Here is a 72,089-nt window from a genome sequence, read left to right on the forward strand (position 1 = left end):
TTAGTGGCGGGGCGAAAGGTCTCCTCTTCTTCCTGGAAACTCGTTCCCTCTCATTTCTTGATGCCATGTTGAATCCGAAAAATAATAAAAAGATACAGCACAAGGCCAACTCAATAGGTTCTCAAATCAAAGTGCAAACCTTAAATACGATTGAAAGGGTAGAAAGTTTCTGTACTTGAAGCAAGAGATTGATTTCAACTAGTCAGATGTATTCATCGATGTGCCATCACTCCAGCGGGGCTCCTGTGAGCCTCTCATTGGATCGCATTAGTTGAAAACAGGGCTATATTCCACAATAGGAATCAGGAGATTATTATTAACTGACTCGGTTAGAAAACCTCTAGACTCAAACTTAAAAAAGCACTGGGAAAGCCATCAGGTCTGGAGATGGCCACCTTTTGTTTTTTTGAATGTTTTTTGCAAAACATTACTGTTTGGGAAGCTGCCAGACCATCATCAATGTAAAATAAATCATTGATTGAGATCAAAAATGTTTTTTGGTTTAAAAAAGCAGACATTAGTATAGTAATCGTTGGCACGGAAGGGAACTATTTTATGTGTAAATGAACTCCTTGGGAAAGGGAAGTATGCTGTAACTCTTAGTGAAGTCAGTCAATGGCTGAAGCTGGCTGACATACTGCCCCTTGACAAATGTGAATTACACAACCACTGACTAATGGATGAAGTCTGACAAAAACCTCTATAAGTAATTATGTTTATACATACTTTTAGTAAAAACAAAAGGTCTGGCAAATACAAACCTGAAAAAGCCAATCTTTCTGATGTTGGCTGCTAATCTTTTGTATTTAAGAAGACATGAAGGAAAAGGCAGGAAAGAAAGAAAGAAGGCACATAAGAAAAAAAGACAGCAAGACAGAAAAGAGTAAAGAAAAAAGTTGGGAAAGAAAGAAAAGAGGAAAAACTAAACAAAGATAGCAGGACAGAATGAAAGAAGCCAAGGCAGAAGGCATGAAAGAATGGATGCAGGGTAGAAAAATGAAGAAAAAAAACGATAAAGAAAAAAAAGAAAAAAGAAAGAAAGGCAAAAGAAAGAGAGAAAAATAAAGAAAAAAGAAAAGAGAGTAGGCAAGAAAGAATGATAGAAAGAAAGAAAGAAAGAAAGAAAGAAAGAAAGAAAGAAAGGAGAAAAGAAAGGAAGAAAAAAAGAAAGAATGCAAGAAAGAAGCCAGGACATAAAAGAGAAAGAACTAAAGCTAGAGAAAGAAAGTTAAAAGGCAAGAAAGACAACAAGAAAGAAGTCAATACAGAGTGAAAGGCAGAAGACAAGAAAGAATGAAGCAAGAAAGAATGCAATATAAAGATAAAGAATGCAGGAAAGAAGACAAGAAGTAAGATAAAAAGAATGTAGGAAGAGAAAAGGTAAGAAAGAAAGATAAGGAAAGAAAGGAAGACGAAAGAAAAGGAAAAAGAAAGAAAGAAAGAAAAAAGAAAGAAAGAAAGAACGAAGGAAGAAAGTAAGACTAAAGGCAAGAGAGAAAGCAAGAAAGAAGGAAAGAAACAAAGAAAGAAAGAAAGAAAGAAAGAGAGAAAGAAAAGAAGAAGAAAGGAGAAAGAAATTAGGAAAAGAAAGAAGAAAATATGAAAGTTAGAAGGAATAAAAGAAGGAAAAAGGATAGAAAGAAAGGAAGAATGAAAGAAAGAAACAAAGATAGAAAAAGAAAGAAAGAATGTAAGGAAGCATAGCTTAATATAAGCAGTTTTAAATGGACACAATATGTTATGCTGTGAAATAGCAGTAGTTAGGCAATTAAATGGCACTCCACAAGCAATTTACAACACCATTGTCAGGGGACAGGAACTGATAATGTTGGAAAGTGCCTTAGTCACATCAAAAGCTACATGTGACCACATCAGGCTCTAAAAATAAAGGCAACACTTAAGTAATTATAAAGTAAAAAACAAAAACACTGTTCCTGAGGGGAACTACCTTGTGTGCGGATATGCCCATTGTGAAAGAACAAAATGCAGTCACTCAAAGTGAAGCTAACCAGTGGTTTAAGTAGACTGACCCACTGTCCCATGCTGTATGCTGTAGTCGGCGGAAGCAAAATGTGAATGACAACAACTCACCAATGGATGAAGAGAGTTTGCTCAAAGGCCTTTTACGTAAATATAATAGATGTATAATTTTAGTAAAATCAAAATGTCTTGCTTTTGTGGCAGTGACCGCAGCGATAGGAGGGGAGAACATGGCGGCTGCCTACAGAGCAGCGCGCTAAAGTACCTACCGGCTCGTAGGCGTCGGAACGCTGGACGGCGTCTCCGGCGTTTTCGTGGTGGCGATTCAGCTCCCGTGAATGGGAGCACCTCAGTGGCTCAGCGGGAACTTCGGTGGGGGTCCCGGTGCCTCCCCTGGGCTGTGTTGGCTCAGGGCAAGGCTTGAGCTTGGACGCTGTAGACGTTTGGCAGCCCGACTTCCCTTCCGGGTTGAGGCTGGCAGAGTCAGCACTGAAGCTGACAGGCTGCCATCTGAAGGCAGAGAAGCTCCAAGCTTGAAACCGGTGGGAAGGCGGTGTAGCAGCAGTACCATTATTCATTTTTTCCCTGGTAAAGCAGCACTCCATGACAAGGTTGGAGGCGGTGGAGTGAGGAGTGTGAGGAGAGCCAGCCGAGCATGGTGTATCGTAAGTTGGACTCTATGAGGGGCCATACCTCTCTTGATAGGCAAAGTTTGCCAAGGGTTAAATCTGATATTGGGGAAGGAAGTGGAAATGGTGGTTTAAAGCCCCCCAAAAATATAAAAATTAGGAAGAAAAACGCAAGCTCCAAATTGACTCCATCAGTGAAAACATTTCTTAAAGTTAAGTCCCCAGATAAATTGGTGATTATGGAAGACGGGATGAACGGTAGTGTTCCAAAGGTATTGGCAATGGAGGCTGAGGGGGAAGATGGTTGTCAAGGTGGGAGACACTCTCATGATATGCGACAACAATCCTCGATGGCGCCCCAAGGGACTCTGGTTGGTCAGGAGAAGGTTGGAGAAGCTATGATTAGTGAAGAGACAGTCCCTCAATCTGAATTTCCGTTGGTTGCGATGCCACTGGGTAGCGGGGCTCCTGTTCCCCTCCCTCCGACCTCCACTTTGGGCTCCGTAGTATTTGGTAGTAGCCCAGGCTCCCCTATTGAGGCAGCACTCTCAACCTTATCAAAGGATATTAAAAATGGTTTTGCTATCTCTGAAAATAATCAAGGGGAAATAAGGGAGGCCTGCGGAGCTCTGGAAAAAATTTGGTCTTTTGGTATTAAGAACACAAGCACTGGAGGAGGCGGTGGAAGAAATGAAAGTGGAAATCAGGGACCACATAAGAGAAATCGATATGTTAAAGGGAAATGAGCAGTCCTTACAGAGCAAGATGGAACAGTTGGAAAACAATTCTAGGAGAAACAATTTGAGAGTGCTGAATGTTCCGGAGGGTGTGGAAGGGGAAAACCTAAAAAAAATTCTGAGTTCTCTTCTTAAAAGTTCGCTTATATTGGAAGAGTCTCCGGAGGATATAGCAAGGGATGTCCAGCGGATTCATAGGGACCCTTTTAAGAAGAGGCCAGATAGTCTCAAACCTCGGAAGATTTTGATAAACTTTCAAACTTATTCTTTGAAAGAGAAAATCCTGTCCTTGGCACTTAGACAGAAAACTTTAAAGGGGGATCACTTTACGTTTGAGGTCAGGTCTGATTTGTCTAGTGCGATTATAAATAGGCAGTGGGAGCTGGGGAGGCGGATGGAAGATTTTAGGAAACAAGGCGCCTTGGTTCAGATGAAGTTCCCGGCAACCCTCAAGATTATGTATAATAACAAAATGTATAATGTAAGAGAGATGAAAGCAGCGGATGAGCTGCTGGAGACTATTAAAGATGGAGGTATTAAGAAATCATTTGTGCCCGCCGAGGGATGGCCCATTGGTGCTTCAAAATTGGGTAAGAGACCTGACAAAGGGAGGGTTCTCCTGGGGGGGGCAAAAGGGTGCACGAGGGGGGTGAGGGGAGCACAGGTTGGGGAGCAGATAGGGAAAATATTGGCAAAAAAAAGTCCTGTACACCTCAGCTCATTAGACAGCTCGTAAGGGATGTATAAGAAAGGGGCAGCCCAAGGTGTTACTTGTAATCAGGGAAAACTTCAAATACTGTCCTGGAATGTGAATGGTTTGAGGGTGAGAGGCAGGAGAGATAGGATTCTACAGTCTCTGAGGGACTCTTCTGCTCAGGTTTTGATATTCCAAGAAACGCACCTACCAGGGGATGAATGCAAAGCCTTGTTTAGAAATCAGAAGTCGGTCCGCTCCTGCGTATGTACTGAACAGGGCTTTCATACTAGGGGGGTGGCAATATTGTTTAAGCATCAGTGGGATCCAGTAATATTAAAGGTCAGTGTAGACACTACAGGTAGATGGATAATAATTAAAGTTAAGCTACTTGGTAGACCTATCACTCTGGTAGGATTCTATGGTCCCAATAGTGACGATACAGAGCCTTTTAAGAAGCTGTTTTGTTCTTTGTTGGACTTTTCTGATGCAGTGTTAATGGCAGGAGATTTTAACATAATACTGGACAATAAGCTGGATAAATCAACTAAAAGCAGATCAATAGTCAATTCAAGCTCTCAGCAGTTTTTGAAAAGGATGATGAAGGAAAGGGCATTGGAGGACTGGTGGAGGGATATAGCAGGACCTCAGCAGGTTTTTTCATATAATAACAAGAAGTATAGCCACTCTTCGCGGATTGATTACTTCTTGGTAGATCAGCTATGGCGTAGTGCGATAGTTGATATAGTGTATCTTCCCCCTTATTTGTCTGATCACGGAGCGGTTGTATTAAAAATGAATTTATTAAAAGAGAGGGAGGTGAGTCGGTGGATGTTGGACCGCACCTTATTGTTAGATGAAGAAGTCGGAACCAGGTTGCGTGTAGAAACGGAGGAGTTTTTTAAAGAGAACTTGGGTTCAGCCCCATTTCATGTGGTTTGGGATGCCTATAAGGCTGTGATATGAGGGATTCTTATGAGCACTGCCAACTATAAGAATAAGCTGTATAGGGAAGAATTAGAGCACTTGGAAAGAGAAATGAGGAATTGCAGAGAGCAGTTATTGAAGAGTACAGATGAAGGAGAGAAGCGTGTATGGCAGCAGAGATTGGATGCTTTGAAACAGAAAGTTGAAGCTCTTTTGCAATCAAGGGTAATAAAGCGATGGGAGGCATGCAAGTTGGCGCATTTTGAATATGGGGAAAACCCAGGGAAACTATTGGCATGGAAAGCAAAAAGGGATCAAGTAAGGAATTCTATTAAGGAAATTGAGGTAGAGCAAGGACATAGGACCAGAGAGAGTGGGGAAATAAACAGGGCCTTTATACATTTTTTTTCCCAACTTTATACGGAAGGGATTAAGGTTACGGAATGGCTGTTCAAACTTGGTTGGGGGAAGATACTCTCCCCTCTCTATCCTCGGAGCAGCAGCATTGGTTAAATAGGCCTCTCACATCAGGCGAAATCATTGCTGCTTTGAGGGGAAGCAAGGGAGTTAGGGCTCCAGGCCCTGATGGTCTCCCGGGTGAATTGTATAAGGTTCTGGAGCAGGTATTAATGCCTTTCCTGTTAAAATTGTTCTCTAAGGTTTTTACAGACGACTCCCCCATTCCGGCGTCTTGGAATGAGGCAGTCATTTCGCTGATTTTGAAACCAGGTAAAAACCCGGCTAGGTGTGAGTCATATAGACCCATTTATATGCTGAACTCGGATTCCAAGTTGTTTGCAAAGGTTCTATCGGATACAGTAAATCTGGTGGCAAAGGATTTGATTAATACAGATCAGAAGAGGTTTGTTACGGGCAGGTATTTACATGAGTTGACGCATACTCTAATTGGAGCAATAGATCTGGCAACTGCTTATAGGATTCCCTTGGGGGTTATAGCTTTGGACTCTACAAAAGCTTTTGATAGGGTCAATTGGGGTTACTTAGCTCAGATTTTGAGTAATTATAATTTGGGGAATAACTTTGTAGAGCTATAAAATGGATTTATTATAACCCCTCTGCTAGAATTCTAATCAATGGGAAACTAACAAACTCTTTTAGGATATCGAGGGGAGCTAGGCAGGGTTGTCCGCTGTCTCCACTTTTGTTTGATCTGTATATCAAACCTTTTGCCAGGAGAATAAGACAGCTTCCTGAAAGAGCTCCTTTTAAATGGGAGCAGTGGGAGAGGAAAGTTGCACTTTATGCAGATGATTTAATAGTATTCACCGTTGACTTATCGACCGCACTCCCAGCCCTACGAAGGCAAGCTGATGATTTTGGTTCTGTCTCTGGCTATCAGGTTAATTCAGAAAAGTCTGAAATTATGGTATGGAACTAGGAAGGAGATTTCTGGCAAGGGAAGGTTGAAATGCATTATTTAGGGTAATTAATTACACAAGACATTGAGAAGCTGGTGGTGAAAAATCAAGAAGCACTGTTAGCAGAGTGTACAGATTTAATGAAGGGCTGGGCTTACCTTCCGTTGACAGTATTGGGAAGGGTAAACCTGGTTAAAATGTTTTTTCTTCCAAAAATCAATTTAATCCAGAATGCTATTCCACTACAAATGAATGTTAGACATCTTAACAAACTTCAACCGGCTATCACTTCTTTTATCTGGGCATGTAAGGGTACCAGGATTGCGTGGAAAAAGCTGCAGAGGAGGAGAGAGAAGGGAGGCTTATCACTGCCGGACCTACAGTTGTACGCTTGAGCCTTTCTGCTGAGGAACTCGAGGTTGTTATTTACCTCCCTGGATGATACAGCTATAGGTGCAATGTTAAAAACAATGACACGTACTATTGAGGGGGCGGCAAATCAGTTTCTTTTTAAGTTTGGTGATCCAAAATTATTTAAAAAAATGAGAATAAAGATGCTGAGGGAGGCAGCAATGTGTTGGCATCAGGTGAAATCCATCATAAGATCGACTATTACAATCAGCGAGCTCCTATTTGGGATTCTCCGGGCACTCCAGAATGCATGAAAGATGCCTTGGCCAAACCAATAAGAGAAGTGGGCTGGAATACTGGGGTGATCTTATACAGGATGCGGCGCTACTCTCCTGGGAAGAACTGAGAGATATGACAGGAGGCACTTTGTCCAGGTTTAAATATTTCCAACTGGCAGCCTGGGTACAGTCTACTCGACGAAACCGGTTGGGGGAAAATCCCCTATCAGAAGACCTCTTTAATTCTGAAGTGGAGTGATTTTAAGTTGCTGGAGCAGTTGTGACAAGGCACTATGATGAAAGAAATAGCGCAGTCGGGGTGGCAAGAATCCATGAGAATGTGTTTTGTGGTAGTTAAGGCTGCCCCGCTGAGGAAAAACCACCTGTATGTGATACATAGAGCTTATATCACCCCAGCAAAACTTACGAAAATAAAGAAAGGGGAAGTGGTGAAGTGCTTTAAATGTGGACCTTCAAACGCCGCAGACGTTCATATGTTTATGGAGTGCCCAGGAGTCGTCTCTTTTTGGTTGGAGGTGGTGGGAACGTTATCACAGATTATATGAAGGGAATTGACTGTAAATCTCCCTTTTATTATTTTCGGCAAACCCGACGATTAGGTAGGGTGGTCGAGAAATAGTAGGAACTTGTTATTTTTTGCTATTTTATTAGCCAGAAGGGCGATATGTTTGAAGTGGGTGATGGTAGCCTCCCACTGCATAGGAGCTGGTTGGACATGTTCGTGAATACAGCTAAATTAGATTTAAGGTGGGCAGCACTGAACAGAGGAGTTAAAAAAGGAAACTATGGGCTCCGCTCCTGAAATGGGCCCCTTCCTAGGGGCATATTGTCCGATGATTTAAAACACCCCCCTCTTACATCTGTGCCAGCCACTGGGGGTGACCCCAGGTAGGCTGAGCAGGTGACACAGTTGGGCGGTATGTCCACTTTTGTTTCGGATACAAGTAAGAACCTGGTGGAAATAAGGTGTGACTTACCGGTGAGGTGTATGAGGACAAAACAAAAAACAAAATCAAAAAGTCTTGGCTAATGCCAGACCTAATAAACAGTACTGTTTTGCAGTTAATACAGCAGTTTAAAAATGTTGACATTCTCACAGGACTCTCACGGGAGCCAGACCAGGAAGTAAATTCCTCTTGGAGTTCCCGCTAGGGCCTCCCAATGGATGAGAGACTCTAGTGAAAGTCCTGCAGAAGCATGGAAAGCTAAAAAATATATACTTGCCAGCACACAATGTTGACATTAAAACGTACTCCAGAACAATGACTACAAAATCTAACAGGCAATTAAAATTATAGAAAACAATCATAATTAATATTTTCGCTATGGTAAAAAACATAGACGTTCACTAAAAGCAAAGTTTCAAATAAGGTTACAGTTAGGTATAGAAAATAGAGTATACGTTACATTTAGAAAAACATTAAGATTCACTGAAAAAACACAAAGGATAAAGTGCAGTTATAGCTTGGAATTCAATAAAAGAGTATAACTTATGTTAAAAAAATCAGAAATTCACTGGAAAAACCCAAAGGTTAAAGGAACTTTATAGTTAAGTGATAACATCAGTCTTAACGTGACATTTTAAACTAAAAAAGAAACTGAAATTAATCCGTTATAGTTCAGCCAGCTAACTATAACTTGTGCTCCCGCCATGCATTGTTTATGACATCACATATTACATCACTCATGATGTTCAGTGACATAATTGATGACATCATCAAAACTAATGACCTTCAATTTCTTTATACACCTCTACAGTGTTTCAGAGATGTAAGTATTAAATATTGTAGAGACATGCAAAGCAAAAATTACATGAACATATGTAAATATATAAAATAGTTATAGTGTAGCCAACTCCATCAAGACACCCAAGCTCCCCTACATGAGCAAACCTCTACTACATACAGCCTTCACCATGTACTCAACTATTCATGGACAGACCACTCCATCCAGATACTCAAGGCTCCTTAGACAGCAGAGCCCCTGATACAGACAACTTTAGTCTTGTACATAATTGTTCATAGAAATACCACTTCCTCGAACACCCAAGCCTTCTTAGGCTCATCCTTCTCTCTGTACACAACTGTTCACTGATAGTCCACACTTTTCAGACACTTTAGCCCGCTTATGTGGTTAAGCCTCTACTATAACACTACCATTGTATGCAATTGTTCATGAACAGCCTGCTCCCTCCCAAATTCCAAGCACAATTGCGTGAACAAGCCCCTACTACTCACAACCTTCACACTGTAAACAATTATTCATACAGAGCTCACTCCATCTAGACACTCCAAGCCCTTTAGGAGGCCAAACTCTTACTATGTGCATTCTTACCCTTGTACACAATTGTTCATGGAGTGTCCCCCACCTCACAATAACCAAGCCCCCTTAAGTGGTCAACAACTAGTAGGTACAGCCTTTGCTCTGTACACAGTTTTTCAAGGAGAGCCCATTCCTTCCTCCTTCCAGACACTGAAGCTGCATGAGCTCCTACTCATAGAGCCTGATTTAGAGTTTGGTGGAGGGTGTTACTTAGCTCCCTAACATGATGGAGATCCCTTCCACCGTGTTACAATCTCATTATAGCCTATGGAGATTGTAATACAGCAGACGGGATATCCGCCACATTTGTGATGGAGTAATCTGTCATCAAACTCTAAATCAGGCCCATAGTCTTTGCCCTGTAGACAACTTTATATTTTTTCGATAAACAATTTTGATAGATTTTATTACACAGAGTGGTATAACTGAACAGTGACACACAAATTAATACATAGAGTCATACGTAAATATAGGCGGCAATGATCCGGATTGACAGTCCTCGTGCAACACCAAAGCAGCAAACTGAACACAGTCCCAATTCTTAGGTTAGATTACAATAGTTAAGCAAAAAAGCCCAGCTACTTCCCCCAAACCCAATCATGTTATGGGGACATTCCCTGGCCTCATAAACCACATGCTCTTGCTGTGCACACCAATCTACTCCTCGCCTCCATTGCGACACCACAGGAGGAGTGGGGGACATCTATCATGCAGCAATGTTACGCTTGGCCACTAGAATGGCTGTACCTAGGAAGGTCCTCTCAGCCCTCGTGCCCCCAGACCTTTCAAACACTCCAAGCAGTATCAGTAGAAGAGAAAGAGGTATCTTGCACCCACGGATGTCCGATAGTTCTTGTGCCACCTTGGTCCAGTAAGCCACCATTGTAGGTCAAGACCAAACTTGGGCTCGCATTGGGGGCAGGAAGGGTCAGGGAGGACACCCACTTGGTGTAGTAGAGCCGAGGAGAGATAGGCAGAGTGAAGATTGGATGTCTGTATCATTCGCAATCGTAATGAGACGGCAAGTTCTCTCAGGGCATCAAAGCATCTCTCCAGTCTTCATGTTCAATGGGGCCCAGCCATCCCTCCCATCGATCCCAAAGGTGTTGCAGCGTTAATGGTGAGTTAATTATCAGGGTGCGATAAATATGAGAGATCCCTCCATGGCCTAAGTTACCCATGAGCAGCTTCGGTTCCAGAGAACTAAAATCCGGTAGTGCTTTGGTAATTGTGACATGAGCTTGTAGTGCATGTCTGAGTTGGAGGTACTTATAGAATTGAGTGGTTGCCAATGTATATGTTTCCTGAAGGTCTGAAAAAGATCAGATATGTGTCCCGGCCCAAATGTCACCCGATGAGATCCCAGGTCCTAAAGCCCTGCAACTTCACAACCTCCCCCAACCACCCACCATGCCAGAGGGGAGTTTGTTGTATGAGTTTGGCATCCCATGAATGACAAGCAGGTGAGAGGCCAGGTAACAGAGATTGAGATTGGTCACTCCCAGGCCAATGTCATAGGAGCCCCTCTGGCAGTACACAAGGGCCATCCGGGGTCGAGACCCATGCCATAAAAAAGTGGTTGTCGCCTGGTCAATGACATGAAACCACCTCCTATGTAGATGTAGCAGTAGATTTTGGACAAATTATTATTAAGAGTACATTACTATCAGACTTTCAACCCCGGTTACATGGTCAAGCCATACGTGTACAGCCTTTAGCCTAACACTTCACAGACAGCCCACACTTCCAGACGTGCAAGCCACATTGAGAGGCCAAGCATGTTGAAAGTGCTTACACCTATCACCAGTGCAAAAGAGACTGTAGATGTAGATTACTAAATACCTTTCATTGTGACGAGCATATAGTAAACTATCACGCACATTGGATGAGGTAATTAGTGGAGTCATCCATGATGTAATTCTCTCATTAGAAAAGCTAAACATTTTCTCCCCAAAATTTGGTGTGAGACATGCCCCACTCCCACAGTATGTAGACAATAGGGCACTGTTGTAGCTTGCTGCATTAGGACTTCAAAGGGCCTTAAACTGCTTCTAGACATATAACGAAGACAATGAATTAAAATTAAATTTGGCGAACACGAAGATAATGACATTTGGGAGTACCAAATTTAAAAACGTATGGCGGATGGGAAATCAAAAGATATCGACCACAGATTCATATCTATATATGGGAGAATGACAAGATAGCAAACTAGCTTTTAAAAAGTAACTTAAAGCAATACACACCTGTGCCTGCTATCTACAAAATCAATTATGGAAACTTCATAGAAGAATAAACAGCCCCAGAGATACCAGCGTATGAGATGTATTTAGACCCTCATGAAACTAGCAGCCGGGAGCGAGAGAGGAGGTGGATGGAGAATTGGATTGGGGAGACCCTTGAAAAAAACGGACTGGGCATTAGTATCTTCTGTACATTCCACCAAGAAAGATGTGAAAAATATCCAAAATATGGATAATTATGGATACACAGCACCCACTTGAAGAGTATGTTGCTCAATTGTTCATGGTTTTTCATAAATTTCAAAAAGTCAATAAAGATATAGATATTTTTTTAAAATATTGTCTGATATTTAGGAATGCACCTGTTGGGTTGTTAAAAAATATGATCTGGAAAGAATATAAAAAACATGCTAAAGTGCACAACTATAATGATATTCCCAACCTTGACAGAATTCTAAGAGAGCTCCAGCTAAAGGAGATGGAACAACAAAATTGAATTCAGTCTTTTTAAATTAAAATCAAAATTGGCAGCAAGGACAAATTAATTTAAGAAAAATATTGAAGCTTTTGGAAAACTGTCTACAGCGCAGCTCCTAGTCTTATCATTCCATTCGCCTTCTCAAGCTTATCTTTCTATTGTTGGATCATTTTTCCTTACCACCACATACTGGGGCACACCAATACCCTGTAGAACGTATATCTTGTTACCTTCTTGCATTTTCTTCTTTATACGTCTCTCATCTCCAGTAATTTACTCTTGAATTATATCATTGTTATATTGTGCTGATATTCCATTCATGCGTGGTGATAATCTGTTTCAATACATTACATCATTATTTTATTTGCGCCTATATATCTATTAAAAAAAATCTTGTCTCTAGCTAACCAACTATAAAGTGTTTCTATCAATGTATAGTTTAGCAAAAAATGTGCCTTTTTTGGTATTGTATCTTTTGCTCACTACCCCTTTGAAAACCTTAATATTTAAGGAATTTGGAAAAAATCACTCCCAATGTAAATGCTGTAAAGACTGTGGATACAGCAAAGAATCACTGGCACATGTTATTTGTATCTGTCTACAACTGTTCATTTTACGTAGGAAGTTTTTACACCCATGTTTTAACTGGTTAGGTGTAAGGTCGATTAAGGAAGCCTTTTTATATAAATTGGGTTGTTGGATGACTGGGTTAGGAGCCTTGGTCAAGCAGCGATCACAATCCTAGTCAGGGTAAAGTATAGTCAAATGGTAAATTAATCCTTTCTCACTCTCTGGTAGCTCGGCACAAGCAGTCAGGATTAACTTAGAGGCATTGTGTTAGGTATTTGTACAACACTTCAAACAGTAAAACAGTGAAAACACCACACAAAATGAAGCTACATCAGGTTAGAAACATAGATAAAGATTTATTAAATAAAACAAGATCAAAACAGTGAAAAACGTTTCAAGTTAAATTAGAGCCAAGAAGCAGAAAGTGCTATTGCGGATATCTGATCAAGCTGGACCGGGGACAAAGTCAGAAGTTCAGGGTGACCACAATGAAGCATAGGTCAGCTACTGGGACCCAGTTAGACCCGCTGAACCAAGGTATCTTAAATCCTAGATTTCGAAGCATTGCATGGCTCCTCCTCATAGATGCATCGTGCAGCCGAGGCAATGCATCAGTTCTGAGATGTGGGGATGCTGCAGTGCGAGGTCCTGTTGCTTCAACCTCGAGGATCCTGTTGATGGGGCTTGGGATGCAAAGGCTGGTGTCGAGGGTGTGTTGCGCAGTTGAGGCAATGCGTTGGTTCCAATGAGCAGTGAAGCTGCAATTCATAATTTCAGCATCATCGTCAACGCTGCCATTGACGGGAGATGGGAGGAGCTTGTGATGGGAAAAGCATTGCGCAGCAGCATTTCTAAAGGTGATGCGTCAAACCCAAGATGCAGGATGTGGAGATGCATCAGGTCCAATCCATGCAGCAGTGGTGATGCTTCTGTTCTGTTCAGTAATGCGCTGATCTATAGAGGAGATGCGTTGGTTCTGCTTGTGGATTCGCTGCTCAGCAGAGGCGATGCGTCGGTTCCCCTGGTAAGCACCTTAGGCCCATTTCCAAGAGTTCAGGACTGGGGTGGCACCACTAAGTAACGTAGACTCACAGATGGCAGAGTCCAGGTGCAGAAACAGGGTGGTTAGGAGTCTTTTATGTCCCAAGACAACTAGCCCTCGGAGTCACTTTGAGTTCAAGTGATGCAGGCCCAGTCCTTCTCACCAAGGCAGACAGCAGAAGGATGTAGGGCAACACTGCAAGGTAGGCATACATCAAGCAGCATTCCAACAGAGTGGAAGTCATTCTTCCTGGCAGAGTATTCACAGGTCCAGAAGTGTACTGAAGTGGTGGTGTCTGAGTTGCCCTTGAAGTGAGGGAGACTTCAAAGACAGGTCTTTGAAGTGCACAGAGGCCCTACCCTGGCTCTAGTCTCAATACAGGGTACAGTGGGGTATGCAGCCCTGTCTGTGGAGACAGGACCAAGCTGTAAGTGAGACGAGGTCCAGCTCCTCCCTTCCATCCTGCAGGACGGCCCATCAAGTCAAACCTAGGCTCCGATTGTGTGTGGCTATCTATGGGGAATCCACAAAACCCAGCTGTCACCTACCCCAGACATGTGATCAGAGACAGGCAGCTGCACCAAATGGCTAACGTAAGAAAATGCCAACTTTCTAAAAGTAGCATTTTCTGAATTGCAAGTTAAAATTGCAATTCACTATAAAGTAGGATTTTAAACTATCCTTCCAGAGACACCAAACTTGAAAAAAGTATCTCTTCCCATTTGGAAATTATGCTTATAAATTGTAATAAGGCAATTCCAAAGTTATCCTATGGGAGAGATAGGCCTCGCAGTAGTGAAAAACAAAGTTTTTCAATACCAGGATATGTACAACTTAGAAGTATATGTCCTGATTTTTTTATTGCACCCTGCTCTCTGGGTTGTCTAGAGCCTACCCTAGGGTGACGTATGTATTAAAAAGGAAGGGTTGGGCCTGCAAAACGGTTATTTTGCCAGGTTGAAATGGCAGTTCAAAACTCTACATACAGGCGTGGCAATGGCAGGCCTGACCCATGGTAAGAGCGGTATTTAAGTAGGGGGCACAAGCAGTGCTGCAGGCTCACTAGTAGCATGTAATTTAAAGGCCCTGGGGAAATATTGTGCAGTTTACTAGGGACTTAAAAGCAAATTAAATATGCCAGTTGGGGATAAGACAATACTACCATGTTTAGAGGAGAGAGCATAAGCACTTTAGCACTATTTAGCAGAGGTAAAGTGCACAGAGTCCTAAAACAAGCAAAACGAGGTCAGAAAAGTGGAGGAGGCAGGGAAAATGTTGGGGGAAGACCACCCTAAACCTGTCAGGTCAAAAGCCCTTACAGTGTGTATGTAGGGTTCTGATCTTCAGATAATCGGTTGTTTATTAAAAAACCTAGAACTAGAGAATGTGGAAAAAGCCTTCCGCATCTTTTCTTGCTCACAGTATCACAGTAGCCCACACTTTAGCCGAGGACCATAGAATTTAATTTGCACATAGTGTAATGTTTACAAGTCCCTAGCGCTACCTTGCCCTGCCATAGCGTCACTTTTTAATGCTTAGGCGGCTCTAAGGTGGCTTTTCTTCCACGCCGCATACAACATTTCACTGCGCTATTTTTTCTGTCATTTTTAACACCGGGTCAGAGCAGGTGTTAAAATGACACACCCATTTTAATCAATTGTCCTCCCCGTACTTTGCCGCACTAGCCTCAACATTTTTTATGCTAGTGCAGCAAAGCGTCACAACAGCGTCAAAAAGTTTGATGCTATTTTCCTAATGACCAACATGGTACACCGTATTGTAAATATGGTGCAACCATGGTGTTGTTAGGTGGGGCAGGGACGACGCAAGTAAATATGCCCCAAAGTTTGCTATTTGCACGAAGTAGAACTAGGCAAACTACAGGAATACGTTTAACTGCTCTTGAAGGGAGTAGCAGTTTGACCAAAGATTGTCGCTGACAGTCTGAACGGTTTAAATAGGCACATGGCACTTAAAAAGTAAATATCTCTGTCTTTTTTTATTCTCATTGATTCTGAAAGAATCCCAGAATCAGAATGCTATCTGCAGAATAGAGAATTAGGAAAATTAAACTGGTAAGCTAAGGGAGCCGTAGTATAACTAATGAGATAGGTAAGAGTTAAACAATGTTTACATTAACATTGTGGATGGTAGAATCAAATATGTCAACATTTCGATTTATATAATTTACAATGAATTAGTATATCAACCAATGGAAAAAAATAAGTTTATTGCGTTTTAACTTGCACAGTTATTTTTAGATTTTAACATTTTATAACTGAGTTTGCATGAAAGTACAACCAACAGGGGAAAGTGCCTTGGTTCAACTGGATAAGAATCTCAATACAATCATATGCACTCACAGATGTAAGGTGAAAAATAAAACTAGGATTTAGAAGAAGAGTAAGCCTGTTTGGCACATCAAGTTAATTATGAGGTTAAAATAAGAGAGTTGTTACAATCTGATTTGATGATGTTTAACATTTTATGGAATGCAACTGTGTTTTATTATTAAAATGGTTCTAATTAACTGAACAATAAATGTCTTTCTTTCTCTCTTTCTTTCATCATTTCCCATTTTCACATTGGTGAAATATGTGTATATCCAGCTCCCGGGGGCAGGGAGTGGATGCTACACACTGGAATGGATTGGAAACTTTAGAAACACCCACAGAACCCCAGAGTTTGTGGAGATTCACAAACTTGTTTCGGACACATTGCAACCGCAGTTCAGGATTTGCTGCATTAAAAGACCAGGGTAAATCCTTTTCCAGGATGAGAAAACACCTGGAAGAGCACCAGATTAGTGAGATTTAGGGTCAAGGGTATCTTCGTCTGCAAACATATTTTCCCACAGCGAAAAAAAGATAAATGTTATCTAGTGCAGTTGCAATAATGTTAAACAATGTCACATGCACAGTTATAAACTATGTTATGAAACATGATATCAAGTGGACCTTAAAAGAGAAAGGCAATAATTAAGTGCTGGGATAGAAAACTCCTCTGTATGGTAAGAGACATGTATCCCTGCCCTGAGTGCCCATCTGTACCTTTGTCTGGATCCATAATGCTGATTGTTTTGTCACAGACAAACAATGATCATGCGTGTGTGCCATGACAAAGCCTATATCATGGGTTGCTGTCTTGTTGGACTGGGAGGGGCACCCAAAGTACTACCCTCATAGTGGTGGAAGGCTACTGCCTTCACCAGGAGTTAAGAAGCACGAGCGTAGTGAAGGCAGCATACCATTTAGTGATCAGTAGTAGTGAACAGGACCATGTTGCACTGGAGTGAGGCCTCCAGACTTACTCACCTTGAAAGTTCTGCTGCTGAGTGCTTAACTCACCCTTGGCCTGCATCTGGTAGATGTGGAGTGCTGCATAGTGCAGTAGTATTAACTATGCATTGGTTGTATCTGTGCCTGGGAAGGCTACACTACAAGTCTGAAGAAGAGCAGTACATGTGTGGTTAGTACATGTACTGGGTGTATGTATAGCTGAGAGGAATGCATTACATGAGAGATGTAGTGCTGTGCAGTGCGTGCATGGGGACACTATGTGCTGGATATATGCGTGCTTGCATGAAGTACAATACATGATGAGTGAAGATTTGTGCAGCACGCACATAGTGTGCATGTGCTGGCAGTGCATGTGTTTTGAAATAACAAACCGGGGTTAAAGCTAGAAAAGCGTCAGTGCTGAACAGTGTACATAAACTAAGGCCCTCAGATACACCCATTCACTCACATGCACACACTCAGACATACACATTCACTCGCATGCAAGCACTCAGACATACACATACACTCGCATGCACGCACTGAGTTATACACTCGCATGCAAACACTCAAACAGACCCCCATTCCCCTTCCGCATTCACACAAACATATACACACTCAAACACCCTCCCCCTCAGCATACATACACTCACACACAGACAAACAGACACTCCCTCCCCCCCCGCATTCATACACACACGCAGACACCACTCACATTCACACAACACCCTCCACACTCCCAACCCCCCCTTTCGGACATTCACCTTACCTGCTTTGGCGAGGTGGTCATCTGGGAGGGGATGGGTCCCAGCGCTTTCCACCGCCGGCACAGCACTACCATGCAGGAAACTGCCGCGTCGTATTACGGATCGTAATACGGTGGGCAGAGTCCTATTGCAATGGCGGTGCCGGTGTTGGAAACCACCTCTATTACGACGTCGGCCAAGCCGACCGTGTCAGATTTCTACCCGAATTCAGGTGGAAATCGGCACAATGTCGTAATGTGGCGGTCTTCAGACCGCCAGCACTGGCGATCTTTTGGTACTGGAGGCTTCGGCGGTCATTCGAAAAGACCACCAAAGTCGTAATGACCACCTAAGTGTGTGTGTTGAATGCATGTGTAAATGTCAGGGCACAATGCATAGAGATATTAGTGCTGAACAGAAAGTGTGCTATGAGTGTGCTTGGAATGGTACATTGTATGGAGGACCCTGAGCTCCATTTTGGGGACACCAGGACTGCCTGGTAAAAGTATAAGGAGGATAGGAATCCCCCTGGACATATTTGTAGATTGCTGCATTCCTGTGAGTTGGTTGGGGACACTCTTGAGGGAAAAGGAAGAGACTCCCTTTACATTTCAGAAGACTGTTCTTTGATTCATTGATAGATCACCAGGAAGGGACCTGAACACATCTCATGAAGGGAGATGGGGCTGATAAGAGAATCATAAAGAGTAGGGCTGGGATCTTGGATTAACTTTTTGATGCACATGTCACTGTGGCTGATATCCAGGTGTGGACTCTGGGAACTCCCATGAATTGTGTTGTGGACAATCAGCTTCAGAGTTGTGCCTGCAGTGGCAGACCTCTTTTATGAAGAAAAATTAAAAGGAGATGTGACCTCTTCAAAAGAAGTAGAACTCCAACATAAAACTTCAAACATGAAGATCCTAAATTACATTTGGTGTTCGGAAAAGAACTAAAGAATGGGAGGCTGAGTCCCTAAAAATTTGTCATCTGCCAAGCAGCCAGGCAGGCTTTGTGAGAAGGGTAAGCTCTGCAAGACTTCATACTGTGACCATGAGCAGGGGCCAAGGCATGCTAGTCTCCCTGCTGGATGAGGGGACATCACCAAGGGGAACCAAGATGACCTGCCCTGGAGCCTGGAGCACCAGTGACTGCCTGCTTGCCAAGTCCAGTGTGTCCTGTAAGGAAGAGGGGAGCATTGGAGGGAGCAAGGTCCAATGGGGAGCCTAACCATGAGGAATTCCTGTGCGAGGTGTGAGGATTCAGCAGTGCACCGATGAGGCGGTCGCCTTTGTCTAGACTGTTTTGGGTGACCCCCATATGCCAAGAGAGGGCAGCTGTAGCCTGTGCCAAGTATCCGATACTGTGTGCAGGGCGCCAAGCCCACACAGCCTTGTTGTGGTGACCCCATATGCCAGAGACGTGCCAGTGGTGAAGATGTTGTGTAACCAAGTAATCAGTGCACCAAGACTCATGAACGCCTGAACGGTGACCCCGTTTCCAGGAGGGGCCACTGTGGTGTTGGGGATTGCACCTGAAGAGTCTATGTTGTATTCAGAAGGTATTGCAGCAACCCCATGTGCTGAGGGGGGTGGGGCTGCAGGTTCCAAATCATTGAAGACTTCAGACTGTTGTCTGGTACTGGAGTGAGGCTTTGATTGGCCGGTCTAGCCACACCAAAGGATCTGCCCCGACACCTGTGGACCAAGAATACGCTGAGGAGGAGACATATCTTTGTAGGAGTCCAGTTGGGAGCCAAAGAACTGAATTCCCCCTGGTAGGGAGAACTTGACTTACTGCATCACTGTGAGTTGGAAGCTGCTCTGCATTGCTGTGACCTGGAAGCTGCTCAGATTGCTGGGGAAAGCAACTGCACTATTCCAAACAGTGAACCTGCATGTGCCGATGCTCCCATGTGTACCAGGATCAGCCCAATCTGTCTGATATCATGAGTGCCCATGCCGAGGGCACCCACTGTAACGCTACAAGCTTGTGTGCTGCAGGAGGGGTTAAGACTTGAACTAGGGCCTTTGGGGCCCCCTGGATCCAATGTTGAAGGTTCTGTGGCACCATAGACACTTTTGACTGAAATCCTGAAGAGTCAAAATCAGACTCTTGAGTACGGCTTAATAGTTTGCATTCCTTGATGTTGTCACCAGTAAATGAGGAATAACCATGAACATGTTACACAAAGGAGAGTGGCATAGGATTCGCCTGCCAACTATTAGAGCCCTGACCTCAAAAGGGATTGTATTATTGCATTTGAATGTCACATCTCTTTTGATGTGTAGAGTTGGAATTAAAATACTACTTTTGTGTATACAAACAAGATGATTTTGGATGGACCCTGATTTATTGTTCGTACTTATTTTCCTATGAGTTTTGAGCCGTGTTTACTGACCTGTATCTACATCATTGACCTCCTAGGGGGAGCCTTGACTGCTCAACCACAGGTACCACTGAGAGTCTGGTGTAGAAGTGGTACATGGCCCATTTGAGCGAGATCCATAGTAGCAGGCCTTGGGACACCAGGAGTAGAATGCCTCAACCACCACGCTTGGACCCAGTAGCCCCTGCGTGCACCATGGCTCTCTGAAATGGGTTATTGCAATGATACAGTCTCTGAAAATTGCATAAAAGGAATGTAAAAGGACTGCAAAAAGAAACTGGAGTCATTAGTAAGGGATAGGGCAATGTGGATCGAAATTGGCCTGTTTGTCCCCTTTGCCAAATCGCCCAGGTGGTGCAGTTAACAACTTCTTCCAAAGATCATAGTGAATGAAATGAATTGTAATCTGCATTCATATGAAACTGATAGTGAAAAGCAAATGGAATATAATACCTGCAAAAAACAGCAAAGTAATCCAGCATACCCATCCATATGCATCCATCCATTTGCATAACACACTACAGATGTTTAGCCGCATCCAACTCTTCTAGTTCACCTTAGCCAACATGAACCATTTCCATACTAAATATTTAACTCAGTGGTTCCCAACCTTTTGACTTCTGTGGACCGCCACTTTCTCATTACTGGAACTTGGGGACCCCCACTGAATAATTATTAGAATCAGGGGGGCCCCCATTGAGTTATTACTGAAAGCTGGGGACACAGGGGGTCATTACGACCCTGGCGGTCGGTGGTAAAGCAGCGGTAAGACCGCAAACAGGCCGGCGAAAATAAAAATAGAACGCCGCGGTCATCCGCCACTTCACCATTCCGACCGCCATGGCGGTGAAGACCGCTGGGTTGGAGATTGCGGTCTCCAGCCCGGCGGTCGTCACTAGACCGCCGACTGTATCAGGACCCTGCATAACGCCATGGATCTCGGGTGGTTGGGAACTGCCATGAGATCCATGGCGGTAGGCACTATCAGTGCCAGGGAATTCCTTCCCTGGCACTGATAGGGGTCTCCCCCACCCCACTACCCCCCAAGAACCCTCCCCCCACACGCCCCATCCACTTGCCACCCCCCAAAGGTGGCACAACCCCCCTCCCCACCCCGACCCCGAACATGCACATATACACACCCCTACACGCACACACCCCCAACATGCACATATACACACCCCTACACGCACACATACACCCCGACAACACATACCCGCACACATACAAACAGACATGCACACCGTCCGACCCGCACACATTTCCCATACACACAACACCCCCCGCACACATACACTCACTCACTCACCCCCTCTACACTCTCACACGCACACCCCCATGCACGCACACAACACCCCCACCCCCACCCCCTTCCCTGATGGACCATCAACTTACCTTGTCCGTTGATCCTCCGGGAGGGGACGGGATCCATGGGGGCAGCTCCGCCACCAGCACACCGTCACCAGAACACCGCCACACCGAATCATGGGACGTGATTCAGTGGGCGGTGTTCTGTTGACGTGGCAGTGGAGGTTGAGCAACCTCCACTATCCCGCCGTCCGCCAGTATGGCTGCTGGCGGCTTTCCGTACGAAAAAGGACGGCAGACTGCCAGCGGTCATAATACGCGGCGCGGAAGACCGCCACCACTGGCGGTCTTCAGCACAGCGGTACCTCGGCAGTCTTGCGAAAAGAAGGCCGAGGTCGTAATGACCCCATAATCTGTTAATATTATTTAATTTTCTAAGCAGCCACGAACCCCCTAAGAAAGCTACACGGACTCCCAGAGGTCCCGGGACCACAGGTTGGGAACCACTGATTTAACACATCTCTGGTACCAACACACAACCAAACAGCCATACATAACGGGTCAATCCAAATCCCAGAACCACACTGAGATTAAGAAAGCGAAGCAGTGCCTACTAATGGCGGAAGATGCTATACAAATGCAGATAACATAACAAACAAAAACATGTCAAACATAACATCATGAAAACCTCGCCATGTATTAAGTGGAAAATAGTAGTTGCGTTTTGAAGTACACTGCCAGTAAATTAAACAGAAAAATTGAAAGAAATTGTTAACCAAATTTGTATTCAGTGCAAATGAGTGAATTCCATATAAGCATCGATGCCACCTTCGTGTCACAAATCATTGCCAACTAAAAATATAATTACATGAGGCTCTGGCTGTCCAATTTTAGAAGCCATTGTTCGAGTTTGCCAAGCGCCTGTCATTTCTACATCAGAATCATAAGGTAATATTGTGGTTTTCCCAATCCAAGAGATGAGGTTGACACTCTTTAAACTTTTCAGAACTGTTTTTTTTCTGCTGGGCAGAGTTAATATAATTGGCAGCAAGGTGGACGAAAACAAAGAAGCTGGATTTTCTTACCAAATTAGCACTTACCGAGAGGAATATATGAGCAGGGAAGACTACATGATTGTTTTGTCTCTTCACCATTAAGAATGATTATAAAAACCCGCAATAGGAAGATACACTCTACTGTACCATCTTTCACACACATATCATGTTTATTTCATCAGTTTCTTTGTTTTGTACAATAAGACAGTTTTGTCAAACGTATGACAAGGTGGGCTGGATCCATGCCATATTTTCAGAATAACTTCAGCCTACGTAAATTAGCTTGATTCCCATTAATTTTATGTACTGTAGGTCAAGGTCAGGCAAGGGCATGTGGTAAATTTAGCTGTAATTGTTCAGCTCTTCTACAGCGCTTATATCTAGATAGCTTCTCTAACTGGAGTATACCCATTTAATAGGAAGTAACTGCCCTCTTTGTTTGGTTAGGTAATGGTGGAGGCGTTCGGCCCATGGTCATAAAGCAAGATCTGTATGGGCAATACATTTCTGGTTTTCACTAATGATCATACTTTTAACTAAATCATTAATCAAAGCACACATTAAAGACCTATACTTTTTACAGCAATCCTTTTCACTGGACAATGATCTTTATTGAATATTATAGCTTTATGTTACACTGTGTATCCTGTACCAGCTGCCACACTTCCTCCCATGTGTTATGCCTTGACTGTTCACCAAGCTACCACTGGAGAGTCTATTTATTTATTTCTTAGCAGTCTTATGCACCAGAAACGAGACATAGGCCCTCATTACGAACACGGTGGTCGCAACCGCTGTGTTCATGCTGGCATTCAAAACACTGCCCGCCAGCGTCCCCGGATCCCCACCGGCCTTATTAGGAACATTCCTGTGGGACGGCGGATGGAAACAACGGGAATGCCTGGCCGCCGCCGCCAATGCCTCTGTACGGCGGGTGCAGCTGCACCCGTCGCACAGATCACTGGCAAATCGCCCAGGTGGTGCAGTTAACAACTTCTTCCAAAGATCATAGTGAATGAAATGAATTGTAATCTGCATTCCTATGAAACTGATAGTGAAAAGCAAATGGAATATAATACCTGCAAAAAACAGCAAAGTAATCCAGCATACCCATCCATATGCATCCATCCATTTGCATAACACACTACAGATGTTTAGCCGCATCCAACTCTTCTAGTTCACCTTAGCCAACATGAACCATTTCCATACTAGATATTTAACTCAGTGGTTCCCAACCTTTTGACTTCTGTGGACCCCCACTTTCTCATTACTGGAACTTGGGGACCCCCACTGAATAATTATTAGAATCAGGGGGGCCCCCATTGAGTTATTACTGAAAGCTGGGGACATAGGGGGTCATTACGACCCTGGCGGTCGGTGGTAAAGCGGCGGTAAGACCGCAAACAGGCCGGCAGGAAAAAAAATGGAACGCCGCGATCATCCGCCACTTCACCATTCCGACCGCCATGGCGGTGAAGACCGCTGGGTTGGAGATTGCGGTCTCCAGCCCGGCGGTCGTCACTAGACCGCCGACTGTATCAGGACCCTGCATACCGCCATGGATCTCGGGTGGTTGGGAACCGCCATGAGATCCATGGCGGTAGGCACTATCAGTGCCAGGGAATTCCTTCCCTGGCACTGATAGGGGTCTCCCCCACCCCGCTACCCCCCACGAACCCTCCCCCCACACCCCACATCCACCTGCCACCCCCCAAAGGTGGCACAACCCCCCTCCCCACCCCGACCCCGAACATGCACATATACACACCCCTACACGCACACACCGTCAACATGCACATATACACACCCCTACACGCACACATACACCCCGACAACACATACCCGCACACATACAAACAGACATGCACACCGTCCGACCCGCACACATTTCCCATACACACAACACCCCCTCGCACACATACACTCACTCACTCACCCCCTCTACACTCTCACACGCACACCCCCATGCACGCACACAACACCCCCACCCCCTTCCCTGATGGACGATCAACTTACCTTGTCCGTTGATCCTCCGGGAGGAGACGGGATCCATGGGGGCAGCTCCGCCACCAGCACACCGTCACCAGAACACCGCCACACCGAATCATGGGACGTGATTCAGTGGGCGGTGTTCTATTGACGTGGCGGTGGAGGTTGAGCAACCTTCACTATCCCGCCGTCCGCCAGTATGGCTGCTGGCGGCCTTCCGTACGAAAAAGGACGACGGACTGCCAGCGGTCATAATACGCGGCGCGGAAGACCGCCACCACTGGCGGTCTTCAGCACGGCAGTACCTCGGCAGTCTTGCGAAAAGACGGCCGAGGTCGTAATGACCCCCATAATCTGTTAATATTATTAAATTTTCTAAGCAGCCACGAACCCCCTAAGAAAGCTAAACGGACTCCCAGAGGTCCCGGGACCACAGGTTGGGAACCACTGATTTAACACATCTCTGGTACCAACACACAACCAAACAGCCATACATAACGGGTCAATCCAAATCCCAGAATCACACTGAGATTAAGAAAGCGAAGCAGTGCCTACTAATGGCGGAAGATGCTATACAAATGCAGATAACATAACAAACAAAAACATGTCAAACATAACATCATGAAAACCTTGCCATGTATTAAGTGGAAAATAGTAGTTGCGTTTTGAAGTACACTGCCAGTAAATGAAACAGAAAAATTTAAAGAAATTGTTAACCAAATTTGTATTCAGTGCAAAGGAGTGAATTCCATATAAGCATCGATGCCACCTTCGTGTCACAAATCATTGCCAACTAAAAATATAATTACATGAGCCTCTGGCTGTCCAATTTTAGAAGCCATTGTTCGAGTTTGCCAAGCGCCTGTCATTTCTACATCAGAATCATAAGGTAATATCGTGGTTTTCCCAATCCAAGAGATGAGGTTGACACTCTTTAAACTTTTCAGAACTGTTTTTTTTCTGCTAGGCAGAGTTAATATAATTGGCAGCAAGGTGGACGAAAACAAAGAAGCTGGATTTTCTTACCAAATTAGCACTTACCGAGAGGAATATATGAGCAAGGAAGACTACATGATTGTTTTGTCTCTTCACCATCAAGAATGATTATAAAAACCCGCAATAGGAAGATACACTCTACTGTACCATCTTTCACACACATATCATGTTTATTTCATCAGTTTCTTTGTTTTGTACAATAAGACAGTGTTGTCAAACGTATGACAAGGTGGGCTGGATCCATGCCATATTTTCAGAATAACTTCAGCCTACGTAAATTAGCTTGATTCCCATTAATTTTATGTACTGTAGGTCAAGGTCAGGCAAGGGCATGTGGTAAATTTAGCTGTAATTGTTCAGCTCTTCTACAGCGCTTATATCTGGATAGCTTCTCTAACTGGAGTATACCCATTTAATAGGAAGTAACTGCCCTCTTTGTTTGGTTAGGTAATGGTGGAGGCGTTCGGCCCATGGTCATAAAGCAAGATCTGTATGGGCAATACATTTCTGGTTTTCACTAATGATCATACTTTTAACTAAATCATTAATCAAAGCACACATTAAAGACCTATACTTTTTACAGCAATCCTTTTCACTGGACAATGATCTTTATTGAACATTATAGCTTTATGTTACACTGTGTATCCTGTACCAGCTGCCACACTTCCTCCCATGTGTTATGCCTTGACTGTTCACCAAGCTACCACTGGAGAGTCTATTTATTTATTTCTTAGCAGTCTTATGCACCAGAAACGAGACATAGGCCCTCATTACGAACACGGTGGTCGCAACCGCTGTGTTCCTGCTGGCATTCAAAACACTGCCCGCCAGCGTCCCCGGATCCCCACCGGCCTTATTAGGAACATTCCTGTGGGCCGGCGGGTAGAAACAACGGGAATGCCTGGCCGCCGCCGCCAATGCCTCTGTGCGGCGGGTGCAGCTGCACCCGTCGCGCAGATCACTGCCCGAAATTCGGGCAGTGACCTTCGCAATGGGGCACTGCACTGGGGCCCTTGCACTGCCCATGCTAACTGCATGGGCAGTGCAGGGGCCCTCAGCAGTGCCCCGGTGAACCCCTTCCGCCAGCCTTTGCCTGGCTGGGAAACCTGCCAGGGAAAGGCTGTTGGCTGCGGAATCATTATCCGAGGGGCAGCACCACTGCCCTGTCGGATAATGTTTCCGACTGCCACCAGGCTGCCTGACGGAGGCAGCCCGGTGGTGAGTGAGGGCTGCCGATGGCGGCCCTCATGGGGTTCATTATGTGGTGGTGTGGCCCGCCATGCCGGCTGGCGGTTTTACCTGCCACCGCCGGCATGGCGGGCCACACTGCCACGTTTGTAATGACCACCATAATGAGTGGAAGAACTCTGTACTTGAAGATGGTTGTTCACAAGTAATTTAAACCTGGGCCCTCATCCCGAATGTGGTAGAGAGGTATCTCCTGGGGATAACACTCTGGTGTACTATGAGTTGACCCACCTACAGCACCAAAGGAAAAGCAGACATCACTCCCGTCGGCCAGGCCACAGTCTGTCATGGCCACAGAGTCCTCGACCCCCTATCCCACCTGTGGAGCTGCACTAGCCATTCCCTCCTATATTGGCCAACTTCAGAAAGCAGGTCACACATATCAGCAGAACAGTTTCTGGAATCAGGAAAAAAAATGAATTTTTTCACCTGATATTTGCGGATCAACATAGTTATTCCCCATTCTGTGGACAATAACTCATAATGGACGGATTTAGGTACGGGTATAGCAGCTGTTGTAAGAGGTTCTGGCCCTCTGGTAACTGCGCACTCACCTCAAGCCGACTTGCTATGAGGGTTTTTATGCATTTCTGTGAGGTTACAAAGTTACACACCATAGGGTATATGACACACAGTGACAAAAACTTCTTAGAATCTCAAAGGTGGTTGGAGATAACTAACAGAATACAACAATATGTATTGAAATACAAAAAGCAGAGAGATATTCATAATACGAATGATATATATATATATATATATATATATATATCAAACACTTCGTGTCGGCGTGCTGGTCCTGCTCCTGACCGTCAGCGGTGCTCTTCAGATGGCGCGCGCCACCTCGCCTAATTCTCCACACTTTTTTCCTGTCAAAAGGAAAGACGGCACTCCATGGGCATATTGATTTACCAAGATTTATTTGCACTAATTAATGACAGATTGACACAAGTCAAAAACGAAAGTAAAACGGTGAATAATAATGGTTAAAACATTGATTTGTGTCTATAGGACAAGTAACAATACCATCATGTTGAAATTCAATTGTACTCCTATTAACATCGTTATATGAAAGTTTGATCGTTTTTGTAAGCATAACTGTGCCAAATGTAGTTAGTCGTAATAGGATTTTGTGAGTAATATAAAAATCATTTTTGTTATTGTTATGGTGTCTAGGTAATTAACAATGGGATCACATGATATAAAAATGAAAGTAAAATGGCGAACGATAAACTGACAAAGGCGGTAACGCCGAAACGCGTTCTTGTGCAAATAAATCTTGGTAAATCAATATGCCCGTAGAGTGCCGTCTTTCCTTTTGACAGGAAAAAAGTGTGGATATATATCTATATATATATATATAGTGACTGATAGAGATGAACAGCAATGGAGATAAGAGTAAAAATCTGACATTACTACAAAAAAAAGATAAAAAGGGACAGATGAAGGTGATGTAACCAAAACCACAAGAACAACAAGCACTGGCAAAAGCCAATAGGGCTCTCCTATACAAGAGCTATTGGCTTTAACAATGTGTTTTGCCATGTTGTACACCAGTGTGGCTGCTGTTCAGCATGGCTAAAAGTGAGTGGTGTGAAATGTCAGAGTGGAGTGGGGAAGTAGAGTGCCGTAGAGTGGACTTGTTGGAGGGTTGTAGAGTGGAGTAGGGGGAGTAGAGTGTCATAGATTTGAGTAGGTGAGAGTAGAGTTCAGTGGTGCAGTGGCAGAGAGTGGCGTGGAGTGAGGTGGAATAGGGTGGCGTTAGTTGGATTGGATTGAGGTAGTGGAATGGATTAGACTGGAGTAGAGTGGAGTGGATTGGATTGGGGTAGAAAGGGGTGTTTTGAGTGGAGTGGGGTGGATTGGATTGGAGGGGGTGGATTGGAATGGGGTGAGGTGGATTGGATTGGAGAGGACTGGCGTGGGTGGATTAGATTGGATTAGGGTGGATGGTTTGGATTTGAGTGATAGGACTGGGGTGTATTGGGGTGAGGTAGATTGGAATGGGGTGGATTGGATTGGATTGGACTGGAGAGGGGTGGATTGGATTGGAGTGTGGTACATTGCGTTCAGTGGATTGGAGTGAGATGGATTGGACTGGAGTGGAGTGGGGTGGCTTGAATTGGAGTAGGGTGGATTGGATTGGAGTGCAGTGGATTGGATTGGAATGGGCTGGATGGATTGGATTGGAGTGGGGTGGACTGAACTGGGATCGGGTGGGGTGGGGTGGATTGGATTGGAAAAGAGTGGGGTGGATTGAGTAGAGTTTGGTGGATTGGAGTGAGTGTGGTGGATTAGAGTGAGTGGGGTAGACTGGTGTGGGGTGGGTAGAAGGTGGCGGATTGGATCGGAGCGGGTGGACTGAAATGGGGTGGAGTGGACTGGATTGTGTTGCAGTGGTCTGCAGTGGGATAGATTGGATTTGAGTAGAGTGGGTTGGATTGGAATGGGGTGTGTTGGATTGGATTGAGGTAGATTACTGGGGTGGATTGGAGTAGGGTGATTTGTATTGAGGTGGGGTGGATTGCAGTGGGGTGGCATGGATGGATTGGAGTGGACTGAACTGGGATTGGGTGGGGTGGATTGGATTGGGGTGGGGTGGATTGTAGTAGGGTGCATTGGAGTGGATTGACGTGGGGTAGATTGGGTGAGGTTGATTGGAGTCGGTGAGGTGGATTGGAGTGAGGTGAATTGGAGTGGGGAAGGCCAAGTGGATTGGAGTGTGTTGGAGTCATCTGGGATGGGGTGGAGTGGATTGAATTGAGGTAGAGTGGGTTGGATTAAAATGGGTGGGGTGGATTGGGGTGGTTTGGGCTGGAGGGGTGAATTGAATTGAAGTGGGGTGAATTGGATTAAACTGGATTGGGGTGTGGTGGGTTTGATCGGGTGGGGTGGAACGGAGTGGGGCAGTCCTGTAGCTAGAGGTATATTATTAGGGGGCATGGCCCTCCACTATAATCAAACATTAAATCTGTGCTCTTAACCCAGAGAATATTATGTCATTAGGATTCTGAGGACAGAATAATGAAAGGTACATATAAATAGGAAAGCATAGGTTTACTATTCCTAAATCCACATCTACATACCTTGAAGATATATATTGCGTAGGTACACATATGTAGACTAAGGTATAGAAAAAACTAAATTTACTTACATGTCAATATTTTGGATTCAATATTCTGTCCTCTATATTCTGTGTCATCAATATACTGGTGCCAACATCGATGTGATTCTATGTGAAGGAATATGTGGATTTTTGAGGTACATATTAGCACACTTGTACAAAGTTTTACAATCCAACTTTAAATTTGATCAATTAGATGGGATTTAAAGTAGAAGGGTGTAAAGTAGACGGACTTTCAACTTTGTGTATTTTCAAACATGTTCAAGCTTTGTGTTAGGCCAGGCTTATCAAGTTCTCTATGAACAAATAAGCTGGTCTCAGCGCACAGCCTTCTCTTTCACACCTCTTACCTCAGGTAGAGGATGTCCAGCTTCTACACTCAAATTTGTTTTGCTTGAGAATGTCCTACCTGGGACATTCTGCATTAGGGAAATCATCACACCTAGAAGGCCCAAAAGGATAACCCTTACCTCAATTAAATTTAGGAAACTTCATCTGCTTCTAGTAGTAGCTGCCGCAAATGTCAAGGGTGGGGGGGAGGGTTGGGGGCAACAACGGGGAAGGGGGAAACAAACAAACCAAAAAAAAAAACACTTACCTTTCTCGTTGTCGCTCCTGCCGCAGCCGTTGCCACCTCTTGCCACCTCGCTCCTCTTCTGGTGTCCCAGCATTCACTGGTACACCAGCACAGGCTCCCTAGCAATCCTGGCACATCTTTCATACTAAGTCTAGCATGAAAGCAGCGCCAGGATTGGTCTTACCGGCTTGGACTGCCTCTCAAACACAACCCTGGGATCTGTGCAGTTTCTTGGAGAAACCTAAGTGCACATGTGTGCTTGAACGGCCTAAGATGGATAGCCAAACACACATGCATACTTAGGTGCACTCTCTCCAGCTACCCCTTCCCACCTCCTGTAGCTCCCCCTCCCTGCACTGCTGGGTGAGGCAGCAGATGAAAAATAAAATGATAGCAAGCTACAGTTTTATTTTTCATCTGCTGGCTCTTAGCCAGAGGGGTGACACCTCTCCACCATTGCGGAGGAGTTGCCCCTGTCTTCTTCATAAAGTGTGGAGTTTCCAAATTCCCACCAACATCATAGCTGAAGGTTTAATGTAACTTGTCACTGATTTAAGTTAACTTTACAGAGAGCTTGGAGCATATTGATGAAGAGCATTTTGGGAAATTAGCGGCAAATAGTGTGTTTTAAACATTTTAGGGATGTAACTATGGTGAAAACTGAATACAATTTAAATGTCATTTTACCGGGGAAGTTTGTATGGTCGCACAATGAATTTCAGTTTAAGGTTGTTAAAAAAGATGGATAGTTCAATTAAATTTAATCAAAAGCACCAGTTAAAACTGCATGGACTTGAAGAAGGCTCCAACAGTGGCATCCACCCCTCAAGGTTACAAGCAGGTTGCACAAAAGGTGCTGTACAAAAGGAGATCTTTGCAAGACCTTGACCAGCAAGAATGATAGGAAAAGTAAGGAATAGGTGATCGTGTGACCCCAGGTTTAGTCTTTTTGTGGCCTGCTGACTAGCCGAGGACACTAGTTTAATCTCCAGTTGGAGGAGCCGTTGAACGACAGGCACCAGCTGCCTCTAATGTTCTGAGTGGTAGTTTCACGGTTGGATGTAGGATCCTGCTCTCTGTTAAAATTTCTGTTTGATGCTGCTTTTGTGGTACCTCAATTTCGATACTACAGAGTACCCACTTCCAAACTTTCTGGACATTCTCCACTCGTTAACATGCAGTATTGTCCTCAGGCTGACACCATCTATGTGGCTAACACTGGATGAACATGCACTTTCCAGAGTGGGGAATGTAGAAGGCATGGCCACAAGCCATGTGTACCAGAAATTGAAAATATTTACTTGCAGAGGGATTGTTTGGCATTACTAGAGGTGCACATAAATGTCAACATCCATGGTATAAAAACATATTTAAATATACACTAAAAAGACAAATCACCCCCTCAATAGAACTTGGACTTCTCAGCAAGCAGGTTGCACTTTTTTAGCAACTATATCATCATAGACACGGCTCATATGCATTACAAGGGAAGGTGTCAGCATTTCTCACCAAGATCATGTAGTAAGAAATATTAAGGGACCACCATTGATAAGCAATTTGTAAAGTTAAATGTTGATAAATTAACAATGGTAGACCTTATTAGGACTTTGAAGACCGCTATGCAAGGTGATTTTTGTATCTTACATAGAGATCCCTTTTAGAAAAAAGAAGTGCAAAATTCTGCTTTGAAATCACATTGGGCCAGGTGTATTACGAAAACATGGTAAGCTATAGATTCCACTTAAAAGATCCAAACACTATTTCTCTGTGTACTTAGCTCTCATTTTACTCCTTTAGGCTCACTCTAACTTTCTCTTTTCTTTCCCAGTCTTCAAATCTCTGCCCCCGCTACCTCTCTCAACCTTTTCCCCACTATCTCTTTCTGGTTGCTGCTGCATCTATCTTCCCATTCCTGTTCCTCCTGCTATCTTTTGTCCTTTTCTGTTTGCTCTCCTTTTTTCTTTCAATCTCCTCTCCTTTTCTAGAACCTCTCCTCTCTATCGTCTCTACTATCTTCTTTGTACATCTCAATATTTTTCATTCTCTCTCTAGCCCTCTTCTCCATAGACAATCTGTGGCAGCTGAAACTTTCTCTTAGCTTTGCGTGGCCATTACCAACACCTGGCACCTTTCTTTGACCGTTGTGCTTTTCACTGCTCCCCAGTCCCCGAAGCAAACCATCCAGGGGGACCTCCTGGAACTGGAGATCATGGAACAAAGAAGTTAGTGCAATGTGGCCATTATATCCCTCCAGCTACTTGTCAATTCCTGTTGGACATGAGGCTGCATGGTTTTAGTGGATTGTAACTGCTTTACGGCAGACAACAAACTGTTGTCATCCATCACCCTACTTTCAAGTATAGTGTACTTAAACGGTTCCTTGACAGTACTGGAAAAAGGAAATGTTTTTCGTAAAAAAAACAGAAACCTTTTCTTTTCCAAAATGAAAGTCGGCATGGGAGAGAAATGCTTCCCACAAGTCCAAAGTTAGATTTTTTTACTTTGCTGTATAGCTCAGCACACTGTGCACACTGATATTACACAGCAAAATAAAAGTAAGAGCAGACCGCGCTAATGGAATCTTCATGGATCCCCAAATGTCCTACCCCACAGCATTTCCACACTTCTCTTGATAACAATATTACCCCATTTGTGTGACTGAGCTATAGCCTGCGAAAGGGAAGCCCCCCGAAGGCCCTTAAGACACAAGAAAAGATCATGATTTTGCCTTGCAAATTGACCAATTCCAGCTATTGGGGTAGCTGTGGTATTTAGGCCAGGGAATCCTGCCAGGCCCAGACACTGCTGAAGATACCTACTGTAGTCTGGGGTGGGGTAGCTTGTGTGAATACCTTTTGTTACCCAGAATGCCCTGCAAACACCAAACTTTTGCTAAATCATAGATTGTCCTCACATGTCTATGAAGGAAAATTCCAGAATCTGTGAGGATCTGTATTTCCCACACTACTCTCCATAAAAAGGCAACACTAAACATTTACCAAATGTTATGTATTTAGTACATTAATTACATGGAATCTCATAATAACCGTTTATTTGTTATGACCATAATTTGGATAAAGATGAAGCAGAATTTCAAAGGAGTCGAACATTTTGAAAAGCAGATTCTTACTACACAGATCTTAAGTACAATATACAAAAAAACGGAAAATATTAATCAATTTTCTGCAGAGATGTCTAGAGAGGTCAATTATAATAGAAATGCTTTCAGCTTCAGATGCCCTGATTATGGTTTCCACACTATTTGGCTCAAGGAGATGAATCCTCATTGTGTTCAGCCTGACAGGATTATGTAGATATTAAACCATTTTTGAAAGAGTCTATTATAGCAGCCATTAGTTACACAGCAGGCTATATTGTGTTGTTTTAGATTCAAATTACTGCTAGTTAGGGTATTTGCAGCCCTCTGCAGCAGGCACACTAACCTAAAGAACTATCTGGCTCCTGCAAACAGAATACCAATCTGTACAGCAGATACATTATTTCACCAGGCTATATTTCTCAACAGGCCAGTGTAGGCTGGAGCAATGTCGGTTAAATGTACGTCATACCTGATGTGTGATAACTCTTCCCAAGCATAATAGGCTAATCGAGCACCATGGCATACTGGAAACTGAAGTTTCATGAATGGACATTGCTTCTCAATGACTGGTAGGTTTAGGTAGTCATAACCACTTACTTATTAGGAATAGGAAGTACAATTTCACTGAATGACTCCAACAGTTGTGCAATCTCTTCACTCAGCAAATTATGTGAAAGGTGAGAAGGGAATTCAGCTAATGCCCATCAAATTCTTGGCCTCTCAGGTTTGACATTAAACTAGTATTGATACCACCTATCATTCCAGCTACTCATATACAGCACTATGGCACCACAAAGGGGTCCATCTAATGCTCTCTATAATACCTGAAAACACAAAAGTTGAGAACCCACTTAGATCATTTTTAAAGTTGTAATGGAATCGCAGGTTGCAAGCAGACAATAATACATCAGGTCCTCGTATTTGATTCAAGTGCATTTATTCCAGGCATAAGAATTATTCTGAAGATAATAAGAAGAGACAGCCGACATGTGTTTCACCCCTTGTGGTGTGTTCACCTAGGGCTTTTTCAAGGCTGCAAGTGATGAAAGAAGGTAGATCAGAAAAGAAGGGTTGTTGGTATTCATAAACTAAAATAGTGGTAAGAACCATGCAGAGGTACCACCCATTGGTGCAAGATTATAAGTATGCTAATGGAGAAAAGGAAGGAAAAGAAGTGATGGGTAGTGAGCCCGAATAAGTGATAGTCCCATAGCCTGATCCATAAGTTGTGAAAAATAAGAAGAAGATGTAGTAATAAATTACAAAGATACATTTAAAATTAATCAAATAGAAGAAGTGTTGAAAGTGGAAAAGTTTTATTATTTCTCTATAATACCTAACTTCCTCATCAAACCTAATTAAATCATTTAACCTCATCTTTTACAACTAAGTAGATGACACCCAAATAATTTGTAAAAATGGATGGACCGGAAGACCTCTACGATTTAAAACTTGATGTCTGCTTCGGATCATAAACTTATGGATGATGAATAACCATCTATAGCTAAATACCACAAAGAGCTTATGACCTCTAGACAATGACAAAAATACCAGCCTACTCCTCTCTGGCCTAAGGAACGTGAGGCCCCTCCAACATTATCAAGAGAAGTCAGAAACCTAGGGGTAACCATGGATTCATTCCTATCCTCTATACACCATGTGAAGCATCATAAACAGTGCTTTCTACATAATGGAAACACTGCATTGCATCCTCCCATACCTTAGATACCAACAGAAACAGCATATGTGTAAGCTGCAAACTTGACTATGCCAACAGCCTATACCTTGGTGCAATCACACTCATCATAGGAAAAATACAGCTCATCCAAAATGCTGCTGCAAGACTGCTACCTATGGCAAGAAAGGCAATGTTCAATGCATTGTTTCCAGAGCCTCCAATGAAAAGGACTGCTATACCTGTATTTCTAGTAAGAGAGATAATTGAATAATCTGTTGCAGCCAGGAGGTCTAACACGGGCTGAGAGGATTCAATCTTCCAGGATTCCATCAGGGCACAGAGGCCCAGATTGTTTGAGGGTATTTTAACACAAATCTCCATGCTCTTTTTGACTTTGTGCAAGATGCATTTGAATGAAGATTGCATAACATTATTCACAGAGACATTTGTACTTTAGTCATACAGTATTTGCTGTGCCTACCTAAGCTGTTAATCCTAGGTACCTGAAGGTGGGGCTGTTGGAGATCCACACTTGACTCTTGAAAGTGTGCATCTGTTTATACTCTTGAAGCACGCCCTCAATTTCCTTTATGTCTATAGGTGTAAAAGTTCTGTGACTGTGGGGTACCTGATCTTTGCGAGGTCTAAGATTTATGATATGATTAGTGCTTGAGCTGGTGTGGCTGGACCAAAGATGTAGAATAATAGAGTACTTAAGTGAGGACTTTGTAACACATGCTTGTGTTAGGATAGTGAGAGGGACCTCACTACCATAACGAAGGTGTCAAACGTTGAAGAGAAGGAGTTGAAGGTTAGAGTTACAGTAGATCTGCTTTCTGCTTCATCCCAGAAGGCATCAACACTCTCATGATGGTACCGTGAAAGGGACTGTGTTTGTAGCCAAAGGTAGTATTAATGGAGTGTCGCCAAGTGGACCAAGATGGTGGACACTCAGTGCTGGAGCTCGTCCAATAACTGGCCCTGGACTGGCTGACAGAGTCAGATCGTCTTGCTAATGGCAACTTCCTGGCTTGTGCGGCCCTACCCAGAGGATGGTGGTGCCGCTTTGTAGGATACTTGTTGCCTGGGGGCTGCATCGGCATCATGATTCTGACATGGATCTGCTGTTGGCATGTCCCCTGTTGCCCCCAGTGGATGTGACCTGCCCTGCAGGAAACAATGCTGTGCATGAAAGACCTGGTGGAGCACCTCCCAGCTGCAGGATGTGGATATTGTACTGGCCTGAGGGAGTCTCTAGGCCCGCAAGTGTACTAGTGAAGTGTAAAATGGGTTGCCTGGAAGATCAGCGATGACCGGGACCACGGTGGAGTGTGGAGGGCACAATTTGGATTACAGTTTGGAGTGTATCTGGCTGCCAGGAGATTGGCCTGCGATGGCTCTGAGGAGTGACCACGGCAAAATAAGTGGCATAGGCCATGCAGGCCTGAAACACCCCCTCCCACGTCACATCCTCCTGGTTAATATCTCTGAAATGACCCTGGGGTACAACTGTGCCTCAAGCAGCCCTTACAAGGTGAGAAGAAGAACCAGTGACTAGTGGCTCCCTACTGAAGCCTTCCTAACTATGCAGTCTCGGGGAGGGCCTAGCCACAGAGGAGGTACCTGAAAACACACCACATTGCTACTTAATACCTTGGGGGGTGAGAGAGTAATTGCCCCCTTCTTCATCAGGAGTTGTGGCATGCCCCAATCGATGGCCTTGGCAAAATATTCCTAGGCCCAGAGTATCCAGTGCCTCCACTGTAATGTCCATTGCCCTTCATCTCTGTGGAACACAATACCGGAGACTGCACATGCCGCTCTGAGCCACTTTTGGGACCCAAGGCAGAATCAGAGACTGGGGGTCAAGAGGTTGACTGGATCAGAGTCCCTGGGTCTTTAGGACCAAACTGCTTATAGAACTGCTACTGGACAATGGCGGGGCAACCGGACAGGTTCTTAAGCACACCAAGCCCAGCCAGGGACAACCTCAAACCATCACAATTGTCAAAGACAAGACCATACAGGTTGCATGCCAAGGCCTGCTAGATACATTCACAGGTGCAGCATCATCAACATTAACCAGGGCAATTGCCCAGCAAGAAACTCCAGCCAACGACTTGCGGGTAAAATCTCTGTCTCCTCATCCTTCAAACCATCCAAACTACTAAAAACTTAGTAGAGACAAAAACAGAGGAAGTGAGATCAGATGTCTCCCTCTTTTGTTAAGATTTCCACCCAGGGGTAGAACTGATTACAGAGGCCAAAACTTGACTTGCTATCATCGAGGAATCACTCAAACGATGCAACTCAAAACATAGCCAAACTCAGTGAAGTAACACGTACATTGAGCTGCAAGCAGAGGATGGTGAGGGCTGGGCTCAGATTAATAATCTTTGTTTTATTGACTTTCCAGGATTGGTGGATACTGGGAAGCTTCCTGAATCCCTGAACTGTGGCTGCACAGGCAGATCCTGAAGGGGGGCATTGTTACAATGCTCCATTAAAGAAAGAGCCCTCCATGCCCTCAAGTCCAAGCCACTCCTGAGGGCCCCACCACGTGACTTCAACAGACTTATGAGTCATATTCAAGATCCTGCTGGTCCAACACTTGTAGCAACACTATTTAATTCCATCTGACTGATTTTGCTGAATTCCTGAGGCTCACAGATGTATGGAGGCACTGCCACACACTTAAGGAGGTTACTCTTTTTTCTATGGGGTTTACATATCCTTTTCCCGGTTGGACTACTTCCTGATGCCCACAGCAGATGTACTATATGTTAAATCTATGATGCTACACGAGGGAACTCTCACACTATGCATCCATTGAACTTAGCTTTTATAGTCTACCTCACAACACACCATACATGTGGCAACGGAGTGCTTGCTGGTTAATGAAAAGTGAGTTAGCGACTCCCTTCTCCTGGGCACAACAGAATATTTTTATCTCAATTTGTGGACTCACCCTGTAGAAGGCATATAAAGCAGTGACACAGGCAAAATGATTAGTCAGATTAAGCATGGCCGATAGAGTGTTGGAGGCTAAGAGACAATATAGAGACACTGCCACACCCCAACACTTGTAAACAGTTGCATAGAAACTGGTACAATCAGCTCAGTTACAGAGCAACCCACCTTTCAGGCCCAAGGTCCACAGGAGCTTCCCTGTAGAGTAGACATTTGGGTCAACACTGGACACATAGTGTCAACTTCACAGAAATGAACCAGGAATTAAACAACTTGAAACAATTTTAAAGTAGGCCTGGGCATAATTCAAACTAGAAATGTTGGGCTGGTGATGTGTTTCACTGAGTTAGCACACCCATACTCATCCATAGACTGGGTCCTTGTGAACGAAACATCATTCATGACGTTTTTGTCCACACAAAGCTGACAAGTTAATTGGTGGACATATTGAAGTCTTACAAACCCTTGCAGATGGGGCATCATATCCTGGAAAGCATAGGAAGCCCTGCCTTCTGGCTGACACCTTTGGCCTAGGAGGACTGGTTCTCCCTCTGGGGATTACTAGAGCTGTTTAGCCCACAGGAGCCCTAGACTCCTCCTGATCTGACACCACCCTGGCTCAGGTAGGGAAAGTAGCTTGGCCAGTGCCTGGAGTCCTGGACTGAGAGGACCGGATCTCTCAGACAAAAGCCATGGGGGATTAAATGAGCTGCTCTGCCCGCAGGAGCACCAGATTACTCCCCGGTCTGACATCAACCCACCCCAGCATCTGCTTGGGCCTTCACATTGGATCGCATCTCTTCATCACACCCTAAAGGGGCATGAGATTCCACTCAGCAGCTGCCATGCCCTGGGTAGGGTATGTCAGACTAGACCATTGGCTAAAGGTGCCCCTGGTTGGTGCTTTCCACCTTTCTGGTGCCTGAGCCTTGGAATCTAAGGAGAGTCAACCCTCAGCCAAACCTCCTCTGGGCCCTGCCTGTAAATCAATTTTTCCTCCACTATTAGGGCCCCTATTAAGGCACCCAGGACTGCAAGTTTTGCTCGAAGTGTCCGTGATCAGCGTGTCCTGCAACTCACACGAATTCTCGCAGCTAGCTGCATTCTTCATTGAACTGCAAGCAGAATGATTCACCGCCATGACTCACAGGCAACTTTTGTAACATTTACCCACCTGCAGGTGCAGAAGAAGTGGTAGGAAATCAGAACCAGCCATCGAGCACAGTGAGCCCTGGTGCCCTGGCTGGGATCAAGGAGTCAAATAAGCCCTCATTGGGACTTCCAGGGCAGCCCCGCCATATAGGTGCACTATAGGAAAGCATGGCATGACCAGATCCCTGGACTCCAAGGCCATCCATCTGGTCTTGTTGTGTCTTATGAAATAGGATTCTGCTTGCTCTTGGAGAAGACAGGGGCTCTGATACCCTGGTTCTCAAGGCTCTAGCTGGGTACCAGGCAAAGGATTATGGGGTGGGGGTTCAAGGAACTCTGACTCAGGGCCCAATCACAGCTTCTGAGCCCAGACAAGAAGGGGAGGCCTCCCTGTGCCTGTGGGACCCTGTCTTGGGCATGTTGCGACACAGAGATCTGGAGAAGGGAGCCCAGGGCCAGGGGCTTCCACTCCAAGGCCAGCTGGACCTCTGACCCAGGGCCCGGTTAAAGCTTTTAAACCCAATCAATTAGAGTACAATGCTGGCTAAACTGCCCCGGAGTAGGCCATGCTACATGGGGAGGTTAGCTACGCATCTTTGCCTGCTCTCTAGGAAGCATGGCTCGGAGGAAAGGACCATTGAACAGGGTAGGAAGGCAGCCACAGACTCAGAACCTTGGGACCCAGCTGTGCCCAGCCCAGGCCCTCACAGCACTTAGGAGAAAGACCGGAGGACAATGGAGTCCCTTATATCTTGTCAATAATAATCCAGAAGAAGGCTACCTACCTTGTAATCCGTGCACACCGACTGAAAGGGGGCCACTAAAAAGAAAATCTCTGACTTCCTGTATCCCAGGCTAGGCTTGGAGAGACATATCAGTCATCAAAGGAATTTCCAGGCCAGCCCAGCTTTTGCGATCACAATACAGTGCTGGTTTAAAACACCCCTGAGCGGTCCGTCCTCCATGGGATCCATGTCTGCTTTCCAGGAAGTAAGGCACGAAGGCCATCAGGCAGCACTGGAAGGCAGTTGCAGACTCAGGCCCTGGGGACCCAGTCCATGTCCTGGTAGCATCCAGGTGAGAACGGCTGGAAAACTAGGGGTGTCCCTGATCAAGTCTTTCCGCTCCCCTTTTTCTTGTAATTGCTGCTCAACAAGTGACAGAAAAGGGCATTTGTGAAAACACACCAAACCTTCTGGAACCCGGTCTGGGTTGAAAGAGTCAAATGAGCCCTGATCCAGACTTCCAGGGCAGCCCAGCCATCTGGGCATGCCATAGAATCACATGGGAGTGACCGGATTTCCCAGACATGAAGGACAGCCATCTGGTCACTCTGTCATTCTGAAAAATGATTTGGCTCATCCTTGGAGAGGAAATTGACTCTGAGGCCACAGTTCTCAAAGCCTAGCTGGTTTTTAGTTAAGGGGCTATGGGGAATCCCACAGAGCTCTGACCCAGTTCTGGTCAGAGATTCTGAACCTGGACAAGTAGAGGCAACCTCTCCAGTCCTGCCTGTCCCTGTTCGGGGCACTTTGGGCTGCAGTCTTCCACCCCAGAGCCCGCTGAGGCACTAACCCGGGCCCAGTCAGAGATTCTCCCCACAGAGAAGCAGGGGAGACCTCCCCAGACCTGTAGGACCCCATCTTGGGCACTTTAAGCTGGGCAGTCCAAGAAAACAGGAATTCTGCAAAATGGTTTTGGCAATCTTGGTAGTTGCCGTAGCTGTATTGGTGGCTGAATGGATGTGACCCCTCTATCTAATGAAGGGAGATGCATTGACGAAGCAAACCTACGATACCAGTATCATAGCTGCTAACAAGAACACTCATAAGAGGAGATTTTCCATATGATCCACAAGCCCAGAACATTTTCAATTTTAATATATGTTATTTGATGTTGTCAGAATATATACTAAAATCATTAACATTAACAATTATTTTGTATGCTCTTATCTTTCAGCCTCTGCAGCAGAGGGTATTGCATCCTTCCATCGACCCCTTTCTTATTCTTTCTCTTGTAGTGTGTTTCTAAATTGTTTATATAACCAGAGTTCCATTCAAATGTTTTATACAAATTGTGAATGTCCGTTAGAAAATGTCCCATTTACTAGAGATTCTAATATGTATCTTTGGGCAACAAAGCATGCAAACCATTTTTCTAAAATATTCAAGTGAATGGACAAGAGTGAGTATATGATTAATTTATTTGCCCCACTAATGAATGCTAACATTACTAACTCCAAAGCGCATGAACTAACTTGCACAATTAGTCAAGATGAAAGACCTATATAGATGAACTAAATGACAGAATTAGGAAGAAGAACAAAAAAGGAAGTAAGGAAAGTAGGGTAAGAGTAAATGAAGGAAGAGAAGGAGAAGGAAGGATGTACATCCCAAGTTGAGTTTAGATATGGAAAATAGGGGGATGGTATGCATGGCCTGTGCAAAAGAAGGGAACGAGACAGCCGAAGATGTAGGATGGAGCAAGAGTGACCATAGCTACTTAGCTACAGGTAGAATATTTGCTGAATCAGAAGTGAGCCTTAAGGGTATATATTAGGCAAGTTGTAAGTCAGCGTACTACTGCACAATTGGGTAGGACGTTGCTATGAAGCCTCAGTTTTCCTGAAGATTTACTACACAAGTGACTTAGACGTAAGACCAGACACATACGTGAGGTGAAGGAAACCTAGTTTTGGACAGATAATGAGTGACATTATTGGTGCCTTATTACTCTCAGTAGGTGTAGTGCTAAATTACCTTAAGATTAGAAAATTATCAATACTAGTAGATAGACTTGCAACTAATATGGCTGGGTGCTAACAATAATCAGTAAAGAACTGCTTGTGCCCAGAGCTATGATCCTGCAGAATCGCCTTGCGCTTCACATGCTTTTAGCAAAGGAGTGCAGAGTTTGCAAAGTAACCCATTCAACTCCCAACTTCCCTCCCCCTCCCCCTACTCGTCTCCTCCACCCTCCTCCCTCCCCACCATATAACGTAGTCTGTCCCTAAGGCAGGACCGTACCTGCTTTAGCCAGTCCTGTGCCTATGAGGGGTCGTCCCGACCTTCAAACGGCTGTCTCTCCCCGAGGTGTGGGTCGGCGGTCCCCTCGCCTCCTCCGCCGTCTTCTTTCCTTTCGTGTCCTGTTCCCCTCCCTTCGGCGTCCTCTTCTCTGTTCGCGCGTGCGTAGTCCGTTTTTTCTATTTAGCTTTTCAGGAACCTGGATATCCGGGTTCCCGTCTGCGAGGGCGTCCACTTCCTGAGTGCATCGCGCTCTTTGTCCGTCCTCTTTGTTTATGGCTTCGTCGCGGCATATAGCCGGGATATCCGATACCCGGCTACATCTCCCTTCCCAAGGACGGGACTGATGTAGTTCCGTGCTACCCTGATAGCGTGACAGATAATCCGCAGCACACTGGAGATCCCCAGGAATGTGACGGACCTGAAATGAAAAGGGTTGGAGTTCTATAAACCATCTGAGAATGCGCGAGTTTGTGTTCTTGTGGGAGGCCAATCACGTGAGAGGTGCATGGTCTGTATACCAAATAAAGGGATGTCCCAGAAGGTAGTATTGTAGGTTCTCAATGGCCCACTTGAGGGCAAGACATTCTCTCTCGATTATTGGATAATGACGTTCTCTAGACAATAACTTTCTACTAATAAATACTATGGGATGGTTATGACCGTTCTCGTCTGTTTGAGACAATACTGCTTCTAATCCAACATCTGAGGCATCAGTTTGAAGGTGAAAGACTTTAGTAAAGTCAAGACACTTTTAGACTGGTTCAGTCGTGAGGCAGTGTTTTAGGTGTTGAAAACTATAAAGTTGATCTGCTGTCAAGGCTGATATTTTGGATGGTTGGGATTTTTGTAACAGGTCTGTAAGGGGTGCTGCTATTGCACAATATCTGGGTATAAACCGTCGGTAATAGCCTATTAAGCCCAGAAAGGAACGGAGCTCTTTCTTTGTTGTTGGAACAGGTACCTGTTGGATGGCCTCAACTTTATTTCTCTGAGGTCGTAGCTGTGCCTTCCCTATAAAATACCTGAGGTATGCGATATGATCATGGGCCAGATGACATTTTTTTGGATTCGCTGTGAGACCTGCTGACTGTAGGACACGGAAAACACGGTTTAGATGGTCAAGATGGTCCTTCCATGTTTCGCGCAAGACCACAATATCATCGAGATATGTGGCTGCGCAATCTTGTAGGGGTCTTAAGAGGTGGTCCATTAACCTTTGAAAGGTAGCTGGAGCACCATGCAGGCCAAACGGTAGTACTGTGAACTGGTAATGCCCTGAGGGTGTTGAGAAAGCCGTCTTCTCTCTGTCTGCTGGAGCTAAAGGTATTTGCCAATATCCTTTGGTTAGATCGAGCGTTGACATATACCGGGCCTTGCCTAATTTCTCGAGTAGATCATCGACTCGGGGAATGGTGTATGTATCAAAAAGGGATATGGCATTTAACCGACGAAAGTCAATACAGAAACGGATAGAACCATCTGGTTTCGGTACTAGTACCACGGGTGAACACCAAGGGCTGACAGATGGTTCTATTACCTTCATTTGTAGCATGGTCTTTACCTCTTGCTCAATTAGATGTCGGCGGGCAGTTGGGATACAGTAGGGTCAAAGTTGTACTATTTGACCCTCTGGGGTTCTAATATGATGTTGGATTAAATTTGTTTTACCGGGTTTCCCTGAAAAGAAGTGGTTATGATGAGCCAAGAGGTAATCTAGCTGTCTTTGTTGGTGTTTTGTGATATCGGGATTAATTTGGGGCTGTTCTGAGGGCGTATCCAGGTATGTGGGGCATAATTCAATATCTAAAGATTTTTTGGGTGTTATTAGAAAACCCGTAGCTGTAGGGGTTACAGGCATAGTGGGCTCCTCCCACTTTTTTAGCAAGTTGATAATAATAGATTTGTACTCGTTTTGGATCCTTTGATAGTTCTATGAGGTAGGTAACAGGAGAGACCGGTTTCAATATTGTATAGGGACCCTGCCATTTGGCCAACAGTTTATTATCGGAACTGGGACATAATATGAAAACCTTATCATTGGGTTGGAGATATCTTGTTTTCGTACCCTGGTCGTAATACTTCTTTTGTTTGCTCTGGGCTTTCTCCATATGACTGCGCACGTCCTCCCATACTGTTTGCAATTGTGATTTAAGTCTGTGTACATATTCTAATAAGGGTTTTTCACTTTCTTCCTCTTCTTCTCATATCTCCGCCGCCATATCTAACAAACTGCGGGGTTGTCGCCCAAAGACAAGCTTGAAAGGACTATGGGGGTCATTTTGACCTCGGCAGTCTTTTGTCAAGACCGCAGAGGGACCGCCGTGCTGAAGACCGCTAGTGGTGGCGGTTTTCCGCTCGGCGTATTATGACTGTTGGCAGCTCTCCGTCCTTTTTCGGACGGAGAGCTGCCAACAGCCATACTGGCGGTCGGTGGGGAAGTGGAGGTTGCTCCACCTCCACGTCAACAGAACACCGCCCCCCGAATCACGTCCTGTGATTCGGCGTGGCGGTGTTCTGTTGACGGTGTGGTGTCGGCGGAGCAGCCCCCATGGATCCCGTCCCCTCCCGGAGGATCGACGGACCAGGTAAGTCGATCGTCCGTTAGGGGAGGGGGGAAGGGTGATGTTGTGTGTTGTGTGCGTGCATGGGGGTGTGCGTGTGTGTATGTAGAGGGAGTGTGTGAGTGCGTGTATGCTTGCGGGGGTGTTGTGTGTTTGGGAATGAGTGTGTGTATGTCTGTAGGTATGTCTGTATGGATGTGTGCGTGTATGTTTGAAGGTGGGTGGGGGAGACCCCTATCAGTGCCAGGGAAGGAATTCCCTGGCACTGATAGTGCTTACCGCCATGGATTTCATGGTGGTTCCAAACCGCATGAAATCTATGGCGGTCAGCCGGGTCCAAACACCGCCGGCGGTATAGTGACGACCGCCGGGCTGGAGACCCAGGTCTCCAGCTCAGCGGGCGGAACGGAGAAGCGGGGGATGACCATGGCGGTAACCGCCATGGTCATAATTGCAAAAAATAGACCGCTAGCCTGTTGGCAGTCTTACCGCTGCTTCTCCACCGTCCGCCAGGGTCGTAATGACCCCCTATGTCCTGTAGAGGCTTGTTTATGGGACCTTATGGCATAGAGAACCAATGGGAGCTTTCTGTCCCAGTCTCCCCCTGATTCTGAGACGGTTTTCTTCAATAATGACTTTATGGTGCGATTATACCTTTCAACTAAGCCATCGGTTTGGGGATGATATACCGAGGTTTTGAGTTGTTTAACTCCTAGAGTCTTACAGATGTGTCCCATCAAGGATGACATGAATGGTGTACCTTGATCCGTTAAGATTTCTTTGGGAAACCCAACCCTGGGAAAGAAGCCAATCATGGCTTGGGCTACATTTCTGGTCGTCATGCTTGTGAGAGGTATGGCTTCTGGATACCTGGTGGCGTAATCAACGAGAACTAAAATGTATGTCCTTTTGTGGATGGTAGGAGGGGGCATGTCAAGTCCATTCCAACTCTAGAAAAGGGGATGTCTATTATTGGCAAGGGTTGTAATGGTTCTTTTCTCTGTGGTCCTGGGTCGACTAGTTCATATTTGGGACATTGGGAACAATACCGTCGGATTTGTGCATACACTCCCGGCCAATAAAACCGTTGTAACAAATATTCTTCAGTTTTCTCTCTACCGTAGTGTCCCCCTCCCGGCTGATTGTGAGCAAGATAGAGTACCTGTGTACGGTAGGGTTCGGGTACCACTAATTGTCTTTTCTCCTTATCGTTATGTCTGATGACTCGGTACAAGAGGTTTTTGTAGATAAGGAAATAAGGACCCACCTCGCCTGTACTTTCTGTTTTGGCTGCTTTCCATGCATTTTGGAGAGATGGACCCTCCCGTTGACTGCCCCGTCTTCTTTCCTTTCGTGTCCCGTTCCCTTCCCTTCGGCGTCCTCTTCTCTGTTTGCGCGCCACGCGCGTAGTCTGATTTTTCTATTTAGCTTTTCGGGAACCCCGATATCAGGGTTCCCGGCTTCGTCGCGGCATGTAGCCGGGATATCCAATACCCGGCTACAAACAGTTTTGTTTTGCTGATATTAAACAATTATGTAAAAAATGTTAAGACAACTTCAGTCATTCTTGTTAACTCCCATGATTTGCAGAGCTCTGGGGCATACAAAATGTGTCATTAAGTCCAAAATCTAAGTCATTCAAGACATTTCTTTCAATGGTTCCTGCTGATTTTACTACATCATGTGATCCTATTTTGGCAGCAAGAACTTCAGGAATCAAATCAGCTGAGAACACCACAAGTGGCTCATTCTTTTTTGTTAGACTGACAAACAAGAATTTTATCATTGTACATTCTCACCAGAAAAATCTGAGGGCCATATTTATACTCCGTCTGCGCCGAATGTGCGTCAAACATTTTGACGCACATTCAGTGCAAACGTTGCCCCGTATTTAAACTTTGACGCCCGCGGATGACAAAAGTTCTCCGTGTGTGTCATTTTTTTGATGCAGCAACCCACCTTGCGTTAATGATATGCAAGGTAGGCGTTCCTGTCCAAAAAATGACTTAAACGGCCATGCGGCGTATTTATGCTTTCGGGCAAAAATGACGCATGGCCGGGAGGCGGAGCCGGAAAATGACGCACAGCCCGATTTGCGCCAAAATTTAACGCCTGGGTCAGGGCAGGCGTTAAAATGGGGCAAACACACCTGTATTTAATCAGAACACACAGAAGCAACAGCAGAACAGCAGAGCAGCAAAAGGTAGACATGGAGGTGATTCTTATCCAGCGTGCACGCAGACGCAGAGCCCAGCAGCTACAACAGCAGCTACCACAACACCAGCAGGGACCCCAAAGGCAGCGCAGAAGGCAGGAGAGGATATTCCGCCCCAGAACAACCCTTCATGGCCTCAGGGAACACGACATCATCCAGAGGAACAGGTTGAACTGGCAGGCCATTCAGCAGCTGCTGCAAAACATTGAGCAGCAGTTGGCACCCACTTTGCTGACACCCCGCACCATCCCAACAGAAACCAAGCTGCTTGCCGTACTTCACATGCTGGCAAGTGGCTCTTTTCAAACAACTGGTGCCCTGGTTGCCAGAATATCACAACCATCATTCTCTGCCTTTTTGCCCAAAGTACTGGATGCCATCATTGGACTTACACCCTGCCACATCTGCTTCCCTAACACACTGCAGAAGCAGCAGGAAACAAAACAGGGGTTCTACCTCATTTGTGGCTTCACACACGTCCTTGGTGCAATCGACTGCACACATGTACGCCTTGTGCCACCTGCTGCAACTGAACACCTCTACCGCAACAGGAAGCACACACACTTTATCAATGTGCAGGCCATAGTCGATCACCAAGGATTGATCACCAACATCGTGGCTAAATATCCTGGGAGTGTCCATGACTCATTCATCTTCCGTCACTGCACCATCAATGAACACTTCCAGGATGGACGGTATGGCAATGGACTACTTGTTGGTAAGTACAAAAACCTACTTATATACACACTGCACAGCAACCCTCTAGGACACACAACACATTCTCCACAACAGCAACATGTCGACAGGAACACACTGAGGTCGTGACACCGCTCGGCATGTTTCTTAGGTCACCATTGAACCTGTCACACATCGGAAATTAGTGTACAGTCTAATGTTAAGATGTGAAAGATCACAACGTGTGGAGTGGGTTGCCTAAATGTCACCTTGCAAATTGTAAGTGTCCCAATGATGTTTACATTAATCCATTGCATAAGTCTAAAGGTATGGGATGTCCAGGGTACATTGATATGAATGTGTTAACAACACTGTCAAAATGAATCTGTGTATGGAACTATCATCTCACCCCCAGTGAAGACACACGGACACCTGTATCACAAGTCACAATGCTAGGGAGGGCACACTGTACTGCAAATCCCAAAACATACTGCTGACAAACGGTCACCAGCCAAACACTCGTTCAGCCAAGGAAACAACACGATGCAGATGGTACATCCTACAAGCCTAGGATGCGACATAAAACACAAAAGAGTCACAGACAACACAAGACAACTACTGCCATGAAAGGTCATTTCAATGGGGCTAGCTACATCAACATGATCCCCTTCATTTTCTCTTGCAGCTGATCAGGGTTATGGCATCCAGCCATGGATAATGACACCTCTTGGTAACCCGAGTACTGCAGCAGAGCGTGCCTACAATGACGCACATAGGAGGACACGCACCATAGTCGAGAGGACCTTTGGCATCCTCAAGTCAAGGTTCTGGTGCCTCGACATCACTGGTGGTAGCCTCCTATATTCCCCGGAGATGGTCTGTAAAATAATACTAACATGTGCTATTTTGCACAACATTTGCATCAAAAGGAACATTCCCCTCCTGGAACCCGAGCCACACATCCCTGAAGAGGAGGAAGAGGAGGATGGTAGCCTGCAACATGAGGGGGAACTACAGAACACGGCCGCTGGCATACGCAGGCAGCAACATATTGTGAACAATTTCTTTTAAATATAATCACCATCACCACTTTATGAACTAATTTAAATAAACACCCATAATAAGCACCATATCATTGTTTGGCTATTCATTTTTGCACACCTTCATCTCTAACTATCAGAATAAGAGTGTTGCCTCATGAAGCATTGCTGATATACCGATTAGGACACTGAAACTCCCAGAGCTAATGTGATGCGTAACATACAATGGTCACATACACACACACTGTAAATGACATATATCATGTACATTTCTCCTTTGAAGGGCAATTGCAGAGGACCACACCTATTTGACACATACATGTTGAAATCAAGGTCCAACGCAGCATATGGCACACAACTAAGACACCATCACTCAATAAGGGGAAAACAAGCCTCATACATGAGGCAGTTGATGTGCTTTTGCATCAGTAACAGGAATGTCTGACCAGACCCTTGACAGCAGTAAGTCCAACTGCATCCAATATTTGCAAGGACTATCTGTGACCAGAGTTCCATAGAAGCAGTACATAGACAGCACAAGTGCAACACATATGAGCAGCATTGCGCACATGACATTCCACGTACATGTCAGCCCATTTCCTAACTCCTGACACACCCATGCACCTGGTCACAACCCACCTGTCTGAAGAGGTCCCTGGAATACTAAGAAGTGTACCCTGATATTCCCTCCTCTACACACACAGCTTGTCAATAGCAATCCAGTGTGCTACACCCTTTCCTATGGTATGCCATTGTCATAGAACATCTGACTGCATGGACGTCAGGTCAATTAATACACTGGCTTCTATTTTCCAAGCCCTGTTAGTACCTGTAGATTGCTTCCTGTGTGAAAATGTCTGTTGGTCATTAGAATGCAAATCTCACCTACAGGACTTGTGAGAAACAGATGCAGCCCACACCTGTGATCACCTCCATGCACACCACCCATTTCAACAAGCACTGCCCCTGCTGATGCCTGGAACAGCATAGGAGTTGGCATTTTGTCAAATACACCGTTAAGCATTGATACTAATTAAGCCGTGTAACACAGCCCTTGGGTTCATTTGTCATCTTCAAAAACACAGGACATACACAGTTTGACATGTCAACTCTCTAGTTCATCCTCCAAACAGTCTTAGTCAGACCACTGATTATGTAACTTGTCAAATTGCTGTATCCTGATTCACCCTGCATTCTGTCAGCCTGACTGGCATCTGTCTGTGCGTCACACTAAAGTATCCCTGTGTCTACATATGTACCACACTTGCGTTAGCAAACCTCTCATTCATCAGGGGGTATTTGGGCATGTGCTTCTTCAATGCATACCCAAATACATTGTATAGCATCATCTGCCTTTTAATTCTACCATATGAGTTAAATCCTCTGTGAAAAACTAAATTCATGGCCTATCCCTTGTCTGGGTCTCATTTATGCATGAATGACAAAGTGTGACAGTGTCCCAGGACCGCATGCAGGGATTGGGTAGGGGGCCTTCAGCAGAACCAGCAACCTCTGATAATGTCAATGAAAAATCCGCACATGTCAGGACCCTGACAGTTCACACACAGAATTACATTGCTCACAACATATTGATGGGCCGTGTGTGGTGAATAGCTGCGAGAATAATCAGCACAGAGGCTATGATGTTCCCAGATGCAGTGGGAATTGCAGAGGCTAACCTGTGTACAAATGTTGTAATGACACCTGCCGGAACATGACACCTGAGACATTATCTCACTCAGCACACCAAGGTTGCCCTGTTGACTGTCTCATTACACTTCTTGAGTGACAGGGTGGGACCATCCCCATGTAGGTTCTCATGTCCACATCCACTTTACTCACATTGATCAACAAAGGATACTCAGTAGATACAGGAATGGCTGCCACTGACTCATGATGAGTCCTGGACCGAACTGTGACAAATTACACCCCAAAAATATACAGGATCAACATTGGACCACACACATGAACAAGACACCTATGTGCAATTGATCGCTGGAAATATGTGGACACGTGCTGCCTCGTCTGCTGGTCCACCACAGCCACTTTAGAGTTGTGGATTACTTATATGACCTCAACTGTGGTGTCATCAAACATTTCTGATTCACCTTTGTCTGTCTGGGCAAACAACATGGTACCCACTTCCTCAATGCATGTGTATGACTCACTGTGGGATTCACCAACTAGTGCCTAGGAAGCTGTTACCAAAACTCTAGGTCATAGGATGTTGAAAATGTGGACCATTGACATGAACAAGCGTCTGCCATCTATCTGGTGCATGCTTTGTCATATGTGGTGTCTACGTTACCCTAAATCTTGGAAGTCCACATTACGGATGTTGCTACATGTATGACTAACACATGTCCTCTCTCATTTCCACAATGACTTGCATCTAAGGTTTGGACACATGGATGTCACATTCATACAAGCATATGTGCAATAATGCATCATGTGATACACACACATTTGGTCAACAAATACATTAGTTGCCACAGCACACACATTGAGCCAAAGGCATTTAGGTATTGTACATATGTGCGTCACATTGCTATCCTCTCCTGATGCCAAACATGCCCAATTTATGCAATACATATATGTAGGCCACACATATGGCCATCTAGTGCGTCAGCCAACCGTCAAAATACTGTGAAGGAAGTAGCGGATCATGGTCCGCTGCAGTATGATGTCACACATGTGAACATACACCATCAACACCATAGTGGGTGCCATCAGGCTATCTTTGATGTGTCCCAAATGCAACATAACATAAAAACAGAAAAAAAGCCCAAAACCAGTTCATGCACTGAAATTTTGACGTTGCTAGCGTTATGCATCATTTTTTGTACACCAATACTGAATTTGCGTCATTTTTTTTGACGCACAGGAGTGAACATTAGGCTGCATCCAGATAATTGTACAGGCTATTTACTATTATTTGGATGCGGGCTCATTTTCACTCCTGTGCGTCAAAACAAATGACGCACAAACTGTATGCGTGAAAGAATTATGACGCATAACGTGAAAAAGGGCAGACATTTTATACAGGAAGTGATGTAATAGGATACCCTGTTTACAGATCATGTACAGTGGGTGTACTTTCACTTTCACTTTGCAGTCTATGATTCTTCTAGACTGTGTGGCTGTGTAGAGAGTGGTGTCCATAGATTTTGTGCTTTTGTGTCCTGTGTGCTGTCTCTATTGTCAATTTGTGAAATAAATATTGTTGGTGTATACTGTCCTACTGTGTTTTGTGTGCATTTGTCCATTTATCTAGTGTTTTTGTTGTTTGTGGGAGTCTGTTGTGGGTAGTGGTAGTTTGGGGATAGTTGGGCTCTTTTAGTGGTTAAGTTTACTTTTCTTCTGTATTTGTACCCCTACTTTCCCTCCTTTTCACCTTTCTATTTCTTTAACCCCTATTCCCTTTCACATTTCTACAATGTCTGGTAGACCATGTCTTGGCAGGATGGGTGAAGAGGAGTTGGGGGGCTTCATATGGCTTGTGTGCCATTTCTTGCCACTGATGATCGAGGCAGGGGGCAGGGTGATACAGGGGTATCACACAGAGGTGTGCAGAATCCAGTGGGGAAAGGTGCTGCATCACCTGCAGCGTTTGTATGCCAGCCAGAGGAGTGACCACCAGCTGAAGCACCGGTGGGCTGACCTCATCACCAGGGAGCAGGATCTCTTGGACCACCTGGGCATCGTGATTGGTGGCCCTGTTGGTGAGTACTAATCATGTAAATGTGCACGATTAAATGCTCTGTAGTGACATCAGATGATTTGTACAATGTCTGCCATCTAAGTTGCTGACTGTGTGTAATGCTGGGGAAACAGACTGGGATAATTGATGCACTATGGGAAGGATCACAATTGCTAGCTGTCAGGTAGCACGTGCTCAGCAAACTTACAGGATACTTTTCCGTGAAGTAAATTGGTGCTGCCTTTGTGTCAGACAACCAAACAAAATAGGAGCCAATCATGTCTATATAGGGCACATTTGCCAGAGAAGTAAAGATGTACCAAGATATTGGCTAACTTTGTTGACGCAATAGCTAGACTGACTTTAGAATCACTTCCTGATGCAGAAAATGAGTGCTGGTTTCACGTCAATTGATGATAGCAAAGTGGCTCAGACATGTCTCATGTGAGTCTGGTGAGTGTGTAAGGGTAGGTAAGACTTTTCCCTCAGTTTCCTCTTCTGTGATTAGCATTTAATAAATATTTAGTTAACCCTTAACAGTATGTGTTAAATGGTACTTGATCCTGGGCTTGGAATCAGTGTACCTGAATGTTGTTCTATTACATTTGTGTCCTATGCTACAAACAACCCCCAACTGAGCTGTAAGATTGGCAGCTACCCCAGAGCTACCTTGCAATGTTTCCACCCTTCGTTGCAACCACCAATCACAGTTAATATGGATCACAATGTGTTTCTGTTGATAAGTGTGTTTTCTACGTCACAAACAGTGCTTCCAGACTTGGTATTGGGGTAACAGTTTTAGGTCTGACTGCAGTGTGATGATCAAGGACACCCTTATAAGATGAGTTCTCGTAGGCACTCTTGTATTCTTGTCTTCATGACTCACATACGTCATTTGTGACACAGTTCAGAATGAGTACCTATTTGTATGTAAACTCAGACAGTTTAATTCATGCAGTTTTTGTAGTGTTTGCTTAGATTAGTGTGCACTGTTATATGTGTTAGTATTGCATGGTGACAACATTTTGCTGCCACTATTTTATGACTTAGATATCCCTTGAGGAAGCATTATTCTGTCCAACACAGCATGATGGTGTATGGTTTCTTACTTCATCAGATATGTCCTTCAGGATGGGCATAGTATGATGCAATCATGGGCACTGTGCAGAATTATCTGACTACATAATATCAGGACAGTTGTATTGACAATAGGCACATTTCAGTTATCTACTGCACAGTTGATATGTCACATTACCCAGAGACAGATTTGTTGTGTAAGTGCTATTTATTGAAAAGTGCTGTAGTGCTATCTGTACATAGTCCATGATTGTGTGTCCATTAGAGTGATATCTTGCATTATGATCCTACACAAGGGGTTACGGAAATGCTTTTGACATGCTGGGGTGATGTTTCAGACAGTGCAGAGGGACAGGATTTGCCAATGAGTAAGAGAGAGACAATCACTGGGCAGGCTGACAAGATATACAGTGGTAAGCAGAAGAGTCATTAAGTAGAATTGTTGTAAGACTGGCATGTTACAAAGCGCAGGACCTTGGTAATTGTTGGCCATGTGGCAGGGACTAGTGCTTCCGGGTACTTTTCCGTGTGAAGGTGATCTGTTCCATGTCTTCTTCTTCTGATGTGTGTGTTGCCTCCTCTGTTCTTGGTGGTGGTGGTTGTGAAGGGGCAACACACACCTCAGTGTTAGAAGACGTGGAGTCAGACATCCCGGTAGCTGCTACCTGTGAAGGTCTTAAGGACAGTACTGCAGCAAGGAGGATCTGCTGATTCTTAAGAATAGCAGCCACATCACGATGGTAGGCAGCCAGGTCGGCCCTAAGGGGTTCAATGTTGCATTTGTGCACGCGTTGACAGGATTGCTGTTGTAGGTGTTGGGTCAACTGTATTACAGCTGTGCTGATTTCCTTCTGTTTTTTTTTGCTGTTCCTGCAAGATCGATGTTAGGGCTTGCATAGCTGCTGCCTGATCTGCAGATGACATCATGCACGAACGTCATCCACGTCATCAGGGTAATCTGGGACAGGCATATCCGCAGGAGATCCATCTTCCTCTGCAATGAAACGGGGTACAATCAGTGTGTCTGTGTTGTGGCATTAGTTATGTGACATGCCTGCCTTGTGATGAGTTCACATTGTGATCTTGTTTCGTGTTTATTGCTCCAGTCTTTCAGATGGGCATTCTCCCAGGCCTATGGCCCACCTGCATGTCACATGTATGTTATTAAGTTATTAGACTTGTCGGCATCATCTCTTCTAGGTGTTGGTTTTGGCCAAATAGTGAATTGCCACCTTCTTGTCCTACTCAACCCTCCGTCTACATCCATTCTCATGGTGAGACCTTTCACTGGCTGTGGGTGTTCTGATGGCACTGGCAGCACACTTAACAATCTGGACCTGCCCCAGTCTCTGATCTTTCACATCCACTTAAATGTAGTTGACATGTAGCATATCCTATGCATAGCAATGTAAGGGCACGATATGGATGTTGGCACTGGTAATGTGTACAGCTGATATTGGGAATGTGTGGTACATTGGATTTCCCTGATAATCGTATCAGTGTCCTATTTCCTCCTCTGACTGTGCAGGTGTTTGTCAGTGACCAGTTACATGTGTCCCCCCTCAATGCTGTTGTCTGAGCAGTATGACATTTGGAATGTTACATTGTGACCCAGGCACAGGATGGACCCTGACATATGCAGCATGGGTATGTCCTTAGTGCTGTGTAGCTCCTATTGTTGTTTACATTGGCTGATGTTTGCATGTTTGATTCCTGAATGCATTTGTACGACACCTGCAGTCCTATGTGAGGTTTCCCCAAAGTGCTCACCTCCCTGCCATCAAGTTGGACTTCTATGCCTTTGCCAACATACCCCATGTGATAGGTGCCATCGATGGCACCCACATAGTTATCAACCCCCCCAAGAGTCAGTGAACAGGTGTACAGAAACAGGAACAACTTTCATTCCATGAACATTCAATTGGTGGGCCACTGATGCCCTCCCACTGGGCCTAGCCCCCTGTGCCTGTGTCCCCTGCACAGGTCTGGCGGTACCACTTGTACTGGGGCCATCGTCTTCCTGCCTGTTGGTAGGGGGTGACTGTGGCCTCTGTCCATGTGTTCCACCAGTCTGTGGCCTGGATACACAGGTGTGGGGACGGTTGCCCTGGGCTGATGTTGTTGTCTGGGTGGTAGGGGTGTCAGTGGTATCCTGGGTAGGACTGCTGGATGGTGACAGTCCAGGACTGTGTGAGGGGCCAGGGTGATCGTCAATGTCCAGGGTTCCATCCCCAGTGTCCTGGGAGGTGCCTCTGTCTCCCTGTGGGCACTGCCACTCCTTGTCCTGTCCGTTAGGGTGGCATGGGTGGTGGTGGTGCCTGTTGAGTGGAATGGACATGTCTGTTACAACTGCATGATTGGATGGGGTGCACAGGACTGGGCAGTTTTGTGCAGGTTTTCACACTTTGTGGCCATGCAGGATGCTTTCATGAGGTTAGCATGGCTTTTTGCTTAGGATGTGGAGGTGCATTGTGGGTGCTGTAGGCCATTGTGATTCCTTGCAGGGCTGGGTGGCTGTACACATGGGGAGGGGTGTGGCCTATTAGTAGGTTTGTGGGCATGCAGGGGGACTGGATGTAGTGATTGTGGTCTGGGTGAGGTTGTGGTCCTGGTGGTAGTTGGAGGGGTGAGGTGGTGCATGCATTACAGGTGGGATGGATATGGGGTAATTGTAGATGACTTACCCTAGTCCATTCCTCCAGTGTGTCCAGTGAGTCCCTCAGGGTGCAGGATGGCCAGTACCTTTTCCTCCCAGTCAGTGTAGTCAGGTGGTGTTGGTGGAGGTCCTCCCCCAGCCTTCTGGACTGCAATGTGGTGCCTGGATGCCATGGACCTGACCTTCCCACGCAGGTCGTTCCATCTCTTGCGGATGTCGTCCCTGGTGCGTGGATGGTGTCCCACTGCATTGACCTTGTTGACTATTGTCTGCCATAGCTCCATCTTCCTGCCGATGGGTGTGTGCTGGACCTGTGCCCCGAATATTTGTGGCTCCACCTTCAGTATCTCGTCCACCAGGGTCCTTATCTCCCTTTCTGTGAAGCGTGGGTGTTTGGGGGGTGCCATGGTGAGTGTTGTGAATGGTGTCTTGTGTGGATCTAGGTGAGGGTGCTCTTGTGTGGTTGGGTGTATGTATTGTGTATTGTGGTGTTCGGTGTCTGCTTCTGGGGTTCTCTGTATTAGTTGGCCTAATTTCATTGCAAAGGATTGTGGAGTGTGTCTGTGAGTGTTTTATAGTGTTGTGGATGTGTGTCAGGTGTGTGGGTTTCAAACTTGCCAATGTATGCATTTCTTGCTGTTGGGTCCACTTGCCACCCGAGGTGGTCTGCATCGCCAATGGTCGTTCACCTTCCACTGACCGCCACGGTGATTTGTGCTTCATTATTTGGAGGGCGGGGAGTTTGTGTGCTCGGCGGTGGCGAGGTGGGAGGTACAGCATTTCCACCGACAAGGTCCTGGTGGTGACTGGTGGCAGGGAGATTTTTGTCGGTTTCCGATTTTTTCATCATTATATGGTGGGTTTCTGTTCACCGCCAATGGCGGTCTTCTGTTCGCCATCGTCACGGCGGTTGACGGTGTTTACTGCCGTGTTCATAAGGAGGGCCTTTGTCTTGCCGTATTTCTGCAGCATCTCGGACTCTCTTCTGTCCAGCCACAGTTGGGTTAGTTTGGCATATGAAACAGTTTTCTTTGTTGAAGGAGTTCTTAGATTTTGCATTTAGCAACACTGTCAGGAGGTAACACCTGCTTCGCTCATGTTTATGAATTTGAATCAATGGAAAGCCTGAAAAAAAACCAATATTAAAATAAATTTCCAAGATGACGGCTAAAACACATCATTCTAGAGCCACCATTTTGGGAAACGGCAGAAGGGGTGCTCAGAGTAGTTATTTTCTGTCCTTATAAGACTACGTGACCCCTAAAACCTCTTTTTTGACGCCAAAATGAAGTATATAGGTCTCATGGTTCTTAAAATATTACATCATCACTGCATCAAATCCGCCATTTTTAAAAATGTTGCACAGAAAAAAATCAGCCCGGTTTAGCAATGTCTACCCAAGCTAAATAACTTCTCTAATGATACAAAAATGCAAATTAAAAATGAAAATCTCTGGACAACAGATTTTTACAGAGGTATATAAAGGGTCCAGGACTTCTACTGAAACTAAAGCTTATTGATTTAGCTTTGATGGTCCAGCCTGTGCATTTCTGTATTCTGGTTCTTTAAGTAAATCTTAAAATGAATATCCTTGTCTGTCGTTCTTTGCCAAAAATTATTTGTTCTTCTTTGCAGTCATCCTGACACTTTATTGACTATAAGAGACAGGTCCAGCAGGGAGCACTAAAGTCCGGTAAGGGCTGCTCTGCTACTGATCTGGTATCAATGCACAAGAATGAAATGTATGTATGGGTTTGTGTGCCAAGAAATGGTGGAGCATTGCAGACCTAAAGAAACTGATGGTAGGAAAGTCAAAGAAAGTTTAGAACGAGGAAAACCCACATCAGACACTGTTGGAAAGAGGAAGGAGATGCATCTTTCCACCATCTTTGTTTACACAGAATACACTGGTGATTTGTAATACCTGGAGAATTTACAATGGGGGTCCTTTATTGCACATACAGCAGAAACATACATTTGCACTAAATAGATGATACAACATAAAAGAAGGTAGCCACTTTTGATTCAATAAAACATCTTAAACATGATGCAAACTCACATTAGAAGCCAAGCTCGGTCAGTTCCGAAGAGTGGTAAAGTCTTGACTGTTTCCAGCTTTCTGAGCATTTACCGCAATCGATTACATACAGCTTAGGCTTCATCTATAGGCTAATTAGCTGGCAGGGCGGCTACATGAGTTGAACGCTCAGCACTGAAATATTCAGGTAACGAATCAGAGTCATTCCAAAGATGATTCAGTCATCCATCCTTGCAAAGTTGCTGAACAGAGCGTCATTTAAATGGGTTCTCGAAACACATGTTTTCACAGCACCAAGAAATGACAGGTGTGGTACAAAAAGCCTTGGTTGACAGTCAGGTTACCCCCTGTTCAAGCAAAGACCCTCACTCTAGTCAGGGTAAAAGAGAATCACCCTCAGCTAACCCCTGCTTACCCCCTTGGTAGCTTGGCAGAGCAGTAGGCTTAACCTCAGAGTGCTAGGCGTAAAGTATTTGTACCAACACACACAGTAACTCAATGAAAACACTACAAAATGACACAACACAGGTTTAGAAAAATAGGAAATATTTATCTAAACAAAACAAGACCAAAACGACAAAAATCCACCATACACAAGTCGTTATTAATTAAAAATCAAAAAGAGTCTTTAAGTAGTTTTAAAAACACACTAGCGCTGCTAGAGTGAAAATGTACCTGGTGTGCGTCAAAAATAACCCCGCACGGGCGGGCGTGCGTCGAAAATAACTCCGCACGGCGGTACTCGAGTCAAAAATCCAGCCGCACGATGAGTTGACGATCCAGCCGCGCAGGTTGCGATCTCCCAGCCTCCGTCAGCGATGCTGCGCGTCGTTTCTCCTGCTCCGTGCGTCGATTCTTCGGTCGCGTTTCCTGCGAGCGTCGTTTCTCAGCCGCGGAGCTGGCGGCGCGTCGTTTTTCAGCCGCCGATCGGATTCGCGTCGATCTTTTCCCCTCACGGCGCTCTGTGCGTGGATTTTCTTGTCTTTAGGCTGCCAGCTTCTCCTTTCAGGGTCCCAGGACTGGATGGGCACCACAGGGCAGAGTAGGAGTCTCTCCAGAGGCTCCAGGTGCTGGCAGAGAGAAGTCTTTGCTGTCCCTGAGACTTCAAACAACAGGAGGCAAGCTCTAGATCAAGCCCTTGGAGATTTCTTCTCAAGATGGAAGGCACACAAAGTCCAGTCTTTGCCCTCTTACTCTGGCAGAAGCAGCACTGCAGGAAAGCTCCACAAAGCACAGTCACAGGCAGGGCAGCACTTCCTCCTCAGCTAACAGCTCTTCTCCAGGCAGAGGTTCCTCTTGATTCCAGAAGTGTTTCTAAAGTCTGTAGATTTGGGTGCCCTTCTTATACCCATTTTAGTCTTTGAAGTCACCTTTCTTCAAAGGGGACTCACACCTACTTGTGAAATCCTGCCTTGCCCAGGCAAGGCCTCAGACACACACCAGGGGGTTGGAGCCGGCATTGTTAGAGGCAGGCACAGTCCTTTCAGATGAGAGTGACCACTCCACCCCTCCCTCCTAGCAGAGATGGCTAATCAGGAAATGCAGGTTACACCCCAGCTCCCTTTGTGTCACTGTCTGGTGTGAGGTGAAAAACAACCCAACTGTCAACTGACCCAGACAGGGAATCCACAAACAAGGCAGAGTCACAGAATGGTTTAAGCAAGAAAATGCTCACTTTCTAAAAGTGGCATTTTCAAACGCACAATCTTAAAATCAACTTTACTAAAAGATGTATTTTTAAATTGTGAGTTCAGGGACCCCAAACTCCACATGTCCATCTACTCTCTAGGGGAATCTACGCTTTAATCATATTTAAAGGTAGCCCCCATATTATCTTATGAGAGAGACAGTCCTTGCAACAGTGAAAAACGAATTTAGCAGTATTTCACTGTCAGGACATATAAACCACATTACTATATGTCCTACCTTATCCATACACTGCACCCTGCCCTTGGGGCTACCTAGGGCCTACCTTAGGGGTGCCTTACATGTAAGAAAAGGGAAGGATTGGGCCTGGCAAGTGGGTACACTTGCCAAGTCGAATTTACAGTGTAAAAATACACACCCAGACACTGCAGTGGCAGGTCTGAGACATGATTACAGAGCTACTTATGTGGGTGGCACAACCAGTGCTGCAGGCCCACTAGTAGCATTTGATTTACAGGCCCTGGCACCTCTAGTGCACCTTACTAGGGACTTACTAGTAAATCAAATATGCCAATCATGGATAAACCAATCACATACAATTTCACACAGAGAGCATATGCACTTTAGCACTGGTTAGCAGTGGGAAAGTGCTCAGAGTTCAAAAGCCAACAGCGACAGGTCAGAAAAAAATAGGAGGCAGGAGGCAAAAAGACTGGGGATGACCCTGCATAAGCAAAAGTCCAACAATTAATATCCCGGGCTCTGACGTAGAAGATCAGCAGGAGGTGGTACATAATGGCACGTGTGGTCCTAATGTACAGTACAAGATCGATATGTCAAAGTTCTGAACTATGTCCATAACCTTAATATACACATACACAATTCCACCCATTCACAGCTAGCTGGGTAACCTCTTAACCAATCGGGCAGTGCTTCGGGCCATGCCAGTGACCTGAAGCGCTATAAAAATGTTACAACACAACTTCAGACATGTAAGTGAAGTAGCTTGCACGTTTGAATGCACTGCCAGATTCTGGGCAAATCCATTTCACCCCCATGCTTTAGTTCTCTTATTAGACAAATTGTGATTTGTTTTTTCAGATCACAGTGTGTACAGTGCAAGAGAAGTAATTTAGCAATTAACCAATTCATCCATTCAAATTATCAAGCAATACTTCCTAGAGCTCCTGATGCCTCAGGCACACGGTTCCAACTCTAACACATGTGCTTTAACAATGCAGCCTTTCTTTCTCGCTATTCAGCCCAAAAAAAATTGGCATTTTTCCCCTGCCCGGCCTGCAGCACATTTTTATGTTTTCTGGGGGAGACAGTTCAGGCGCGTGGCCTGCAGGAAGGAAGCAATTAAATTATTAGCACTTTGAGGAATGGAAAGATATAACTTATGGCACACGAAGTTTTGTGAAACTGCAATGGGAAAAAAAAATTAAAAAAGGATAAAATAAGGATGGCCGCTAATTTACTGCCAGAGTGTTGGCGGTTAATTGATTGTCTTCGTCAGATAATGCACAGGTGGTGCTGGCGCTGTGGGAGAGAAATAGAGCTGTCGCACTTGGAATGTCAGTGGACTTCTTCGACAGAAAAAGCGGGAAATACGTCCAAAAAAGACGAAGTGCTTTCCCACCCAGTTTATATTTCAAACCACGTACGGTGTCCTAACAATTAATACACTGCTCAATGTGTAAAAAAAAAAAATACATAACTAAATACAAAATAAAATAAAGAGTGCACGGACCACAAGTTTTTCTTAGGGGCCTAATTCCGGTGCTGCTGAATGCCGGGGTTACATAATACTGAGGCACGTTGGGCTTGATTGCGCGGCTGCATTTATTCCACGACCGAAAATGTACTCACTCATGCAGGTGTTTTTTCATCCCTGCTTTCTATCGTTGTCACTGATTTCCTCCTTCTTTCTCCCTTTCCTGCTTTTTGTTCCTTCTGTCCGGGGTCAACATCTGTTGATGAAAAATATGTCCATGCCCCCAAATATGAGTGTGGGTGCTGACCACCCTAAATTAAATTCTGACCGGACTTGGAACTCTGTGAGCAACACTTTTGATCAACGGGCTTGGCCACAAATCCCACCCTGCAGCATGTCTGCTTTGTCCTTTCTACCTTAGCGCTCTTGTCCCTCCCCCTTTATCCTCTCACAGGTAGGTTTCTCCTCCGTGAGCAGAGAAGTTATGTCCAGACGCACTATCAATGCCAGCAAGCAAGCAGCTCAAACTTACCTATCCACATGGACAGTTTCAAGTACTAGTGACCTCTGAAGCACCTTCCATCCTTACCCTAAGTCCTCCCTCACCTCACCCTGCTTTTCTCCCAAAAACCCCCACCCAACTTTTACTCATGGCACAAATACGCTCAGCTTTGAGATGATTATATCAAATGATGCTCAAACCACTTTCAACAATACACTCTTCAAACTATGTACACATGTCTAGCCTGTGCTGCTGCAGACAAGGGTACTGCAAGACTACACCAGTGGTTACTCTGCGGTACACAAAAGCCAAATAACAAATATAAATACCTTTCCCCCTGGGCCCCCTGGGCCCCCTGGGATATGGCTTTGGGCATCTTGTAGCAAGGTAACAGGTACATTGGAGGGCATGTCATAGCCAATTTGGGAATGTGTGGGGTTCTTTATGAAACAATTGTGGAACTCTAATGGGGGCTGTACTATCGTCTTCTCATGGCAATGCGACTGTCTTTTAGACATTCTGTGAGATTTATATTAGGAATATGTCAAAAGCATTGGTAAAGCCAATAGATCTGGTTTTAATGTACCAGTGCATGCAAAAACACATTTACAAATGTTGAATCCTTGCAGTGAATGCACAAATTATTTTTATCACATTAAAGCCTGCACTGTCAGTCTTGCCAGTGCTGGGAAAAAAGTAGCAAAAAGGATTGCACTCTTTATAGAATAAATATAGAATATAAAGAAATTAATATGACAAATAGTGTGATGATTGAGGCTCCTTTTCAGAAGTTCCATAGTCCTCATGCATTCCAATGGAAGCACTTTCTGGACAGCAGAACGATACACCAAATAGCCTCAACCATGAGGTGAGAAAGCAATACCGCACATTTCCATGTACATTTTAAAGACCTCGTTATAATACCACTTGCTGATAGCTGCAATGTCAATCTAGACCTGAAAACCATTGGCCCTGCCTGTCTGTTGATGACTGTCTGAGTGTATTTTGGAAGCTGGTTAATACAGTAGAGTAGAGGGAGCAAAGGCACATTTGGAGCAGTAATCCACAGACCTGGGAGGATATGGCTGTGTTGATGTACTAACTGTGGCGAATGTGGTGATAGGGCAATTGTCCAATGGTTGGGATCAGGGCAGATTCAGTTGTGCATACTGCTTGCTTGTGGTTGGTGGGTGGAAGTGGTTAGTCCTGTGGTTCTCAGTGGCAGTGAAGCTGGACAGCACTTGACACTCTACAAAGAAAACTGTTTTCAACAATGCCATATTTTAAACAAAAAGGTACTCTGCCATTATTTGAACCACAGACCTGTGCATGGCAGCATACCTAAACACTACAACAAAGGTCATGCTCTCACTGTTGATCATCAAACCCATGCATCAAGGTGCTGTAGTCACAACACTCCAATAACAATCACTGTTAAGTAAACCACCATTTTCATTCATAGCTGCCTAGATGGTAAAAAGCCAAGTCTTAAGTGACTTTGAGACTGAGGAAGCAAGTTGCAGAGTCTGACAGCAGCGACTGAGAAGACTCTGCCCCCACATCTCTTCCTCCGAACCCTAGGTACGATGACCAAATCGTGATGCACAGAGCAAAGGTTCCTAAGTGGTATGTACCGATAAACCATGTCCCTAATCCCAGCAGGATTTGGATGGTGGAGAGCCTTGTGTACAGTGCAGATACCCTTAAACATGATGCGCTTTCTGATGGGGAGCCAATACAACTCACACAGTCTGGCAGCAGCTGCCTGCCACTCAGGAATGTTGAACATTGCCCTTGCAAGCGCAATCTGTACTATCTGAAGTTTTGCCTGGCTACTGATATTAGCATCCACATAGAGGGAATTACAGTCCGGACATGACCAAAGCCAGTGCAACGTGCTTTTGTGCCAACAAGGGGGTGAAGGGTAAAATCTTCTTTAGCTTCCTCATAAGCCAGAAGGAGGTTGCAACTGTGTGATTGGCCTGTCTATTCAGAGAAACTTCAGTATCTAGGATCACCCCAGGATTTTTGGTCTTCTCAACTGGAATCGGGAGGGTGCCTAAGATGTCCAGTCACCAGTTATCATTTCAGATCGAGGTTTGCATCCCAAAGAGCAGCACCTCGGTTTCTCACCATTAAGTTTGAGGAAATTCCTTTCCATCCAGTCTGCGACCGCCGACGTACACTGAGAGAAATTATCTGCAGTAGCTGCAGTGTTCTTAGGGATCTATGCAATGATCTGGGTGTCATCAGCATAGGCTATCGCATACATCAAGTGAGCACCAACAATGGCACCAAGTGGGGATGGATGATGGTTAAAAATAAAGTAGGGCTCATGGATGAGCCTTAAGGTACAACGAGAAAACATCAGAGTGGTAATCAACAGCCAGGGGAAGATGGTGTCAAAGGCCACGGACAGGTCTAAAAGAAACAGAGCCGTGTCTTGCCCCTCATCCACTAGCCATGTGTAATACAGTTGGTGGCCGAGACCAATGCAGTTTCAGTTTCATGATGTTTTCAGAAACCGAACTGAGATTTGTCCAGCCATCGCTGCTCTTCCACAAACTCCATCAGATGGCCATTCTTGTGTTTCTCAAGAATCTTGGCCGGTAGTAGATTTAGCAAGATTGGAAGGTAGTTTTTAAGATCCTTGCTATCAATATTGTTTTTTTTTTAGGAGAGGCCCGATCACCGCCTCCTTCCAACAACGCAATGACAATCACAGAGGATAGCTTTATTCATCAAGGTCACAAGAGGATGTGCCACAGTACCAGCCACCATAAGCAATATTGCTGGTCCACCTGATTCCAGGGACAGTATTAAGGAGATGTTGTTCCATCATTTCAGGGGTGAGTGGTGGAAATACCATGAGCAAGTTGGACTCACGCTCTCTAGGCCCCAGAGAATACAAAGGTTCAGACTGCAGCTTTCGATTTTTGGGGGTTTTGATCAGTGGCGGACGCTTTGGTAGTGATGGGAGTGGGTGGGAGGGGGAGGTCCAATTACAAAATAATAATAATAACATAAAAGTTCATTCACTTGTGAACAACTGCTGCCTCTCTTCTGTCTTCTGTTCCTGCTGACAAAAAATCCCTTTTTTCTCCTTGTATCCCGTGCGTGTGCCCCCGAGTGACTAAAAATCCCTTTTTTCTCCTTGTATCCCGTGCGTGTGCCCCCGAGTGACTAAAAATCCCTTTTTTCTCCTTGTATCCCGTGCGTGTGCCCCCGAGTGCCGTGCGCCGTCCTCCCCTCTCAGCCCCTCCTTTTTAGTAAATTTTAGTAGGCTCTTGTTCCCTTTTCGCCGTCTTGCCGCTTTTTCCCGCCGCTCCTACCGCGCTTTTCCCGCCGTTTTTTGCCGCTCTTTTTTCCCGCTTCCAGCTCCCCTGCCCGCCCACCTCCCGCCTCCCAGCTGACCCCACCTCCCCACCTACCCCTTAAATGGCGGCCGCTGCGAGGCAGAGGTAGCGACCACTGACCCTCGGGTAGGTCGCTCCCCTGCTCACGCAGCGCCTCCAGTCCCTGACTGCCTTCCTCTCCTGTGAGTGTGCTCCCCCCTTCTTGCCCGTGTACCCTGAGTGCTTGTGCTTGTGCTGGTGCTGACTAAAAATCCCTTTTTTCTCCTTGTATCCCGTGCGTGTGCCCCCGAGTGACTAAAAATCCCTTTTTTCTCCTTGTATCCCGTGCGTGTGCCCCCGAGTGACTAAAAATCCCTTTTTTCTCCTTGTATCCCGTGCGTGTGCCCCCGAGTGCCGTGCGCCGTCCTCCCCTCTCAGCCCCTCCTTTTTAGTAGATTTTAGTAGGCTCTTGTTCCCTTTTCGCCGTCTTGCCGCTTTTTCCCGCCGCTCCTACCGCGCTTTTCCCACCGTTTTTTGCCGCTCTTTTTTGCCGCTCTTTTTTGCCGCTCTTTTTTCCCGCTTCCAGCTCCCCTGCCCGCCCACCTCCCGCCTCCCAGCTGACCCCGCCTCCCCACCTACCCCTTAAATGGCGGCCGCGCCGCTGGCGCGCCGAAGGCGCGCCTAAGGCAAGCCCGTCTGCGCCCGTCCGCGCCTGGACCGCGCACAGCGCCCGAACCCCTGGCCCCCGCGCCCCCCGCTTGACCTATGACTCCGCCACCCTCGCCAACCTCAACCCCGGCCGCGCGCCGGGCTGCTACCGCGCCACCCCGAAACGAACCCACGGACCCTTCTCCTGCAGCAACTGCCGCTTCACCTGCCTACGGACCCACACCGCCACCACCAAGAACGACGCCCCCGGAAGCAACCTCGAATGCATCCTGGTCAACACCCGCTGTCCACAGGCACGCCATCGAACTGTGGAACCTCATCAACTCAACGAACCCAGACATCCCCTTCCTCACCGAGACCTGGATGAACCCCTCCTCGGCACCCGACATCGCCATAGCCATCCCCGACGGCTACAAAATCATCCGGAGAGACCGCTTCAACCGCACCGGAGGAGGCATCGCCATCGCACACAAAAGCTCCATCAGCATCTCGACCCACACCGACAACTCACTTCCCGACGCCGAACACCTCCACTTCGCGATCCACATCGACCCCAAGACAACCCTAAGAGGCACCCTCATGTACAGACCACCAGGACCCCGCACCAAGTTCAGCGAAGACATCGCAGACTTCGTCAACCCCCACGCACTCTCATCCACCGACTACATCCTCCTAGGAGACCTCAACTTTCACCTGGAGAACCACACCGACAACAACACCACCGCCGTTCTAGACAACCTCGCCAACCTGGGACTGAAACAACTGGTCAACACCCCCACCCACTACGCCGGACACACGCTCGACCCCATCTTCTCCTCAAGCAAACACATCACCTTCAGCCACACCACCGAACTCACATGGTCGGACCACAGCTGCGTCCACTTCAGCTTCAAGAAAACCACCGTGCATCACCACACCCGGCAACCACCAAAAAGACACTGGAACCGAATCACCACAGAACAACTCGCAGCAACGCTCTCCCTGAACCAACCCACCAGCACCAGCAACCCCAACGAGGCCGCCAACAACCTCACCAACTGGATCTCCGACTGCGCCAACCTCCTGGCCCCTCTGAAGACCCAAACCAACACCAACAACCACAAGAAAAACTCCTGGTTCACCACCGAACTCAAAAACTCCAAGAAAGAATGCCGCCTCCGCGAGAAGACATGGCGCCTCAACCCGACAGAGGAAAACCTGACAGCTCTCAAGGACACCACCCGCCAACACCACCAACGCCTCCGCACCGCACGAAAAACAGCCTACCAGAACAGACTTGACAACAACGCCCACAACAGCAAGGAACTATTTGGCATCGTCAAAGAGCTCTCCAACCCGGACGCAGAAACCAACCCCATCCCTCCCTCACAGGACCTCTGCGACTCCCTCGCGACCTTCTTCCACCGTAAGATCGCCGGCATCTACAACAGCTTCATGACCACCAACATGAACCCGCCCCCGGAAGCCGCAAACGACATCTCCACCATCCTCGCCTGGAACCCTACCACCACCGAGGAAACCACCCGCGTCATGAACTCGATCCACTCGGGATCACCCTCCGACCCCTGTCCTCACCACATTTACAACAAGGCCGACAACATCATCGCACCCCACCTCCGAGACGTCATCAACGCCTCCCTCACCACCGCTACCTTCCCTGAAAGCTGGAAACACGCAGAACTCAACGCCCTCTTAAAGAAACCTACAGCAGACCCCACCGAACTCAAAAACTTCCGGCCTATCTCCCTCCTACCGTTCCCCGCCAAAGTGATTGAGAAAATCGTCAACGCTCAACTCACCGCCGCCCTGGAAACCTCCGACTCCCTCGACTCCACTCAGTTCGGATTCAGGGCCAACCACAGCACCGAAACCGCCCTCATCGCAGCCACGGACGACATCCGAGCCCTGACCGACAAGGGTGAAACCGTGGCCCTCATTCTCCTGGATCTCTCTGCAGCCTTCGACACGGTCTGCCACCGCACCCTGATAGACAGCCTCTGCAGCGCCGGCATCAGAGGCAAGGCCCTGGAATGGGTCATCTCCTTCCTCTCCGGAAGAACCCAGAGAGTCCGCCTCCCCCCCTTCAGATCCGCAGCCACGGAGATCATCTGCGGCGTACCCCAAGGATCCTCCATCAGCCCCACCCTATTCAACGTCTACATGACCCCCCTGGCAAACATCGCACGCAAACACGGACTCGACATCATATCCTACTCCGACGACACCCAGCTCATCTTATCCCTCACCAACAACCCCACATCAGCAAGGACCAGACTGCACGACGGCATGAAGGAAGTAGTGACCTGGATGACAGACAGCCGACTGAAACTGAACACAGATAAAACGGAGGTCCTCATCCTCGGCCCTACCCCCTCCGCATGGGACGACTCCTGGTGGCCCCCCGCCCTAGGCAGCACTCCCCAACCGACCAACCACGCACGCAACCTCGGCTTCATCCTGGACTCCTCCCTCTCGATGACCAGACAGGTCAACTCGGTGACCTCAGCGTGCTTCAACACCCTCCGCATGCTCCGCAAGATCTTCCGCTGGATCCCCATCGACACCAGGAAGACCGTCACCCACGCCCTCGTCACCAGCCGCCTGGACTATGGGAACACTCTGTACGCCGGCATCACCACCAAGCTGCAGAGGAAACTTCAACGGATCCAGAACGCCACAGCACGACTCATCCTGGACATACCTCGCCACCACCACATCTCCGGACACCTGAGAAAACTCCATTGGCTCCCGGTCAACAAGAGGATCACCTTCAGACTCCTCACCCACGCACACAAAGCCCTCTACAACCTCGGACCCAAACTCATCAACTCCCGCGTCTCCTTCTACACTCCTCCGCGCACTCTACGCTCGACCGGTCAGGCCTTGGCAGCCGTTCCCCGCATCCGCAAAACCACCGCCGGAGGAAAATCCTTCTCTTTTCTGGCAGCGAAGACCTGGAACTCCCTGCCCAGTCACCTTCGCGCCATACCCGAACACCTCCCCTTCAGAAGGCAGCTCAAGACCTGGCTCTTCGAGCACTGACCCCCTCCCCCCCAGCGCCTTGAGACCCTTATGGGTGAGTAGCGCGCTTTATAAATGTGATTGATTGATTGATTGATTGACGGAAGCTCACAGACTCCGCTAAGCCAATCACAATGCTGCTGTCACCAGCAACATGACAGCAGCATCATGATTGGTCCAAGCAGTGTGGTTCAACAATCAGGCAGGGAGTGGGAGTCAGTTCATGTTCTCCACCCGGCTGTGCAATACAGCTGGGTGGAGAAATGCTAAGTGCGCATGTCTGTTTGGCCAGCCCAAGACAGCCGGCCAAATGGTCATGCACACTTATGGTCACATACCACTCCTCCGACCTGTGACAGCCCAACCCCACCCATCCTAACCTGGCTCTGCACTGAAATATTAAATGATAATAACATTGTGTTATTATCATTTCATTTTTCCTTTTTTGCACTGCTCAGAGCAGTGGGCGATGTTCCTTAGCCACTGGTTTTGATACCTCAAGTCTGTCATAAATATCAATACTTTTACGTTGGAAAAAAGCCGCCTAGCTGATTGCGAAAGTGTTGTGAGCCGTCCAGCTCTCCAGCTAATGGAGGACTAGAGAGATGCTGCACCACCTTAAAAAGTTCTGTAGTGGATGTGGTGGATTCAATTTTGTAGGTGCACTATGAGGACTTTTCCTCTTTAAGGGCTAGTCTGTATTCCCTTATTCTGTTCCTATATATACGTTTTTTCTTGCTGCTCAAATTATTTTCTCCTTTTTTTGCACAAGAGTTCACAGCCTTTCATTTGAACCAGGGTAATGTGGGGACGGGGGTGGAAGCCTCCCCTGCTTCATTAACTGTATAGGGGCTACCCTATTGGCCACAGCATCAAACCAGACTGCAAAGTATTCTGCACCCTTGTCCACATCATCCTAGATCTCAATTGGCATACTATCTAGAGTGTTAATCAAAACTTCTGCAGATACCCCCTTCTACATTCTCCTGCAGATTGTATTGCTAAGAGGTGGACATCTATCTGAAGGGGGAGGCATAAATGAAAAAGCAACTGCACCATGATTCGACCAACTCACTGACTGGAATAGCACTCTAGGGACATTTGAAAAGATGCCATCTAGGGTGTATCCTGCATCGTGTATAGGAGCAGAAACCAATTGGGACAGTCTCATACCCAATTGGGAACAAAAAGCACTATAGTGTCTATGTTAGTATTCTCTTCAAGACAAAAATTAAAATCACCCAGAATGGTCAACCCATTCTTCACCATACATGGTTCTATGAGAATGATTATCTCATTTGGAAAGGGACTCTTGGCTATGAAGGTCTATAGACCAAAAGATCAGCAAATGAGCTAGTGGCAGACATTTTAAGCTTAAAACGCAGATCCTGACAAGTCCTCGTGCCTAAATCAGAATCAAGATGGTACTGATAGTGGGCTTTAAACACTACTGCCAAAACGTTTCCAGGCCTACCCACTCTGTTCAATTTTGAAATGGCATAGCTTGGTGGAATTGCATCAACCAGGTCTGGGCCAGATACTTCATTGGCTTATGACTTTGTAATAAAGATCTAGGATAAAAGAAAATCGGCAAATTCCATCTTATGTTTTACCAATGATCTTGCTTTAATAAGTTTAAGTTTAGTCTCTGGTTCAACAGTTATGGATCCCCTCCCCCCACACTATCTGGGATGGAATCTATTATTAAGCTCCCCTCCGGCTTATTAGAGACAGTAGCATGTGGATAACAGGCCAAAAAGCCACAAGTCCTACAGCGACACTGGCGTAGATCATATATGTCATTAAAAGAAAATACCACACAAGGAGTGGATTCACATATACCTCGTAAACTCAGTAGGGAGTTTCTAGAATACCTGATGGCTGGAGACATGTCTGAATTACCAGGAGCCTGGGTGCCAAGCACAGTCCAGACACAAACGGGCACAGACGGGCTTGCCTTAGGTGTGCCTTCTGTGCATCACTGGCACGTCCATGCACATGGACATCAGACTCTAACCCAAAGGTAGTATGAGTAATGTAATTTGTAGAATTATGTGGATGTTGCATAGACATAGGACTCCTGTATCTCTAACACTGGAATTGAGAACATAAATGATAATACGTGTTTGTAGAAGGGTTTTTCAGATTATATTGTCCCTAGCCCTCTTCAGCGACAGACTAGATTTGCGCTTCCTAAAAGCCACATGTAAACGCTTAGAGAAATTATATCACCTCAAAACAGAATATTGTGTTAAATCTGGAAACAAGAATGAAGTCCTGCATCTAATGTCCACATCTACTGACACTCAATTGACATTCAGGAAATTCCCAGCACTATTGATACATTTGTAACTTCCACAAAAAAAAAGAAAAATCAATAAAATGACTTCTTGTCCTTCTACTCCTTGCATGACACGCCATGTGAACCATCATCAAAATGCTTATGATTTACAGAAGAGGCTTATTTCATACCCCTAACCGAATCCACGCTAGTCCATATTTTCGGTTTCCCGATACTGATTGACCTTGCACACTAAGGCCCATATTTGTACTTCAGTGCCGCATTTGCGTCATTTGTTGACGCAAAAGTGGCGCAAACTTGCAAAATTCAATTGCATTTTGTAAGTTTGCGTCGTTTTTGCATCCAAAAGTGGCGTAAATGCGGCGCTAAAAAAGTATAAATATGGGCCTAAATACTATTGAGTTTTTTCCTCCAGACTCACTGACCCAGCTTGCACAAGCATGACCCCAAATGCTAGGTCTCGGGCTGATGAGATCTCCCTAGGCTGTTCTATGCAGGTGGCCAATCCTGCAGGGCGAAGGAAATCAAGGAAATCCCAGATTACTCTGCTCAAGGGTTCCCTGATGACTGAAAGCATAGGACGATTTTACTTGGTTAGATGATGCACTGCTTCTTCTTTCAATTTTGGAATATTGTCTGCACCAACGGCA

Source organism: Pleurodeles waltl, chromosome 6 (assembly GCF_031143425.1).
Source record: "Pleurodeles waltl isolate 20211129_DDA chromosome 6, aPleWal1.hap1.20221129, whole genome shotgun sequence".
Lineage (NCBI taxonomy): Eukaryota > Metazoa > Chordata > Amphibia > Caudata > Salamandridae > Pleurodeles > Pleurodeles waltl.